This window comes from Acomys russatus, chromosome 20 (genome assembly GCF_903995435.1).
Source record: "Acomys russatus chromosome 20, mAcoRus1.1, whole genome shotgun sequence".
NCBI lineage: Eukaryota > Metazoa > Chordata > Mammalia > Rodentia > Muridae > Acomys > Acomys russatus.
Window position 1 is genome coordinate 3,542,508 of NC_067156.1, and position 72,089 is coordinate 3,614,596.

The 72,089-nt window shown below is 47.0% G+C and overlaps 1 protein-coding gene across 1 annotated transcript; it reads left to right on the top strand.

The window, feature by feature from the left end:
* The first annotated feature begins 3,955 nt into the window (after positions 1-3,955).
* On the top strand, positions 3,956-21,777 carry Hrh4 (histamine receptor H4). Its single transcript, XM_051163469.1, has 3 exons — positions 3,956-4,239; positions 13,144-13,307; positions 20,900-21,777. The coding sequence occupies exons 1-3, from the start codon at positions 4,044-4,046 to the stop codon at positions 21,716-21,718; spliced, it is 1,179 nt and encodes a 392-aa protein (XP_051019426.1). The 5' UTR covers positions 3,956-4,043; the 3' UTR covers positions 21,719-21,777.
* The last annotated feature ends 50,312 nt before the right edge of the window (positions 21,778-72,089 follow it).

Genomic DNA, 72,089 nt, shown 5'->3' on the forward strand with positions numbered 1-72,089 from the left:
CTATACAGTGAAATTCTTAGGAGTTCATTGGTGTGAGGCATGCAAAGATATTCCCTCTAAGGTGGAGGATACGTTATTGCATCTGACCCCTCAGACCACCAAGAAAGAAATGCAACATTTAGTGGGTCTATTTGGATTCTGGAGATAGCACATTCTGCACTTGGGTGTGTTACTCTGGCCCATACCAAGTGACTTGGAAAATTGCTAGCTTTGTGTCGGGCCTGGAAGAGAAGTCTCTGCAACAGGTCCAGGCTGCTGTGCAGGCTGCTCTACCACTTGGACCATATGATCCAGCAGACACAATGGTACTTTAGATGTCAGTAGCCAATAGTGATGCTGTCTGGAGCTTTGGCAGGCCTCTGGGATTTTGGACCAAGGATCTACCGTCACCTGTAGGCAATTATCTTCCCTTTGAAAGATAGCGCTATGACTGCTATTGGCCATTAGTGGAAACTGAACATTTGACAGTGGGCCACCAAGTTACCACGAGACCTGGGCTGCCTATCATGAACTTGGTGTTATTGGACCCACCAAGTCATAAAATAGGATGTGCACAGCAGCAATCTATTATCAAATGGAAGTGGTATATACATGATTGGGCCCAAGTAGGTATTGAAGATGACACAAGCAAAAATTACATGAAGAAGTTGCCCAAATGTCTATGATTTCTACTCCTGTTACAATGCCAACCATGTACCTATAGCCTCATGGGATGTTCCTTAGATCAGCTGACTGAGGAAGAGAAAACTAGGTCCTGATTTACTGATGGTTCCGCATGTTATCCAGCCATTACCCAGAAGTGGACAACTGCAGCATCACAACTTTTTCCTGGGACAACCTTGAAAGACAATCGTGAAGGGAAATCTTCATAGTGGGCAGAACTTTGGGCAGTGCATATGGCAGTACCGTTTGTTTGGAAGGAGAAATGGTCAGAGGTGTGATTGTTTTCTGATTTATGGGCTGTTGCCAATGGATTGGCTGGATGGTCAGGGACTTGGGAATAGCATGATTGCAAAACTGGTGAGAAAGACATCCGGGGAAGAAGAATGTGCATATATTTCTTCAAACGGGCAAAGGATGGGGAAATACTTGTGTACTTAATGTAAATGTTCATTAAAAGATGACTTCAGCTGAGGAGGAGCTCAATAATCAAGCAGATAGGATGATCCATTCTGTGGACACTAAACCTCTTTCTACCACCCCCACCCCCCGGATCCCAGAGCCAGAGAGAGAGGAAAGAAAAAGAAGAGAAAGAGAGAGAAAGAGAGAGAGAGAGAGAGAGAGAGAGAGAGAGAGAGAGAGAGAGAGAGAGAAAGAAGAAGAAGAAGAAGAAGAGGAGGAGGAGGAGGAGGAGGAGGAGGAGGAGGAGGAGGAGGAGGAAGGGGGGTTCTTTTTGCATTGGGCAACTATTCCTGGGCATGGAGCCTGCCCTGGAGGGTGGTTAATATACCCAGTGATGGATGGACTTTTGTTTCTACTTCCTTGTTTAATTGCTGGGGGTTTTGTCTCGTTTCAATGTATTCAGGTCATGTAAGTTCTGTCACTGTCTCTGTGAGTTCACATATGTATCAGGCCTGTTGTGCCTGAGAGACACTGTTTCTTTGGTTTATCAACTGGTGGCTCTTGCAATCTTTTTGCCTTCTCTTCCATATAAATCCTTGAATCTGCAGGGGAAGGCTTTGATAAAGATTCCTTTTATATATTTATATATTTCAGGAAGCTTCTACAGTGGTAGGCTTCCATATTATTTTAGCCTTTAGTGTTAGTTGCCCCTCCCCATATTTCTTCCTTCACCCTGACTTCCCACTTCACTCCTTATTTAATGCTTCTATTCTAAGTTACCTTTAACCTCTCCAAAAGATTGTATTCTATTTCTTCTTTCTTGAGAGCTACTTCCTTTAACCCTGATCCCTTAATAGGCACCTAATGTCTATGGCTATTTTGACTGTGGCATACTAATATAAGGGCTAAGATTTACATTTAAGAGAAAATGTAATATTTATCTCTTTGGATCTGTGTTACCTCATTCAAGATGGTTGTTTCTAGCTTTATCCTTTTATCTGCAAATTTCATGATTTTATTTTTTTTTTTAACAGCTGAATACTATTCCAATATGTAACGTACCACATTTTCATTATTCATTCATCCGTGGGTAGACATCTTGACTGTTTCCAGTTTCCAGCTGTTCCAGATACAGCAATGGTGAAGACGCGTGAGCAAGTGTCTCTGTGTTAGGATGTGTAGGCTTTTGGGTATACGACCAAGAGCGGTATACCTCGAGATTGTGGTAGATCAATTTTAGCCTTCTCAGGAAACTCCACACGGGTTTTCATAGGAGATGTGTCAGTTTTCACTCCCACCAGCTGTGAATAAATGTTCTCTCTTCCCCCATATCCTCATCAGCAGGAGCTGTCATTTGTTTTATTGATCTTGGGGTTAAGTGGAGGCTAACTGGGGTTAAATGAAGTCCCATTAAAAGGAAGAGCTGGAGAAAGGGAAACTTTCTCAGGGAGCCCTGCCCTTTCTTCAGACTCTTCTGCAGCAGTTTCCACTTTTCCCTCTCTTTCCTCAGGGACTCCTCTGAGACACAATTAGTCCTTGTCTCCTAATTTTCAATAACATTATTATTTCTGCGTTCTTTTAATTCTTTCTTCTGTGATATCTGACACTCTTCCAGTTAAAGCATTTTAGTTTTCTCTTCTATGGGTTTTGAGCCTTTAGAATAATTTCTATAGTTTTACAATTTCTCCAAGGATAGAATACAGATATAATAAGTACTTTGGGATCCCTGTCTGTCTCTTTAATCTAGCAATTGTGCACTGTTAGATTTGTTTTGGTGGACAAATGAGGTTATTCATTATGGCTTTCTTAGCTTGTTTCCTGAAATGCCTGATATTAGTTGTAAGTTTTACCTCTTTGGGTTGGATTATTTTATGGTCTATACATACTTGTTTCTTCTATTTTTTGAGATACTTTCTCACTTTGTAGTACAGCTGAGCCTGGAACTCAGTATGCAGCCTAATCTGGCCTTATGGCCACATCAATCCCCCTGCCTCAGCCTTCTTAGTGATGGGATAGATAACATGCATCAGCCACCTCCGTATAGTCTTGAACTGTGATCAGAGTTGCATTGAACTTATTTGAAAACCATTTAATTCTCAAAGGTTTTGATCTTTGGTGTCGTTAGTTAGAACCCAAGAAATACTTAGTTTGGGACTAATTAGGCCTTTCTGAGTGTACTACACACTGCCTCTGCAATGATGAACACTTTCATCTGGCCAAAGGGGAGCAGATACAATAACCAGCCTTACATAAGCACTGGGTACCACTCCCTCTCACCTTCTCAAATACTTATTTCTGCTGCCTATAATAGTTTCCTCTATACACGCCTGATCAACACTCAGGTGAATACTTGAGATGGAAGATCTTGTGCAGAGCCTTGGGGTTCACTCAAGTCTGCACCCCATTCTGCCAGCTCTCAGCTCCATCCCTTTGGCCCCAAGGGTTTGTTAGGTTTTTCCTTTATTTCCCTTCACTGACCCCTGTGAGCATCTCCCTAATTTCTGTCTCTCAGGGAGAACAGTCCCTTTGCCCCCTGACCCCCTTTATGGGTTGTTTTAGAGACAGAGTGAAATTTAATCTCTAGCACCATTTTATGTCCAGAAGAGAATCTTTAGTTGGATCTATACATATAAAAGAAAATGAATCTCACTCAACCCCAGCTTGTGGCCCATAACGACGTATAGATGATGTTTTACAAATATATAATATTGCTCTCTATCTGGGAGGTGGATGAATCCATTGAATCGCTTAAGACAAGCAATTTCTCTGTTTTGTGGAAACACTGTTTTCAGTGTCAGTTAAAGGGAAATTGCTACCACAAGTTGATGCTTATCAATAACCAGGAAGTAGTGTGAAATCATCAGCTGATCTGAAGATGCTGGTTTGAGTAGGAGCCTGTATATATGGAAGCATCTCTCGGGGATGCAGACCTCTTAGAGCTGCCTGGCCAGGTGGATCTGTTATACTGACCGTCATTTGACATGAAGCCAGGTGCTAACGGCACTGGCAGCTTGCCACTAGCTGCTCAAGCTCCCTTGGCCTTGTCAATGGCGCTGCTTGCCTTGGCGATCATGCTAGGCAATGCTGTGGTCATCTTAGCCTTTGTGATGGACAGAAACCTTAGGCATCGAAGCAATTACTTTTTTATTAATTTGGCCATTTCTGACTTCTTCGTGGGTAAGTTATGTGTCTTTATTTCAAGCTATCATTTATTTCTAAGACCTTAAAGTCTTGTAACTGCAGGGACTGTATGAATCGGAGGGGCTAAGAAGGAAAAGTGAAAGCGTTAGAACTCTGAGAAGAGTGCCTATGCCACTTTAAAGGCAATTCTATGTATATGAATAGGGGATGTTTTATCTGAGAACAGTATATATATATATATATATATATATATGTATATGTATATGTATATGTATATGTATATGTATATGTATATGTATATTCAGTAGAGTAAATGAGTTTAGAACAGTTCTAAAATTATTTTAGTGTCCCAGTTAGACTGTTTTCAGAGCCATTTCTAACTTGTGTAGATTTACAAGTATTTTTCCTTAGTATGTTTCCTTTGTATCCAGTATTGAGGCGTATAGAAATCATGTCTCTTCTGGAAGCCACATGACCAGGAAGTGATGTGTACCATGGAACGGCATGGTCAGTGTTCTGTACAGCTCAGAATCGGACACAGCCAGCGGCCAGCCGTTCTACATAAAACAGAGTACCACGGCATCAAACTCTCTCAAGAGCTCACAGAAATCAGAGTCCTCTTTCTTTGACAACGTTTAAAAAATTCTTTTTCACTCCCTTATTGTAACCCCATTCGGTGAGCCTGCGGCTCTGCCTGCTGTGCCGACAAGGCGCTCTGCTCTCCTCTCTTCACGATGCTCAGCATAGGGTAGCTACAGTACTTCAGAGTATTTGTGTATCCTCACAGGAGCTCCTAGGAGACTTTTCTCCTTAGCTATGTAAAGCTTGTGTTTATGTTAAAATACAATGAAACCCAGAGCACCTTTTGGTCATTGACCAAAACACAGTGGCTGCTCAGTAAATGTTAGTCCTCTTAGCTTTTGACTTCTTGATAGATATATTTTTGACTCAAACCAAGTTCACCAAGGTTTGCATCATGCACAGAGTTGGGCACAAAAGTACTGTTAGGTAATCAGCGAATCCACACAAGAGTGGCTTTGTCTCTTCCTACAGCGGCAGGGAATGTAAGATGACGTCACAGGACTGCTGGAATGTGGCTCAGTGGGAGGCCCCACAATGATGCTGGGTGCTGTGGACACTCAGAGGACAGATGAGTCACACTTGGTTACAGGATCGTGGTGTCCCAAGTGCAACCCTGAGGACAGATAGGATTTCTAGAGATAGAGATGGGTTTTCCGAGTGCGTGCTGCAGGCTGCTGCACAAACGCTTGGGTGGAGGAAGTGAAGGCTAAAGCTCAACTCCATGTGGTGAAGACCTCCAGAGAGTGTTGTCAGTACGGAATGGAGCTCACCAAGCATAGAGATGGCAGGCCACAGATGAAGGGGACTAACCAATCTTACACTTTTTTAAAAACTGAGAGTGGAAGAAATTTAACTTAGGGGCCTCATGATTAGTAGGAGTTACACATTGACCATGTGTGTGTGCATGTGTGTGCATGTACTTGTGTGTGTACCTGTGTATGCATGGGTGTGTGAGAGAGAGAGTGTGTGTGTGTATCCGTGTGGTGTCTGCTTTAAATCTTCCCACTTCTGTCTTCAATTTCACCTCTCCAGCTAATGTTTGCATCTAGATACGGATGCTTCCTCATATTGTCTATGTTCACATGACATGTGTAAATTTACAAGTGTGTGTAAGCCGAGAAAATAGTCTGCTCTGAAAACACAGATCTTTCTCTTCTTCCTTCATGGAATTTTACAGCCTTTAGGTAACATTTAGCACTTAAAAGAGACGCTGTACTTTGGCCTGGTGAGACTGAGGCCCTGATGACTCTAGAAATAGGCAGGAATGAGGTAAAGAGCCGAAGAATCCTTGGATGGAAACTTTTAAACCAAGAGAGCTTCAGATAAGGATAAGTGTGTCTGTGTCTAGTCCCAGGCAGGCATCAAGGAGATGCCTCTGTTCGGGGCTTGAGCACCATAGCTAGGAGGCACAGCCTATGCCTGTAGATGTGATGACTTGGTCAACTCTGCTCCCTCCACCAGCATGTGGATGAGCACAGAAGTCATGAGCACGTCAAACAGAGCTTCCCTTTTTCTTTTAAAAATGTTTGCATGCATGCAGATTGGGTGTGGTGGCCCATGCCTTTAATCCTAGGTCCTGGGAGGTAGATTTCTGAGCTCAAGGCCAGCCAGGCTTACATAGTGAGACCCTGTCCCAAACAAACAGAACAAGGCAAGTGTGTGTGTGTGCGTGCGCGTGTGCACACGAAGTTCCTGTGTGTGTGCCTGCACAAAGTGGATGTGTGTATATGTGCACGTGAGAGCCAGAAGAAAACCTCATGTGCCATCCTCAGGGTTCTACAGTCCACCTTTCCTGATGCACGTTTCTCACTGGCCTGGAACTCAGCAAGTAGGAGAGACTGCCTGCTTGCCAGAAAAGCACTTTGGCAACTGAGCCCCTGCCCAGCCCAAGTGCAGCTTTCATCTCCAGTCTCCTTCATACATCCTCTGCTCTGACTGAATCCTCCGGAGGAGGTCCCCTTTAACACAGCGCTTACCACGGGACAAGACATGGGGCAGTCCCCGAGAGCTCTGTCCTGCCCTTGTGGTCTTCGCTATCCTCTCAAGTGTACACTTAGGCTCTGAGCCTGGAGGGGTGCATGAGGGAGAGGTTCTCTGCCAGCCAATTGTTATTATTTTCACCACTGCTGTTACTTTTATTTTGCATGTGTTTGGGTAGTGGGGTGTGTGTGTGTGAGTGGCTGTTGTGCCCCAGCGCGTATATAGCCATCAGAGGAAAATGCTCAGAAACCGGTTCTATCCATCACATGAGGCCAGGCTTAGTGGCAAGTACCTTTACCTGCTGAGCCATCTTGCAGCACCCCTACCCCCAAAAGGTCACTAAGGCAGGCATTCCTCGTGGCTGGAGTGACCACTACAGCTATGGGGTGATGGCAGAACAGAGTAGGTCCTCAGATGCATTTGGGACTGTGGTCCCTCCTTTCTCTCTGGGCTCTGCTTGCGGGTTTCGGAGCTAGACCCCATAGAGACTCTACATTTGTGGCAGTCAAGTAGTTAGCTTCCTAAACTGAAGAAGGATGTCTGCCTGCTGTACTGGATGCCATGTGCATCTCACTGTGCACTCATCTGAACACTATTAGTTGCGGTTTGAAGGTGAACTGTCCCTCACGGCCTCATGTGTTTGAACAATTTGTCCTTGGCTGGTGGTGCTGTTTGGGAAAGCTGTACTCTTCAAACTGTAAGGCAGAATTGACCTAACTCTTAAGTTCTTTCTTGTCCAGGATTTGATCACAATAAGACAAAAGTAACGAATACACTATGGCCGTGCATATGGGTGGAAATATCTACTGAATTGGTACTGTGTGGCCAGTGTTACCAGCCATGGGCATTTCCCCCTATCTTCCACATGTTGGATGGTCAGGGCAGTCTGGACAGATGCCAAGTGTGGTTGATGTCAACAAAGCCTGAAACAATTTTGTAGGATGGGGAGTTTTTTTGCTTTTAAATACCTTTATTTACCAGTTTGGTTCAGGATTTCTCTCTTGGCTTCTGGCAGCTGAGAAGCTTAAACAATAGGAATTTGCGTTCCACACTCCTGAAAGCTGAGATGCCTTAGGTCAAGATTCTAGCAAGTTTGGTTCCTGGTGAAGTCTCTCCCTTCCCCACGGCCTTTTCTTTGACATCCTCATGTGGGCTCTTCAGGGATGTGTGTGACGAGAGTTGCTCCGAGAGTGTAGAAGCTTCTGCGTATAAGATGATGGGGAGAGGAAAGAGCACATAGTGCTCCGCATCCTCAGCATCATTCCTGCATCTCTCTGCTGGGAGATGCATCCATAAGATCCCCGGAGCCCATTAGTTCCTCTCACCTTTGCCTGCTATTAAGGAGGAGATAGCAGCTTCTAAGCTGGCTTGTCAACATGAGACTGGTGTCAATTTTAAGGCAAACTGGGCTTCCCCACTGTCCTCAGTTCATTCATGGAACAGCTACACATTTCAAAGCAAGTCAAAAGAGGGCAAAAGATGCTTCCCTTTCTACCGGGCATTAGGAGTCCTTCTCTAAGGACCGAGACAAATAATACACAACATAGGTGAGTAAAAGTGTGTGGTGTTTTAGAACTGATAATTTTTTGTTCAGAAAAATATAGCAGGATGAGAGTGGGAGAGAGGGAGGGTAGGAGAGAGAAAGAGAAGGAGGAGAGGAGATTTTAATATGAAACTCGAGGGTTAAGGCTCGCTGAGAAAAACACACCTGAACAAACAGAAGGAGCTGACTGGGGGAGAATGTTCTAAGAAAAATGCAGTTCCAAGGATATGAGGCATAGTGTGTGCTAAGTACTCCAGCCAGAGGATGGAGTGAGTGGGTGGGGAGCAGCAGGCGTCTCGAATCTCACAGGGCCTTCCCGCCCCTGTCTCCATCCTCAGTCCTGCTCCCCGCCTACCCCACCTGCCTTTACTGCCATCTTTTAATATAGTTTACTTGGTTTCTCTCACTTCGTTTTAATTACCCATGCCAGAGGCACATTGTTCTAGCCTTGGGGAAGCACCTTGTTTTCACTTAACAATAGTATCTAGAAGCAAAATTTCAGAGCGGATTTGGAGGAACAGGCAGGAGCAGGCCTGTCTGAGAAATAGTTCAGATTCACTTTACTGAAATTGTTTGGGACGAGCCACAGGTGTCACCATTACTCCATAGAGAGAGGGACCCAGAACTGGCCATCTATTACCAGAACACCATGCAGACAGCAGGGCTTTACCAAAACCAAAGGGATGGGGTCTTGTGTGAGGACTCGGTCTTTGGGGCCTGCCCCACAAGCATGAGGAACTGGGTTCAGTTCCTAGAAGCCACCTATGAAGCTGGGCACAGTGACATGCATGCACTTGTCATCGCAGTGCTGGTGAGCTGGTGAGGTTTGCTGGGGGTTGCTGGCCTTCTTGCCTCACCGAATCAGTGGGCTCCACGTGCAGTGAGAGACATCATCATTAAAATAAAGTACATAGCTCCTGAGTAGGAAGGACTCCTAATGCTGTCTTCTGGCCTCTGTGCCCAGGCAAGTACACACACACACACGCACACACACATACACACGCGTGCGCGCACATGTGCACACACACAAACACACTCATGCACACTCACACACAAACACACACTCAACACAAATCCACACACATGCACAAACACACTAATGTACACACATACACATACACACACTCACACATGTACACTCATGCACACACATACACAAACACACTCATGCACACACATACATGCATGCACACATACATGAGTACACACACACTCATGCACACACACATTCATACATGCACTCACACATGCACACACACAAATGTGCTAATGCACACACACATGCACGCAGGCACATACACAGAAGTGTACATACATACTCACGCAGAAACACACAGACTCATGCAGACACATACACAAACACACATACTCACACACATGCATGCATACACACACACACACACACACGAGTGAACACACATACACACACACACACGAGCGCACACACATACATACACAGGAACAGAACAGTGAGTTCTAAGCCAGCTATTATTTAAAGCAGCTTCTAGAAACCTTAACACATCCTTCCTCTTTCATAGAATTCAGCAAGAGTGGGGAAAAGAAGGCGTAACTCAGATCTCTTTAATCTTCAAGTCAGTAGGGTCTAGTGGTTACCCACTTCTCCTTCTGTGGAAAAAATGAGTGTAGAGATGGAAAATATGCATGTTGGGAGCACTGAAAGCCACAGTGATGGGCCAAAATACGACTGTCTCGGTTTGAGGTACTTTGATCGACCTGAGGTAAATTTGGGGTTCTGCTTTCTGCCATAGTCTCCTCTTCTCTCCCCGCCCAACTGATGATATGAAAGTCACCACAGGGAAGCTTACTGGTCATTGAAAGCATAGTTGGTGAGTAAACCTGTCATCTCAGCCCTCGGCCTGGAGGAAGGCTAAGGCAGAAGGATGATGGTTCAAGGACAGCCCAAGCTACACGGTAAATTTGAGGGCAGCCTGGGCTACATAGTGAGATCCTGCCTCAATAAACTAACCCCATCCCTAACAGAAACATACAACTAGAAGGTTATTCAAACCTCACAGGAGTGGAAGACAGCTACTGGGGAGGCTGCTCCCAGGAGAGAGGGAGAGAGAGAGAGAGAGAGAGAGAGAGAGAGAGAGAGAGAGAGAGAGAGAGAGAGAGAGAGAGAGAGAGAAAGAAAAAGAAGAAGAAGAGAGGAGAGGAGAGGAGAGGAGAGGAGAGGAGAGGGAGGCCACTGATTGGAAGAGGAAGGATCTGTGGGAGACAGAGAAGGACAAGGGGTGGCAGTGAGGGAGACTGCACGGTAAGGCATGTTATCTTCACACATGATGATGTCATAAGGCCTAATGAATATGCATGGAAACTTTAAAAACATAGCTAACTTGCTGAGAAAGTGTAAGAGACAAAGGAATCAGCTCAGCCAAAGAGCTTCCAAGAAGGAGGGCATGGAGGCGGTGGGCTTTGGCTTGCAGGAACTGACAGAATTAAATGCAGCATTGGAGAGAGAGGAGGGGAGGATGGGAGCAGCGTGGGCCTCATGTAAGGCCCTTGATCTGATCCCCAGAATCAAATCATAAAAGAGGGGGACACTGTAGAAGAATGATGTTGGCAAAGAGAAAGGGTTGTGGACATAAGGGTAGTTCTGTGGGAGGGGCGACCCACCATGTTTGGGGTGACCCACCATGCTTGTGGTGACCCACCATGTTTGGGGTGACCCACCGTGTTTGTGGTGACCCACCGTGTTTGTGGTGGCCCACCGTGTTTGTGGTGACCCACCATGTTTGTGGTGACCCACCATGTTTGGGGTGACCCACCATGTTTGTGGTGACCCACCGTGTTTGGGGTGACCCACCGTGTTTGGGGTGACCCACCGTGTTTGTGGTGACCCACCATGTTTGGGGTGACCCACCATGCTTGTGGTGACCCACCATGTTTGGGGTGACCCACCGTGTTTGGGGTGACCCACCGTGTTTGTGGTGACCCACCATGTTTGGGGTGACCCACCATGTTTGTGGTGACCCACTGTGTTTGGGGTGACCCACCATGTTTGCGGTGACCCACCATGTTTGGGGTGACCCACTATGTTTGCGGTGACCCACCATGTTTGCGGTGACCCACTATGTTTGCGGTGACCCACCATGTTTGCGGTGACCCACTATGTTTGCGGTGACCCACCATGTTTGTGGTGACCCACTGTGTTTGTGGTGACCCACCATGTTTGCGGTGACCCACCATGTTTGTGGTGACCCACTGTGTTTGGGGTGACCCACCATGTTTGCGGTGACCCACCATGTTTGCGGTGACCCACCATGTTTGGGGTGATCCACCATGTTTGTGGTGACTCACTGTGTTTGTGGTGACCCACCATGTTTGGGGTGACCCACCATGCTTGTGGTGACCCACCATGTTTGGGGTGACCCACCATGTTTGTGGTGACCCACCATGTTTGTGGTGACCCACCATGTTTGTGGCGACCCATCGTGTTTGGGGTGACCCACCATGTTTGTGGTGACCCACCGTGTTTGGGGCGACCCACCGTGTTTGGGGTGACCCACCATGTTTGGGGTGACCCACCATGTTTGGGGCGACCCACCATGCTTGTGGTGACCCACCATGTTTGGGGTGACCCACCATGTTTGTGGTGACCCACCATGTTTGTGGTGACCCACCGTGTTTGTGGTGACCCACCATGTTTGTGGCGACCCATCGTGTTTGGGGTGACCCACCATGTTTGTGGTGACCCACCGTGTTTGGGGCGACCCACCGTGTTTGGGGTGACCCACCATGTTTGGGGTGACCCACCATGTTTGGGGCGACCCACTGTGTTTGGGGTGACCCACCGTGTTTGGGGCGACCCACCATGTTTGTGGTGACCCACCGTGTTTGTGGTGACCCACCATGTTTGGAGTGACCCACCGTGTTTGGGGTGACGCACCATGTTTGGGGTGACCCACCATGTTTGGGGTGGATGACAAAGAACATACAAATGAATTACGGTGAAAATGGCTGGAAATAAGGTTAGGATCTGTACTTTGTTTGGGAAGTAATAAAAAGCCCTCACAGGTATGTTGCTCATGACAACTATTCTAAAAATAACATTTAAAGAGTGCAGAGGGGCTATTAATTCTACAGAATTTGGTAAAATGCTAACAATTTTTATGCCTAACTTCATTGGCATGACATTACTACTGCAAAATATCTGAGGCAGTTAATTTAGAAAGAAAAAATTTTTACATCACTGTTTGGCAGTTCAAATCTAAGATTGGGTGGCCCCTGATGGTGGCAGGTGACAATGGCTGGGAGCATGTGGGTGAGTGAGTGCTCCCCTCCAGAACCGGGAAGGGGGAGCTTCTGTTCGACATTTTTGTCCAGAGCCTGCTCCTGTGAGCTAAGAACCTCACACTTGGCTCCTTCTTCTAGAAGTCCACAGCGTTTACCATCCTACCATGTTGAAGACCAAGCTTTCACATAAGCACCCTTGAAAGGCAGTTATCCAAACCGTGGCAAGAACTAAGCATTTTCAGTGGATGTAGATGTGTCATTCTGTGGCATATCCATTAGAATATACCTTTTTTTTTTCAGTCAGTGTTATGTACTATTTTAAAATATTTTGAAGAATTGATTGTATATTTATTTAGTAGTGTGTGTGTGTGTGTGTGTGTGTGTGTGTGTCCATGCCACAGCATGCCATGCTATGCATGCTATGCACGCGTAGTTTAGAGCACAACTTCAAGGAGTTAGGTCTCTCCTTGTGTCATGTGGTTTTAGGGGAGTTGTCAAGTTTGGCTGCAAGTATCTTTAGTCACTGAGCGACCTCGCCGGTCCAGTCTTGTTTTTTAATTCATTTCCTTTCTGTACAGGTATGATCTCCATCCCTCTGTACATCCCTCACACGGTGTTTGACTGGGACTTTGGACGTGACATCTGCATGTTTTGGCTCATTACTGACTATCTCTTGTGTACAGCATCTGTCTACAATATTGTCCTCATTAGCTACGATCGATGCCAGTCAGTTTCAAATGCTGTAAGTCACAAAATCATTCATTTTCCTTAGAAGATCATGTAGTTGTAAATTCTGGGTCCCCAACCCATACATATGTTCCTACACTGGGACTATTGGGCACAAATCTCAGGGACTTGAGCAAATTTCAGGCTTTTCATCCTTTTGACATCTGGCCTATAGTTCTCACTGACTTTAATTCTGTGTGATCTGTTTAACTCTCCTATCAGTGTCTGAAATGGGGCGGAGGGATGGGGGAAAGGCCCAACGAAAATTCAAGGTTCATTGTGAGGACTCCTGACTGGCTCTTCAGTAGCTTGGATGTCTGTGAGGTGACAGTTCATACCCCGCAGCCAAGTTCAGATATCAATCTTTTCCTCAAGACAGAACTTTGTGGGCAACTAAAAAAGAATCTCAGAATGAATGGGTGAGAAAGTTGATTTTTGAACACCCAAAGGAGAAGACAGTTAATACATCAGGGCGAGCTTAGGATGTGTGTGACAAAAAAACAAACAAACAAAACAAAACAAAACAAAAAAGATGAACTTAACCAAAACCTGGGACAGCCTCATCAGTTAGTTGTAGCAATCCTTAAGCAAGATAAATCTCCCAGCAATAGATCAAAGGAGAAAATTAGGCCATGGGTAGATAGAAGCCACAAAAAATGTGGGGCAGTGATTTGTGGCCTTAAAAATGGAGGAAGAGTGGATCTCTCTCTCCCTCTCCTTCTCGTGTGTGTGTGTGTGTGTGTGTGTGTGTGTGTGTGTGTGTGTGTGTGTGTGTGTGCGCCTGTATGCATGCATGCGCGCACATGCTGATGCAAGTCAGAGGACTGACTACCTCTTAGCTTCCATCTTGTTTGAGACAGGTTTGCTGTTTTCCATTCTGTATGCCTGGCTACCTGCCTGTGAACTTCTAGGCATTCTTCTGTGTCTGACTCCTATCTCTCCTTGGGAGTGCTGATGTTCCAGATGCACACCACTGGCGTCTTGCTTTTCATGAGTCCTGAGGATTTGAACTCAGGTCCTCACGCTTGCCTGATAAGCGCTTTATCCACTGGGCAAGCTCCCAGACTTTATTTGCAACCGTTGACCTCATTTACTCCTGGATCTTAGCATCTTGAAGCTCTGGAGGACTACTGTATGGTCCATTTTACTAAGTGCTAAGATGCAGGAAGTAGTATTTGGGAGAAAGGTGGTGATTTAGGTGGAGACATACCCAGAGGACCCAACAGGATGAGGAATTAGAGGACATAAAAGACAAACTGTTGGGACAAAGAGGTTCTAAAATACTTTTGCTCAAGCAAGACAAATTTGTTTTCTTCTCACACAACAGTCTAGAAAAGGTAGACAGTTACAGTCCGGAAGGTAACCCTAGGACCTCCAAGACCCTACACTAACAGGGTAGCTCTGCCAGCTTTAGGTCAGGGAGCAGCAAATTTTTATCATCCAGGGCCCAGTAGCAACTCTTCTCAGTTTTGTAGTATTTATGGTATTCTCAACTTTGCTGTTGAACAGAGAATAACCCTAGATAATTTGTGGTGTGTGTGTGTGTGTGAGTGTGTGTCTATGTGTGTGTGTGTGAGTGAATGTGTGTCTCTGTGTGTGTGAGTGTGTGTCTGTGTGTGTGAGTGTGTGTGTGCCTATGTGTGTGCGTGTGAGTGAATGTGTGTGTCTGTGTGTGTGAGTGTGTGGGTGTGTGTCTGTGTGTGTGAGTGTATGTGTGTGCTGTGTGTAGAGCAGTGTACTGGTTGTGTGCCTATGAAACTTTATTTATAGAACTAGTAGTGGGTCAGATTTATTCCATGGACAATGGACAATAGCATGGTGACTTTGCTCTAGGCCATTACCTTCTGATTAAAGTCAGGCTGTTGCTACTCTGGTTTCTTTTCTAGAAATGAATAGAAGTCCACAGGAAGGGATTTTCTTTTAAACAGGGGGTAGGGATTCACTCTCATTTCTATTGATGTGTCATTGGTGGGACTCTGCCATTTCAGTGCAAAAGGAGCTGGGAAATGTGGTCTCTATCTGAGCTACAATATGGCCAGGAAAAAGAGTAAAATGGTGGGACAGGACATCAGCTAACTCCTCTGGTTGTCATGGCTACTTCACCCATATCAGAGCACTGCAGTTTATATGGGCTAATACAGAGAAAGTGTGGATGACTTGGTTAACACTGCAGATGTCAACAATTTCCCAATTTTCTAAAGGCTGGGCTTATCCTAGGATTGAATCATAGAACCTGTTTGGTTGGTTGTAATCAGTTGGTTTGTGTTTTTTCTATCTTTTTTTTTTTCATCTACGAAAGCAACCTAGAATGGGAGAGAACAGAAAAAACTAAAGAAAAAGTCGAATAGGCATTATAAGAGGACCCCCACACAACTAAAGGCAACTACCATTCAGTGACTACTTCTGTGTAGTTGGTTATGATATAAAAACTCCATTTCTTGCCTTAGATATGGTCAAGTGTTTAAAAGCCATGTTAAACAGACTATTTCTTATTTGTACTTTAACATTTTCAAGGTGACTTTTTTGATCCTTATAAACCCATTAAAAATGCTTAGTTATCTATCTATGTATCTGTGTGGTATGTGCCCATGAGTGCACTTGCCTAAGGAGGCCAGCAGAGGGCTTCAGATCCTCCAGAGCTGGAGTTACAGTTGGGTGTGAGAAACCTAAAGTGGATTCTAGGCGCTGAGCCTGGGACCTCTCTAAGGCATACGTGCTCTTAACCTTGAGCCATCTTTGCAACCTAGCCCACCTTAAACCTTTTCTGGAGGTTCCTAGGACTTTCTTCAGTGATTGCCTAAGAACTTGAGCCTTTTCTCAAGTTGATAGACAAAAAAAGGAGACAGCAGATGATCTAGTTAGAAAATGAGCTTAGAAAAGATAGACAGTGTGTGTGCGCGCACTCACATGTGTGCGTTAACCCTAGTTTTGTTCTAAGGAATTCTCTGACTGTGAAGGCTGCTAATTTGCTAAGACATAGGTGGCTGGGCCTCCATTCCTAGGAACACAGAGTTGAGCATAAAACAGTGTAAACAATGACGGGGCAGCTCAGAGGGCACTCATACTTTGCTGAGCAGAGTTTGTGGGAAACTCAGTTTTGGCTGTAGCTGTAAGCAGAGAAGATGGTGACAGGGACCTTGGCCTGGGAACTGTCAACATGAATGGCCATGATGTTGTCCAGGGTGGACCAGGTCTATGTGGTTGGACCAACAGGAACCTTGGCCTGGGAACCGTCACCATGGACGGCTGTGATGTTGTCCAAGGTGGTCCAAGTCCTATGTGGCTGGACCAACAGGAACCTTGGCCTGGGAACCGTCACCATGGACGGCCGTGATGTTGTCCAAGGTGGTCCAAGTCCTATGTGGCTGGACCAACAGGAACCTTGGCCTGGGAACCGTCAACATGGATGGCCATGATGTTGCCCAGGGTGGACCAGGTTTATATGGCTGGACCAACAGGAACCTTGGCCTGGGAACCATCACCATGGACTGCCGTGATGTTGTCCAGGGCAGTCCAAGTACTATGTGGCTGGACCAATAGGAACCTTGGCCTGGGAACCATTGACATGGATGGCCATTCTGTTGTCCAGGGTGGACCAGGTCCTATGTGGCTGGACCAACAGTCGGGGGGCGGGGATGAGCAGTGGAGGCAGATCACAGCTGGAGGGAGGAAGAGTCAGTGTGCCCAGGATGACAGTGGGGAGACATGATCTTCCTTTATCTTAGATGAAGAGAGAACCTCGGCAACCACATCTAAACTATGAGAATAGTGTTAGACGGACTGGCTAGGGATCCTGGTGAAGGGCCACAGCCTGTGCAACTAAAAACAGCAGGAAGTATGCTCTCCTTGCTCTGAAGGCTATAAGTTTGACACCAGGGTGGCTGCTATGGGGCTGGCCTCTCTCTCTCTCTCTCTCTCTCTCTCTCTCTCTCTGTCTCTCTCTCTGTGAAGGCTCTTGGAAGACCTTCTGTGCTTTTCACTGTTCTTTGGATGTGAGGCTGCCCTTGGCTTGGAGACACGTCTGTCATCATGTGGCTGAGAGTGAAGGCTGTGAGCTTGCCATAGACCTCCTCAGGAGGGTGAGTGAGTGGTAGCAGGCAGCTTGGGGGCCATGCACACCTCAGCAGCTAAATGTTCACAAGCAGAACTCAGAAGGGAACTTGTGTCTTTCCCCCCCTCTTCTTATTAGGACACGAGTCATTATTCGATTGAGATGAACCCAAGTCTGATATGACATCATCTTAACTTAATTAACTCCGTCACTGGTTTTCCAAATAAGGTCACATTCATAGATCCTTGTGGATAAGATACAGCATGCCTCACTTGGAGACCCAATGCAGTTGAACATAAGACTCTTTTCATTGTTAATATCAGAAAGTTCCAGTGGGCCTCCCTGTCTCCTGGGTGGAATATGACTGACAGAATGTTTGGCTTTTTTTTTTTTTTTACCGGGGTAGGGAAGGAGGCAGGGCAGGGGGCAATATCCTGAATAATGCACATGTTTTGGAGAGGGTGATAGTGACTTCAGAGAGGCCACTCCAATCAGCTAGGTCTGGGTCCCAGTGATGCTTGAACTGTCATCTGTCAAGAATGCTCCCCTGAGGTGAAGGGATGATGAGCTCTGTGTCCTCTCCTCAGGTCCCTCAGATGTCCATTATCTCAATCGGCCTTATGCATAATGGAAGAGAGAGGGCATCTCTAGCATGCTGCTTTATAGCATTACAAAGGCTGAACAGAGCAATTAAAAAGCTAAGGCAGGTTTATGGCCATCTGGGCACTGTTCCCATCTTCACAACCGTTAGACTTGGTGCCAGCGATGTATTAATTAGTGTCAGGAGAAGTGGAAGAGAGAAGACTGGGCTGTGTGTATGAGGCTGTGGTCAGCATCGTGGGCCAGGCTACTTCTGAGCTTCTTTTCAGAACCGCTAGCAGGTGTGTGTGTGTGTGCGCACGTGTGCATGTGTATGTGTGCTTGTGTGCGTGTGTGTATGTGTGTGCGCGTGCGCCCATGTGTGAGTGTGTGCATGCGTGTGGTGTGTGTGTGTGTGTGTGCACGTGAGTGTGTGTGTGTGTGTGTATGTGTGAGGCTGTGGTCAGCGTCGTGGGACAGGCTTCTTCTGAGCTGCTTCGCAGAACAGCCAGCAGGTGTGTGTGTGTGCACGCGCGAGCACGTGTGTGTACGTGTATGTGTATGCATGTGCATGCACGTGTGTGTATGCACATGTGCGTATGTGTGCGTATATGCACGTGTATGCGTGTGGGTATGTGTGTGTACGTGTGTGTACGCGCATGTGTGTGCGTGTGTATGTGTATGTGTGAGGCTCTGGTCAGCGTCGTGGGGCCAGGTTGCTTCTGAGTTGCTTCTCAGAACCACCAGCAGGTGTGTGTGTGTGTGTGTGTGTGTGTGTGTGTGCGTGTGTGCGTGTGCGCACTAAGATTTTAAAACTCACAGAGAAGATAAGAGATAGCAAGAGAAGGTTGTTTGCACCTCTCTTCTTGTAAGCAAAGTGTGTGAGAAACCTGGAACATTTGCGCTTGACGAAAGTGCGCAGATCTCCCAGACTTGCAGAGAGATTGATACCCCACAGCGTAAAAACAAATGCAAACCTCTTTCTGCACCTGCTGCTCTCACAGAGGATTCTGGTTTGGTTTCCAGCATCCGCTTGGTGGCCCACAACCATCTGTAATGTACCTTTCGTCCCTGGGCATTGGGTGTTCTCTCTGGGCTTCAGGGGCACCACACACACGTGGTACGCGCGCGCGCGCGCGCACAGACACACACACACACACACACAGAGGCCCATATACATAAAAACAAATAAACATAAAATCAAGCCAAACCAACACACACACAAAAACCCCTCCTGGTTCTGTGACAGGCATGCGCTGCCAGGGCACAGAAGCTGGGGGACCTCAAGTTTAAGGGCAGTCTGCGCTATACAATGAATTCAGTGTCAAGCTGAGCCACATAATGACTTCTTGCATTGAAAAGGAAGGGCCATGATGTAGCTCAGTAGTTAGAGCACTTTCCTGGCATGGGCTGGGTCCTGGCTTTGATTTCTTTGTTGAGATATTTATTCCTGATGCAGAGCGATTCGTCTTTATGTGCCTTTAGGCTTTCAAAGTCAGTCTTAAAGATTTCAGGGTTGACACAAAGGTCGCAGAGGGTAACACTCACTCACAAAACCTAACCTCACTTTTCCTTGTGGAAGTCTGACTTTGTCACACACACACACACACACACACACACACACACTCACACACTGACACTTGCTGTAGTCATGTCTCTCAACACAGCCTATCCTTACAATTTCACCTATTATGGAAACACTTATAGACAGAAGTACCTGAGCGTGTTCAGAAACACATAGCATCATCACTCCCACATGGCCGGGCACCTTTCTGTTTTCATGCAGTCTTTTGAGAGTGGTAGTGCAAGTGTTCTTTCTGCTGCTGGCCTCCTCATGGGGTCCTCGTGTGAATCTTCCTGAGTGCCAGAGTCAGATAAGCCATGACCTTTAAAGTGTTTAAAACTGTGCCGATCTTGCAGAAGGTGTTTTGTGGTACACGTTTCTCTCTCCACGTTTATCTCTATTAATTCCCTAAGACACATTGCTTTCATGGATGAAACATCATCCGACCATATGCCCACTCTGCGTGATGCATTCTGACACTGACCGTTTTGTTTCATTGAAGAGAACACCTGCCTTGTTCTAGGCCACAGATTGAGAAGTGGCGGTGAGTGTTCTCAGTTCCAGTAATTGTTCAGAATAGGGTCGGGGGCGGGGGGCGGGGGAAGCCCTTCCTTCCCTCCTTCCTTCCTTCCCTCCTTTCTTCCTTCCTTCTCTTTGTTTGTTTCTTTTGTCATGTGCATACATGTGCACATGTGTATGCATGTATGTGGTGGCCAGAAACATCAGTCCTGGGGTACCATCCACCTTTTCTCATGTATGTGTATGTGTGTGCTTACATGCGGGCAGGTGTCATATGTGTGCAAGTGTGACAACATCAGGTGTCATCTTTATAAATGCCGTTCGCCTCCTTTAAGACAGGGTCTTTCTTTGGTGTGATGCTTGCCAATCAGGCTAGACTGAGGGAGGCCTCAGGGACCCCCTGTCCCGGCCGCCCATGTGCTACGGTGCATGCTACATCAGGCTTTCTTACTTTAGGTAGTGTCCTTGGCCTTGCTCTGGTGTTCAGAGCTCCACCTTGAGACTTTCTGCTTTCTCTTGATAATTTTTGAGGACGCATCCATCTTGGCTGAGTTCTGTTGTCCTTGACATCTTTGTCTGGGCACATGACACAATCTCATGTTTGTTAATGTGGCTTTTGCACAGCCCTGAGACTTTTGAGTGCCTGTAGGATGCTTCATGGACTCTGCATTGTTTTCATTTAATCAAAATTAATGTGTCTGGAGCTGGGCGTGGTAGTGCACGCCTTTAATCCCAGCACTTGGGAGGCAGAGGCAGGCTGATCGCTGTGAGTTCGAGGCCAGCCTGGTCTACAAAGCGAGTCCAGGACAGCCAAGGCTACACAGAGAAACCTTGTCTCAAAAAACCAAAAACAAACAAACAAACAAAAAAAATTAATGTGTCTGGTTTCTTGTAGGTGTCTTATAGGGCTCAACATACTAGCGTTGTGAAGATTTTTGCTCAAATGGTGGGTGTTTGGATACTGGCGTTCTTGGTAAACGGCCCGATGATTCTGTTCTCAGACTCTTGGAAGAACAGTACTTACACAAAGGAGTGTGAGCCTGGCTTTGTCACAGAGTGGTACATCCTCGCCATTACGTCATTCCTGGAATTCCTGGCCCCCGTCACCTTAGTGGCCTATTTCAATGTACGGATTTACTGGAGCCTGTGGAAGCGTGGCAGTCTCAGTAGGTGCCTGAGCCATGCTGGGTTCATCTCTACCTTGTCCAGTAACCCTGGACACTTACCCAGAGCTGCGATGTCTTCCAGGACGTCTCTTCCTGCACTGAAGGAACCAGCCACACCCCTTCATTCAGAAAGTCCCCGAAGAAAGAGCAGTCTCCTGGTGTCCTTAAGAAGCCACATGAATAGCAGCATCATTGCCTTCAAAGAAGGCTCCCTCTCCCGATCAGACACCTTGACGCTTCACCGAAGGGATCACCAGGAGCTTCTCAGAGGCAGGAGGCTGGCCAGGTCCCTGGCCATCCTCCTCAGTGCGTTTGCCATTTGCTGGGCTCCATATTGCCTGTTCACGATTGTTCTCTCAACGTACCCCAGAGAGAAGCGCCCCAAGTCGGCTTGGTACAGCGTCGCCTTCTGGCTGCAGTGGTTCAATTCTTTTGTTAATCCCTTTTTGTACCCCTTATGTCACAGACGGTTCCAGAAGGCCTTCTGGAAAATGTTTTGTGTCAAAAAGAAACCCACATCACCACAGAACCAGTCAGTATCTTCTTGAGGACAGTGGCCTCACTTCTGTCACCTCGGCTACCTGAATGGACCGGAGCTTCCATCTTGCCCTGTACTCTCTAACAATGCAATGTAATGTTCGAAAACCTTAATAATAAAAACTCTTAAAGTGGAAGTCAGTGGGGCAGTACTCTAGTGAACAGTGGTTTAGGTGACAAAATTATTCTGCATGCACCACTTCCCTATTTTGTGGTTCTTGATATAACATTGATTGTGGAACTTCTGTATTCTTTCTGTGTTCGGTGTTTTCTCCAGTAGTGTTAGGTGTGTGTGTGTGTGTGTGTGTGTGTGTGTGTGTGTGTGTGTGTGTGTGTGTGTGTGTACAGGTGCCTTCAGAGGGCAGAAGAGGATGCCAGACCACATGGAATTATAGGCAGTTCTGATCCACAAAACATCGGTGCTGGTAACCGGCCTTGGGTCCTCTCTAAGAGCACTTAATGCTCTTGGTTGCCGAGCCACCTCTCCACATCCCAGTCTCTGTTTTCCATGCTCTAGTCACACAAGTGTCTACTCTGAAACAGTACTCCCCACAGACGCATTAGGCAAGGAGCCCCATGCAATGCGTGGGAGCTCTGTGGTTAGTGTGTGTGTGTGTGTGTGTGTGTGTGTGTGTGTGGGTTGGGCTGGAGTTGGCAAAGGCAGGGTTAGAGTGAGCCCAGGTTAGCTCTCTTTCTAGACCTTACTTTTATGATCCCAATAGGAAGGAGGCATGGTAGGAAAAAAAAAAAAAAAACCCTGTCAATTGTACGCCAGGGAAGTCACCCATATATTAAAGGTCATCTCTTTCTATGTTTTTCCTGCTCTCCTTTCCTAACTTCCACACCCCCTAAAACTTATCTCTGTGAGAAAATATGGGTGAGAGAAAAAGGCTGAGTGGAAGAAAAAATCATGTGGCCAAACTACACTGGCTGTGACATTCATTCAACCAGCAGATGTCAGTAATCACTTAAAAATTAAAAAAAAAAAAAGATGTGTATGGATAGTTTACTACATGCATGTCTGTGCAACATGTGTGTGCCTGGTGACAATGAAGCCAGAAGTGGGGCCAGATCCTCTTGAACTGGAGTCACAGATGATTGTGAGTCGTCGTGTGGATGCTGTGAACCGAACCTTGATCCTCTGGAAGAGCAGCCAGTTCTCCTAACTCCCAAGACGTCAGTAATTATTAGTAAAATACTGTTGTCCTTATTTCGTGTGATGAGCTCGTCTGCCCAGTGCTCTGCACGGCAGGGCTGGACGCACCTCCTTGTGCACTGGGCATAGATAGCTCTACTGATGAGTCACATGTTATTATTTTATGGTGTTCTGTCCTTTTTTACTCTTTTTTTTTTTTTTTTTTTTTTTTTTTTTTTGAGACATGATCATTACTCGCTCTTGTGGTCCTCCTGGCCCTGTTCCCAAGTGTTAGGATTAGAGGCATAGCTATCAGCTCTGCTGGACTTAAAGGAATTTTGATGGTCTCTTAACTTTCTATGCTGGAGTGGCCACCATACCTTATTTTACCAATGTTAACTCGATCACCCTGTAAGGCTTTATCAGCTGTTGCTCTGTAACCTCTTAGAGTTCTTACACAATTTAATACCTTCCCCATTTCTGAGATCTTTTAAACTTTTGGCTTTTAAATTTTTTTTAGGTCAGTATACATAATTACAGCATTTTCACATACATGTGCTTTTATATGTTGTCCTTGTGATATCCATTTAAAACTTTTATTAATTACAACCACGAAAATAGGAAGGTTTTTAAAAAAGCACATGAGTGCTCAGAACTGAGCCTAGTTTTATGTAAGACAGGTACTTAGTAGTTGATATAAATTCTAAAATATCTGAGTAGTAAGCTATCATAAGTGCAGAACTTTCTCCCAAAATTTCTGTATGTCAGCCATCTCTCTAAACATCTATAGATTAACCATTTTAGATTTTATGTGGTTTCTGAGGCCTCAACCGTGTATGGAATGTACTGATCCTATGAAAACTTTTCTCAGCTGGGCCTTGGGGAAAGCAGAGCTACACGCAGAAGTGAATTTTCCAAAGCACATATAAAGGATAAGAAGTGTTGGATCTCAGTCCAAGGTGCTGGGATGTAAGACACTGATGCTTCATCATACATAGAAAAGACTGCAAACTGTCTGTGATACAGTGTTTTGAAAACCACACTCACCCTCCCATCCTTGAGGCATTGAGAAGTGAGCAAGATGTACCGTAGCCACTATATGAAATAAGAATTGGAAAAAGAAATGCTTTTCGACGACGGTGCACGGGTGTGTTTCTCAAACACATGCTTATTGAGGGTCCATCATGCGCTAACCAGCAATAGGAGGTATGTCGCCCCGACTTAGACTCTTGAATCTCACTCTGGAGTTCTCCTACCTGTTAGCTCACAGCTTTCTCCCTCTTGCTGCACTCCTCCCTTATTACAGAATGACGTCGAGCGAGTCCCACTGACGGTGACTTGGTTTGTACAGCAGACTGCTGCCGGTAGGCACTGACAAGGACACCTAGTTCTGAGCCTCTAGTGGGCTCAGCAGCTCCCTGAGGGGCAGGGACAATTTGAGTTTGCAGGAGGCCAGCCTGCATGGGCCAGTGCCCTGAACAACGGCAAGACTACAGTCTTAGAGTACTTGCGATTCAGCAATAGCTAACTGACATGAAAACATCCATCCTATTAGTACGAACGGCTTTGGCGGTTAGGAGAGGAGCTAAGGAGGCGCTCAAATGACCTACTCTTGTGTGAGTGGTAGGACAGAGGACATTAGCAATATACAAGAGCAGAAGCTATTTCTCTATAGGAGCATGTTCACTGCTAAATGGTTTAGGAGTCAGGGTAAGTGATTCCAGGATTCCATAAATCATCACACAACACAATGAGCGATGGGTATACTTGTGAGTGGGGGTAGTGTCGCCTTATGCAGTGGGATACAAGGAGTTTGGGGAGCTATGAGCATCTCTCCTTTGATTATCTCAATTACTAAGTTGCCACCTCTGCTCAGACCAAAATCTTATACTAGCTATGCATGTGTGCATGTGTAAATGTGTGCAAGTGTACATGTTTGCAAGTGTGCATTGTGAATGTATGCATGTGTGCATGTGTGCATGTGTGCATGTGTGCACGTGCCGTGACTCCATGGTCAAGGTAGGTTTCAGAGGACAATTTACAACATACCCGCATCCTCCTCCTCCTCCTTCTCCTCCTCCTCCTCCTTCTCCTCCTCCTCCTTGGTTTATTGAGATCCACCTGCCTCTGCCTCCATGACTGCTGGATTTACAGGCATGTGCCGCCACATCTGGCTCCCACCCACCTTCCTAGGCAAGGTTCCTCTTGCCTCAGCTGCTCCGTGTACTCCAGAGCATCTGCTTTTCCAGTCTTTGCCTTCTTTCTCAGGCGTGCTGGGCTGGGCTGTGGATTGTACTCCTGCACCTGGCTTGCTTACGTGGGTTCTGTAACTCAGGTTATTGGGTGGGTACGGCAAGTGCTTTTATCCACTGAGACATCCCCAGTCCCTGAAGTCATTTCTTTATATGTTTTTAATTCCCGGTGAGTAGCTCTGTGAAAAGATTTGTGGGAAGAGTCTACTTGATATCTCATTTCATATTTGACACTGCCTGCTCCCTGCTTGGAGTAGAGGCCATAAACTGTTGAGCATAAATGAAGACTTTCTGCATTGTTGGGAGCCAAGAGACCCCTGGCTGAGCCGGACTCCAGCTGGCCTCAAGCCTACTGTTGAAAAAACTTATCAAACATTCTGCCTGGCCCTGAGAAAAGGAACATTCAGCATACCGTGACTTCTGCCTGGCCCTGAGAAAAGGAACATTCGGCGTACCGTGACTTCTGAAAAAAGCTACCTATTTCCTCCCCCTCCCCACACATTACCTCGGGGTTCTTACCCTAGAATATTCTGTACTTTCCCACTGCATTCCTTCCTACCCCCGCCCTTTCAGAAGCTTACTATAAATTTGGATACCCCCTTACAATAAACGGCCCTCGATAAGCAAAGTTTTTCCTGAGCTCGTGTCTCTCTCTCCCGCCCAATTCTTTATTCACAGGTCGCGACCCTCCTCGCCACTCCACGAATAACTAAACCTGCGGGTCGGGGACAGTGGCGCCCAACATGGGACCGAGGCACGGATCGCCCCTGGATGGATTAAGGGATCCCGTTTGGTTTTTCATAACTCGTCCTGCGCGCCCGGCTGGTCTTGTTATTAGGTGAGTCATCCATCCGCATTTTCTCAAGAATGGGCCATTCTATGTCCAAGGACGTCCAATTCGTTAAGGACTTAAAGGAAACTCTCAGAGAGAGAGACATTAGGGTTAAAAAAAAAACTTGGTACAGTTCTTCGTTTTTATTGTTGATACGTGTCCATGGTTTATGATTGATGGTGCTACTATTCACTCTAAAAAATAGCAAAAGGTGGGCAGGGAACTAAACGCCTTAATTGAAAAAGAAGGCAATGATGCAGTCAAACACAGTGTATTCTCTTACTGAGGGCTTATTAGAGATGTAATTGAATTGGCTGAAAATGATAGTGGCCAAAAACAACTTCTTTCTGTTGCTGAATTATGCCTTGTGAGTCTCTCCCGTCTGCCTATAACGACCCTCTCTCTTCTGTAGAACATGGCTGTTCTCCTTTCTGTGCCCCTGTCTTTTCTGTGGCCAAGAACCCTCCCTCTAACCCCCCTACCTCTCCCTCTGCTCCACCCGTCATTCTCCTTGCCCAGAATGGTGACGACCCCCTAGATCCGGGAGACGCTGCGACCCTTGAGGAGGAAGCCGCCCACTATCACTCCGAAGAGTGGCCTCCCTTGGCCCTCCCGACCCTACCCCCTCCCCTCACTTCCTCTTTGCCTGCCATGCCCTCTTTGCCTGCCGCTGCACTCACCGCTATGAAATCTCTCCTGACTCAACAGATTCAAGACCTTACGGAAGTCCTCCAACTTCAAAATCGCTCGCCTTCAAAAACAGCTTTCGCTTTTAAACTTCTCGTCTTTCACAGACTTCAGTTCCCTGCCTTACTTTCCCTGTCACTCGCTCTCAATCTAATCCTGCTCCTCCCCCATCCTCCAGAGAAGCTGAGGCTGCAAATTAAGATCCTTCACCCGCCCCATCTGCCACACGCTCCCGCGTTCTCCAGCTGGGGCCCATCCCCGGGCCCTCCTCTCCCTTCACTCTTTAATTTCTCTGCCATCATGTTAAAGCCTCAGCTGCCACAATGGGCCCCCCGTCCAATTTTTGCTGGACTCGGGGTTCAGCCAGCCCCAATCCAGCCCACTGTTGCCTCCCCCTCAGCCTCTGCCCCAAATGCCACAAACCTTTGCCGCGCCTCCCCCGGAAGTGCAGGATTGGACCTCTGTGCCTCCGCCTACACATTATTAAATCCTGACTAGGGCGTTCAAGTCATCGCCACAGATTCCACTATTTTATCTCAGGCCTCCTGGCCTTCCTCCTGGCCATGCCAGCCCTCCCTAACCCATCTCCAGGGCATAGGCGTGTCCACCAACACCCTCCAAAGTTCCCAGATTCTGACATGGGAGGATCCTGATGGCAATACGGGCTGTATCCAGCCATTCATCGTCCCTGGCCTGCCTGTTAACCTTTGGGGATGAGATATATTAACCCAGATGGGCGTTTACCTTGTCAGCCCCTCTCCTACTGTGACACAACAAATGCTAAATCAGGGATTTCTCCCTGGTCAGGGCTTGGGCAAAAATAGTCAGGGACGCCCAACCCCTGTACAGACCACCCCCAAACTAGATCGAACGGGATTGGGTTATCATACTTCTTTTTTTATAAGGGCCGTTGCTCCCCTGCACTCCAGGCTGATAAGATTACTTGGAAACATGACTCCCCTTTCTGGATCGACCAATGGCCCCTCCCCACCAAAAAACTCACCGCATCCATGCAGTTAGTGCAGGAATAACTGTCCGCAGGCCATATTGAACCCTCTACGTCTCCTTAGAACACCCCCATTTTTGTCATCCAAAAAAAGGGGGTAAATGGCGTCTACTACAAGACCTTAGAGAAATAAATAAAACTATGGTTCCCATGGGAACCCTTCAGCCAGGACACCCCTCCCTTGTCGCCATTCCCAAGGGATTTTCAAAAATTGATATTGATCTTAAAGACTGCTTCTTTTGCATCCCTTTACATCCGGAGGATTGCAAACGCTTTGACTTTAGCCTACCAATTGTTAATTGTGTAGGACCCTCCCCTCGCTTCCAGTGGAAGGTACTTCCCCAAGGTGTGGCCAATAGCCCTACTCTTTGCCAAAAGTATGTGGCGGAAGCCATAGATCCCTTTTGCCTTGAACGTCCTGATCTCTACCTTATCCACTACATGGATGACATCCTTTTGGCGGGGGCAGATGGTGAGGCGCTCCTGTGAGTTGCACCCTCCCTAGTAGCCAGACTCCAAGAGTTTGGGCTCCATATTGTGCTAGAAAAAGTTCAACTTCAGCACCCTCATTTGTTTTTGGGATACAAGTTACATTCTCATAAGATCCTCACTCAAAAAATGGAACCTAGAAGAGATTCTTTACACACCCTAAACGATTTCCAGAAGCTCCTGGGGGACATTAACTGGTTGTGCCCCTATTTAAAACTCACCACTGGAGACCTTAAGCCACTTTTTTCTATTCTTCAAGGCAATCCTGACCCCTATTCCCCTCAACAACTGACCCCTGAGGCTATAAAATCCTTACAGGTTGTTGAGGCTGCTATTTCAAATCAGACCTTTTCATATTACTCCCCCTCTTCCCCTCTTTGGCTGTTGATCTTCCCCACCACTTTTTCGCCCACAGGTTTGCTATGGCAAAATGAACCGTTATACAGGTTACATTTACCTGCTACCCCTTCCAAAGTCCTTTCCTCATATCCTCTCCTAGTGGCCCAAATACTCAGTTTGGAAAGAGAGAGCTCCCTTAAAATATTTGGAAAAGACCTGGACATAGTCAGCCAACCCTATAGTCCCGCCCAAATTCAATGGCTACTACAAACATCAGATGACTGGGCCATCAATTGCTTTTATTTTCACGGAAAAATTGATAATCATCTCCCCTCTGTCAAATTTATCCAATTTCTCAGTAATCAAGCCTTAATTTTTCGTAAACATACCAAGAGTACCCCCATCCCACAAGCCCCCTTGGCTTTTACTGATGGCTCCTCCTCCGGTGTGGCTGCCTATGTTATTGATGGACAAACTCCCCGGTTTCAGACTAAACTATCTTCTGCTCAACTGGTGGAACTGACTGCGGTCTTCCAAGTGTTTCAAACCCTACAGGACTGCCCCTTTAATCTCTATACTGATAGCGCTTATGTTGCTTGCTCCATTCCTCTCTTAAAAACTGTGCCCTTTATTCGGCCAGATACTAATGCTTCCCCTCTCTTTGCTAAAATCCAACAAAGTATCCAACAAAGAACATGCCCCTTCTTTGTTGGACATAGTCGTGCCCATACTGGTCTGCCTAGAACTTTGGCCAAGGGCAATCATTTGGCCGATCTAGCCACCAGAGACACCTTCTTAATTCTGTTATCCCAAGAATCGGCACCCCCTTCAGATGGCCCAACAAGCTCATCAACTACACAACCTAAATGCTCAAACCCTGAGACAAATGTTTTCCATTACCAGAGAACAGGCCCGACAGATTGTACGTCAATGTCAACACTGCATTACCTTCCTCCCTGAACCACATCTGGGAGTTAACCCTCGGGGACTCACCCCAGGAGAATTGTGGCAAATGGACATTACCCATTTTGCCCCTTTTGGGAAGCTAAAATACATCCATGTGCCTATAGACACCTGTAGTAGATTCCTTTACGCCACCCTTCAGTCCGGGGAGGCTACAAAGAATGTAATCAGCCATGTTCTCTCCTGCCTCACAGTTATGCCCTGGCCCTCCACCATTAAGACAGACAATGGGTCTGGGTATACTAGCTCCTCCTCTGAAAGCTTTTGTGCCCAATTACAAATTAAACATGTTACTGGAATTCCCTACAATCCTCAAGGACAAGACATAGTAGAATGAGCTCATCAAAGCTTAAAAAACATGATTTTAAAACTCAAAAATTCTGGGGGGATATTATACCCCACCAATAATAATCATAAACATTTATTAAATCATGCCTTATTTGTCCTTAATTTTTTTAACCCTTGATAGTCAGGGAAAATCGGCTGCCGATAGATTTTGGCATCCTTCAACCACCGATACTTATGCTCAAGTACTATGGAAAGATCCATTGACTCATCAATGGCATGGACCAGACCCTGTGCTCATTTGGGACAAAGGACACGCCTGTGTCTATGACCAGACTCAACAAAATGCTCGATGGCTTCCTGAAAGGCTATTCAAACTGACTAACCCAATGACCTACCCAGGGAAAGTCCCTGAGGAAGATCAATAGATGTGTTTTCTCATAGAATGTCCCTGCTCATCTTCTTCCTCATTCTCCTGAGCCCAGTGGTAAGTACTCCCCTCTCCCTCTCCTGCTATAATCCCTACGTGATATTCAATTACACATGGGTCATTGAAAACCAGGCTGGCGACATCGTTAATTCCAGTAGCCACCTGGGGGCTCAGCCCCATTGGCCGGTCCTCCAAGTAGACCTCTGTGCACTGGCACTCGGGGCTGACCCCGACTGGGGTACTGAGGACATTTTTTGGCCCCCACATGAGTCTAAGGCTCCTGAACAGCCCAAAAGAGGAAAAGACTATGTCAGATGCCGCAATGATTTAGAACGAATACTGCTTCATAAGGCTCTAAGAAGACAAGGGTACTAGGGACTAAATGGAGGCCTATATGTTTGCCCTGGCACCTCTCATTGTCCCCGGACCAATGATTACAAGTGCGGAGGCTCTAATGATTTCTTTTGTGCCTCCTGGGTATGTGAGACATCGGGAACCACTTATTGGAAGCCAACTTCCTCCTGGGATTATATCTCTGTCACTAGTTCTTAGATACACCCTGAAGTTAATAATCACTATACGCCTGATGACTTAAAAAAGCTTTGCAATAGCGCTCATTCCCCCACCCTCGGTTGGTGCAATCCCCTATCCATCTCCTTCACCGCCCCAGGTAAACGTCAAACTTGGACTGGCAGGGGCTTTGAGTGGGGTCTACGCCTTTATAAAGTAGGTTATGACATGGGATTAACCTTTAAAATCAGGCTCTTAAAAGAAGTCCCCAATAAAAATGCTGCCTCTGCAGGCCCCAATAATATGCTTCATAAGCCTGTAGCAGCTGCCCCTAAGCCTCCTGCTCCTAAGCTACAGCCAACCCCTCATCCTTCTGCCACCCTCCACTCTTCTTTCCCTACCCTGTTCCAACCCACCATCCCTGTTGGTCCCCCTAGTACTGTAGAACTCATTATTGATCTCACTAATGCCACTATCCAGACCCTTAAAAGTACTAACTCCTCAACTTACCCAGAAGGTTGGATATGTTTCTCCCCACCCCCCCTTATTATGAGGGCATCGCACTCTTTTCCACGCCCTCCTTTACCAATGAGACATCTTCCGCCCTTTCCACATCCAAACCTGACAACTCCATTACAGTTCAATCTATTTCTGGTTTCGGCACCTGCCTTCTGGGCCCAAATATGCTTCCCCCCAGAGACCTATTGGAGGTTTGCAATCAGACTCTTGTATTAAATACCACCTTTAAATTTTCCTTAGCCCCTAATGGTACTTATTTTGCCTGCTCTTCAGGCCTGGCCTCTTTTCTCTTTACCCCTTTGTTTATCCAAAAGCGTGATTGGTGTGTGACGGTTCTCTTATTCCCTCGCTTCTCCATCCACAACCCTGAAGATTTCCTGAACTTTATAGATAAGGGCATCTCCATCCACCCCCAATCTAAAAGAGAGCCCATTATGACCCTCACCATAGCCACTATTTTGGGCCTTGGTGCAGTGGGGGCAGGTACAGGAATTGCCTCCCTGGTGACCTCCAAACAAAGTTTTGCCGAGCTCCAGACAATTATTGATAGAGATATTTCCAATATGAGAGATGGGATTCAGGAGATAAAAGATTCCCTTGATTCCCTTGCAGAGGTAGTTCTTCAAAACCGCAGAGGCCTTGACCTCCTTTTCCTCAAGGAGGGGGGCTCTGTGCTGCTCTTAAAGAGGAATGTTGTTTCTATGTTAGTAAAACAGGACTGGCACAAAAAAGCCTTGACAAAGTTTCCAAGGCCCTGGAAGAATGCCAGCGAGCCAGAGAGAAACAAGAATCCTGGTATCAGAATTGGTTTTCCTCCTCCCCCTGGCTCACTACCCTCTTGCCCAGCCTCCTGGGCCCCTTTGTGGGGATCCTTCCTCCTCCTTTCTTTTGGGCCTTGGGCCTTCCATCGTTTAACCACCTTTGTTAAAAGCCAGGTTGACTCTGCTACCAAGAATATACAGGTCCATTACCACCGCCTCTCCTCAGAAGATCCTAAAAATAATGCCTCCGAAACAGAGACTTCAGGGGTCCAACAGCCTTCACCGCAGCCCTATGGACAGCCCCTACATTTCCAGGCATTATGCGATGCCAGATGGAGGGCTCGGCTCTGCCCTAGGCGTTTCTGGTGACCTCATCAAACCCCCTTCCATCATCCCCGGTTCCTACCGCACAGCCTTTTTGCCCTAGAGGTCGGACCATTCCCCTCAGGCCTGGCAGATAGCCTTTAAGTCCTAAATAACTAACTTGCAATGAGTCTCTCTCTCTCTTTTCTCTCTGCATGGCCTTTGCACTTGACTGGCCCTAGTTGCCATTACACTTCGAAAGGCACCCTATATCTGCATGCACCCAGTGGCCATTGCACCCCACGGGGAAAATTGCCCATTGCACGCGGGATGGCACTGAGTGTCACCTCCAAGATGGTCCTCGATCGGTCGGTCCAGAGTCATGTTCCAGCCTTGATCGGACCATTTCCTTTTCCTAAGCTCATTGCCCATATAACAAACTATAGAGAGCTGCGAGATGCTGCGCCCTGATGTGGCGCCAGTTTTCGCCTTCCGCCACCCCGACGGCGAGCACTCTCGGGAATGTGTGAGACCTTATTTGGCAAAAGGTGGTGCTAGGGCCCTTAATAAAAAGGGAAGGGGGAGATGTTGGGAGCCAAGAGACCCCTGGCTGAGCTGGACTCCAGCTGGCCTCAAGCCTACTGTTGAAAGAACTTATCAAACATTCTGCCTGGCCCTGAGAAAAGGAACATTCAGCGTACCGTGACTTCTGAGAGAAGCCACCTATTTCCTCCCCCTCCCCACACATTACCCCGGGGTTCTTACCCCAGAAGATTCTGTACTTTCCCACTGCATTCCTTCCTACCCCCGCCCTTTCAGAAGCTTACTATAAATTTGGATACCCCCTTATAATAAATGGCCCTCGATAAGCAAAGTTTTTCCTGGGCTCGTGTCTCTCTCTCCCGCCTAATTCTTTATTCACAGGTCGCGACCCTCCTCGCCACTCCACGAATAACTGAACCCGCGGGTCGGGGACACTGCATAAAAATTTCAGGGTAATTGCTGAAACATTTTTTCCGATGTATAGTCTTGCTTAAAGTTTTTAATAGTTAACAGAATGATGGAAACAATGTATATTTTCCTTCACAGAAAGTACTTACCAGGTGTTTCTTGGAACCCAGAAGACATTGCTTTCACGTCATTGCTGCATCCTTTCTGTTCCGGTGCCCAGACCCAGGGCGTCCAGGTCCCGGCCGAACTGTGGGTACACGATAGACTGGATGTTCAGCTCTTCCTGGCCTCTCATTTCCAGACTTTAATTGGTTTGAGTTTCATGGTGACTTCTGAGTTTTGTTCCCCCGGTTTCACATTTATGGTCTGGAGTTTTGCGAGCTACATTTCAACACTGTTTCCTGGACTGAGGGAAATGTGCTGCTGTGAGCTAATGGCTGGCTGGAGAGACTCCCCCCCTCCCGCCCCCCCCCTCCGGCAGTGGTGTGGGCGAGGGGAGTAGGCTGATCCCTTGCCTTTACTGTCTGTCACAGAGCCAACAGGAGCGTAAACAGGAGTATGCGCCCAGGCGGATCATCATTTATTTAATAGTAATGTTGGAGGAATGCGCTAGAGAGTAGTGCCCCCATAACCACCCTGCCCGGCGCTGCCCTGTGTGGCCCTCTGTCTTTTCTGGCAGCCAATTAGAGGTGCTATTTCTTGGCAAGGATTTCCAGTAGTTTCCTGGAAGTCACACGGAAAAGGCTATGATGAGTGGTGTCGAGGATAAAATATACACGGGCAAAGTTTATATTCGTGACTACGAAGGTGTCCGGGCACTTGAGCTTCACCCACACTGAGTCTCAGCACTGAGGATGACACCTTCACTCGACCTTCCACAAAAAGAAGACGATCATTAGGACTTTCAGAGGGGGTGGCCGCGAAGTGGGCCAGCCAGCAAGGAAAGAACAACAACATCGTGTCAAAACAAAACCTATCCTTGCCAACAAATCTCAAACCTCATCGCATCATCTCATCCGCAGTTTCCATGTTCTCCACCAGGTGGCAGTAGGTACACATGCTTTTTCTCTCTTTGGTCAGCCTACCCACTGACTTCACTGGTTAGAGATCTGTGTTATAATTTACAGAAATCTGTTAAGAGTCTCTCATATCTTAATATTTTGAAAAGTGACATAAACACCGTGTCTACACCACGAGAAGGTCAGGCTTCCCCGTTCTACCTCACACGGAGGCCCTCTGTTTTCCCTGCACACACCTGCCTCTCTCTCACACAGGTCCACAAATTGCATATATTTACACATGTCTCCCCCACCCACTCCACATACCCTGTGTCCACTCAACAGACACACGTAAACCATATAAATCTCCCACTCACCCGTCCTACACACGGACTATCCACTCGCGGAACACCCACATATCCACTCATCACACCCTTTCACACCCTATATGCACCCACACTCCTACCCCACGCACTCCCCATAGCCACGCACCACACAGACCCCCAGACACCCCAACCCCATATGCATCCACTTCACATCCATCCATCCCACATATCCCCCCCTACACCCCCCTCAACCTATTCCCTCCAGTCCCCGCCACACCCCAAGCCCCACTCATCCATCTGCTCCCCTCCCCCCTCCTCCGTCACCTTTATACAGCACACTGTGTGTGACAGAAATATAGGCGGTTTTGTGTGTGTGTGTGTGTGTGTGTGCATGTGTGTGTGTGTGCATGTGTGTGTGTGCATGTGTGTGTGTGCATGTGTGTGTGTGCATGTGTGTGTGCGTGCATGTGTGTGTGCATGTGTGTGTGTGCACGTGCGTGCATGTGTGTGTGTGTGTCCGTGTGTGTGTGTCCGTCTGTCTTTGCCCCACTAGAAGGCCAGGTGTCTTAGGGTGTTTCTTAAGTCACATGACTCCTTTACCTACCCACATCCATCTCACACACTTACTCTAGCTTTCTCCCTACCCACCAGCACTCACATTCACAGATGTCTACCAACATGCACACCAGACGCACACACACACATACTGCACCACAGGTACGCTACATGCCCACACATACACAAACATACACCACACACCACACAACCATAACACACACACACAAACGTACCGCACCACACACACACTACATGCCCACACATACACAAACATACCAACACACACACAAACACACCACACACACAAACACACCACATCACACATATACTACATGCCCACACATACACAACCAAAACACACATACACAAACATACCGCACCACACACACACTACATGCCCACACATACACAAACATACCAACACACACACAAACACACATATTACATGCCCACACTACACCACTCACACCTGTTCTCACATATGGACACAAATACTCTTCAAAGACAGCTCTTACAATCTCTCTGGACTCCAGGTCTGTGTACCTATTTCATTACTGCTGTTCGCTATATTTTCCTAACGCAGCATTGGGAAGAAATTGCCTGCAAACCACTGCACTTCAGGGCCTCAGGGCCTTTAAAAAGTCTCTCTTTTCAAAACCGCACCAAAAAAAAAAAAAAAAAAAAAAGACTAATTCTTTATTTTACACGGACCATCTTTGTTGGGGGATAATCTGATGTGTTTTGATGCTAATTACTGCTTGCTGTCTGTCTGACCCACCTTTTGCTTAATAAAAAGCCATTCCACCTGGGCAGGGCAGGAGATAAGTGGGGCTAGGAGAGAGAGAGGAATTCTGGGAAGAAGAAGGACCGCCACCAGGAGAAAGGAGAGAGGCCTGAAGTGAAGAGAGGAAGGCCGCCAAGGGTTAGCTGGGAGAAACACATGGTCAGTGTGGATGGAGAATCCGGCCCAGATGAAGACCATGAGCAAGTATTTGGGATTATGGACGGGACGTATCTTGATAGAAGTTATTAGAGCCAGATGGCATGGGATTGAGACAGGGATCCCATGCCTGCCCCACTATGGGAGGCAATTTAGAGGATTGGTATCTGCCCTGCCCCAGGTTAATTAAGGCTATCTTAAAATATAACAGGTGTCTGGATTGCTAGCCGGGCCTACAGATAATACTTGTAATTTTAAAAACAATGCATCCTTTAACAGTATTTGTTTTGTATTTGTATTTCTATCTTTCACCTACAGTTGGTTGATCTTTCAAAGTATCTGTTCACGTCTTAAAGCACGCGCCAAAGCAGTAAAGTCAGAGCCGCAGTAAACCAGACCTTCGGGTCCTCTTTAAACGCGCCACCTTCTGGTTAAACGTGGTATTGCAGTCAGCTCTAGTTCATGGGCAACCTCCAAGTAGCTTTTAGCAGAACAATTCCAGCTCCCATTAAATCACGCGCCACAAGTTTAGCCTGATTTTAACCCTTTATCTTATGCCATGGGGCTGAGGATACCGGGAGCGGGGCCACGGGGATGTGGGTTCCTCGGTGCTGCCTGCATTTGGGGTTACCTTTTCTTTCACCATAAATCACATCAAAGCAACCCAACCCTGTAGTTCTCCCACTTCAGCCATAAATTAAATACAAAACATTGTGCACCCCTGTCAAACTTCTTTCTTATCAAAAAGTCCCCATACCATTTAATTGTCGGCACCTTATCCCAGAGCGTCTGGTCCCACGCGACACTTGCTGTAATGGGCACCAACGGGGAAAAGCTGTACATTCTGGTGAAAATTGATCTATGCTAACATTTTCAGTAATATATCTGTTGTACAATGTGGGTATTATTTACGATCCGCAAAATGAACCTATTTCTCAGGCTCTCGTCTGTTTTAGAAAGTTGAGCGATGGCAATTTATTTTTTTTAAAGATTTATAGATAATTTTGAGGGAGAGTCCCAGATTCTGTTAGCAAAGTTTCCTTCACTTTATCTCTATCAATATATTTCATTTATCAGAATTCTGTGAGGTTTTTGATATGCAACGTGGGAAATTGAAATATTTGAAAGGAGGCATCCTGTATACACACACAGTCCTGGCCTTTGTGATGACTAAAAGGCACTAAGCGTCCACTGCAACAACATCCATACCTGGAGGAAATGGACCGCACACAGAACCCACAGTTTCCACATCCCGATTGCTTTGAGCCTGGGCACAAAGGGGACACTGTACTCCAGAGAGGGGCAATTAATAGAAACCACACCAAACTGCCCACTCCTGTAGCCTAAGTTCAGAAATTTCTAGAAGGTCCTCAGGCATCGGTTTCTACACTGGCATGTCATGTGTCTGAAGTCGCAGAGGAAGTGAGGCAGGAAATGAAGCGTGCTGGGGCTCACAGTGGACCGCTCTTCTCAGCATAGCCATGCTCCCGCACACTGCCGGACTTTAAGGGTGTGTGTGTGTGTGTGTGTGTGTGTGTGTGTGTGTGTGTGTGTGTGTGTGTGTGTGTGTTTGTGTGTGTGTCAGCATCGCCAGGGACCCGGCCTCTCACCCCTCCTCACATTTAGAGGTGGGCAACAGCAGCTTTTGAATGGGAAAGCAATTTAAAAATCAGTCGTGTTTTGATCCCTCAGGCCTGGCTTCTTCTGATTAACCATGTGGGCTTCCCAGGCCCTGCTCGCAGCCTCCTCCCGCCCTCACCCTGCCCGCAGCCTCCTCAGGCCCCCACCCTGCATGTCTGCGCCTCAAGCATCCTCCTTCCCTTTGAGCTCGCCCAGCCTCCTCAGAAGGGCAGGCCCAGCACTGGCTGACCTTGCCAGGAGGAATTCCTCTCTGTGGCTCTGGGCTCCCTTCCCGGCTCCCTTCGGGCCCTCACTCCCGGCCATGATCCCCTTTGACCCTGAATACATTTCGCAGGTGTCCTGACAGCTACCGATTTGGCTTATCTTTCTTTTCTTTTCCCTTCGTTCTTTTTTTTTAATTGAAAGTAAACCTTCAAAGCCGGCCAGCCACCCCAGAAGTGCCAGTGAGGCCTGCAGCTGGGCCAGAGACCGTCAGATAGGAAGCAGCCAGCGCTGCACTCTGTCCCCTCCCCCTTAGGGCAGAAGCCACCTGGCTCTGTAGGCTTCTGGCTACTTAGCTTTCAATTTAGCCTTTGCATGAGAAGAAGGGAATGTGGATTTGGGGAGAATGTGTGGTGATTTGGAAAATGGTTCTCTCTGTCTCTTGTCTCTCTGTCTCTGTCTCTACCTCTGCCTCTCTCTCTCTCTGTCTCTGTGTCTGTCTGTGTCTTTGTCTCTGTCTCTGTTTCTTTCTCTGTCTCTGCCCTCCCCCCTTCTCATGCACTCACGGAGAGAGATTCCAGACAGAATGGGAGTTTATTTATAACATAAATTTCAGGGTGCCTTTGAAATGCCTGGTTGGAGTATCGAGGAACATTGCAGAAGAAAATACACTAAAAATAACTTTCCGTTTTGAATAGCAGGGAGCTGCAGTGTATTGGGTGGCAGAGCCTGAAGCCAAGACTTCTAGATCCCATCCAGTATTTTTAAAAAATTAATTAATTTATTTATTCACTTAACATCCCAAATGTAGGCCCCTCCCTCCTCTCCTCCGGCCTCCTCTCCCCTCTCCCCTGTCCCATGCCTCACCCCCAACCCATCCCAGCTCATCAAGTGCATAAAGTATGATTGCTGCTTCCTTTTTCCCTGTAGCCTGGCAAGGCAGTCCTGCCAATCAGAGAGAGACCCCCTCCCCTTACTAGGGGACCCACATGAAGCCCAAGCTGCTCATCAGATACATCTATGTAGGGGACGTAGGTCTAGTCCTTGCATGGTCCTTGGTTGGTGCTTCAGTCTCCACAAGGCCCTCTGGGCCCTGGCCAGTTGGCTCTGTTCCTCCTCTTGTGAATCTCCTGTCACCTCCAGGTCCTTCGATCCTTGCCCCCCCCCCCCCCGCCCACTTTTTCATAAGATTCCCTATGCTTTGCCTCAGTATTTGCCTGTGAGTCTTAGCATCTGTTTTGATCCGCTGCTGGGTGGAGCCTCTCAGAGGACAACTCTGTTAGGCTTCTGACTGTGAGCACAGCGGAATATTGTTAATAGTGTCAGGGGTGGGTCTCTCAGGCTGGGTCAGGCACTGGTTGGCCATTCCCTCAGTCTCTGCGCTATCTTAGGGTCGATGGTTTTGTGGGTGGGTTGGTGTTCCCCTCCCTCCACTAGGAGTCCTGCCTAGTTAGAGGGTATCCTCTTCAGTCTCTATGACCCCTGCTATTAGAAGTCTCAGCTAGAGTCACCTCCATATCATTCCAGAAGAGTTCTCTGCCCTAGATCTCCAGTTTGTCACAGAGATGCCCCCACCTACGGTTTCTCTTCTCTCTGCAGGCCTTCTGCCCTTGTTGGACCCTAGAGTCCAATTCAGGAAGGGGGTCGCCGCGAGAGACCACTCAAGTCACACAGGCTGGAGGTATAGGTAAAATTTATTACTGACACATCAGAAGTCCCAATTGTCGATGTGTCAGGGCCCCTCAGCACTCGGGAGGTGAAGGACCCCAAGTAGCTGTTACAGGCTAGTTTTAAAGGCAAAAACCACAAAGCAGGGGGGGTTGCTTATCAGGTTAGACCATATGGACATTAGGACATCTGGCATTGGGAAGCTCTTTGTGGGGCTTGGGTGTGGGTCTCTAGAGCAGTTACTGAAAGCTGTATGGAGACATCTGATATTTGGAAACTTACATGTAACTATGCTGGGAACTAGGGTGGAACTTTTGAAGTTAGCATTAATGAGAACTGGGAGAGACGAGCAAGGCTGGAGAAGCAAACAAGCATCTTGTATTTTACAATTTTACAATTTCTCATTCCTTCCTTTTGTTGTACCTACCCTCAATCTTGAGGCTCTTTGGTTTTTAAAGCTTGATATTGTTGGGTCAGGATGAGAGCCTGAGTAACATTAAGTCTATCTTTAATAAGAGCCATGAGTTGGTCTAAGATGCAGGGTCCATAGGTGAGGGTCAGTAGAAGTATAATTAGGGGGCCTGTAATGGCAGACATCTCAGAAGGTTTTCTCATGCATTCTCAGTCCTCAGCCCCCTAGAATAAGTAAGTAAAGAGACAACACAGTTGTAACTGCTCAGATCTTTAGGTTGGAATTATGAATTGGCTGAGCCATGGAGGGATAGTTTATTTGATGGCTTGAATGTGAAATATGCCCCCAAAATTCATGTGCTTGTGCTGCTGTTTGGGAGGCCATGGAGCTTTCAGAAGGTAGAGTCGGTTTGTGGATGCTTCGTATCAGAGGCAAGCTCTTTACATCTTACCTTATTAAAAAAGGTTCTTAAAAATAATGGTGTGTGTGTGTGTGTGTGTGTGTGTGTGTGTGTGTGTGTGTGTGCGGGCGCGCACCAGTGCATGTGTGCTATGGTATATGGAGGTCAGAGAACAGTGGCTTGAAGTCACTTCCCTCCTTCCACCTTTCTGTAGAATTTTGGGGTTAAACTCAGGACCTCAGAGCTGTGTGAGAAGCACTGCAGTGCTGCCTTGCTGGCCTGGGGCAGTCTTTTGAGGATTAGTCTGGTCCACTTCATGTCCCAGGGCAATGTGAGCAGCCACAGCCCTCTGTCACAGACAGAGTCCACCCCAGCCACCATGCTCTCCTCATCAGGATGGCTTTCAACCCCTGAACCATGAGTTAGAATAAATCATCTCTCCCATGAGTTCCTCTTATCCGGTATTTGTTGACAGAGAAAAGCAAGGTAGTCAATACAGCATGCTGTGTCTAGTGGGTTTCAACGTGTCCATGACGCGGCAGTTCCTCTCTTCAGCACAGACAGCAGATGTAGTCCTAACATCACCAAACTGGGTTAGGTAGCAAGAATATCTTCTGCATGCCGCCACGCTTTTACATTGCATCACACTGGGGGCTGGTTAACATAGGCTACTGGTGTCAGTTTCACTTGAGTGGCCACCAGGCTTAAATGCTCTGGCTACTGATCACACTTCGAGAAATTGGAAATGATGCCAATTCTTTTTTCCCCTCAAGATAATTTTTTTCTGTGTAGCCCTGGCTGTCCTGGAACTCTTTTTGTAGACCAGGTTGGCCTCGAACTCACAGCGATCTGTCTGCCTCTGCCTCTGCCTCCCGAGTGCTAGGATTAAAGGTGTGAGCCACCACCATGCCCCCTCCCATTTTTTGCCCCCTCCCATTTAATGCGTTAAAACACTCACAAAATCTACCCTCTTAACCATTTATAACTGTATGACTCAGTAGCACCAAGCACATTTACATTGGTCTACCATCATCCCTAATTACTTTTTTTTTTTTTGAGACAATCATGTAGCTCAGGCTAACTATGAATGGACCTCACTAGGTAGTGGCGAATGACCTTGAATTTCTGCCTCCTTGTGGGGAGTGCTGGGGGTCACAGGTAAGTACAGGTGCTGGCTTAGCACCACAGTTACTTCTGATAACAGGAAACATATTACCTTAACGAGCACAATGCTCTTTTCTAAGGCTGAGATGGAGGTAAATCATCCGTGTGCAGTACAGAGTAATCATGATTTAAAGTATGAACCCACGTGCTGTGGATGCACGTCCTGAGAGGCTGTAAAGAGTGACAGACCACAGTTTGCTGAGAAGCCCCGAGAAGTGGGAAAGATGCTCTCCTTCTTATCAGATCTGGTCCTGGAAAGATGCTCTCCTCCTTATCAGATCTAGTCCTGGAAAGATGCTCTCCTCCTTATCAGATCTGGTCCTGGAAAGATGCTCTCCTCCTTATCAGATCTGGTCCTGGAAAGATGCTCTCCTCCTTATCAGATCTGGTCCTGGAAAGATGCTCTCCTCCTTATCAGATCTGGTCCTGGTCCCTCAGCACTTCAGACACTCATTCGTCAGCATGAAGATGGGGGGGGGGCGCTTAGAGAGAAATGAATAATTATTAAAAAGGGCCAAGAGAGCGAGTTTTCAAAGCTAGAACTCTTTGGTAAAACCATTCTCCATCTAAGTAGGCCCTCTGGAGTGTGCGCACATAGCTGCACCTGGCCCCCACCTGGACATAATTAGCTTCCTTGAGCTCAGAGCAGATCACATGCTGAAAAAAAAAATGATGTCAAAAAACCAGAGCAATCTGTCATGATCTGTGCTAAACAGTTAAAGCTGTGTACTTTCCTAAGAGCTGTGTAAGGCAGAACCCAGAACTGGGAAGTCGTCTTCACTCACGGCAGATGATGTCCTTTTCCTGGACTGCACTGTGAGCCTCGGGATGGGGATCATGAGAAGCCAGGAGGGAACGCTCTTGGGTGATCTATGGACTGTTTACGGACTCGAGTGTGAACTTTGTCTGTGGACAGGACTTTCCATCCTAAGCAAGCAGACCACTCAGTGTTTGAGCATCCAGTCACAAAGCAGCTGAGTGAGTGGGTGGGGCCATCTGTTGGAGCTGTGCTTTGATGTGCACAGGAGAACAGCTCCTCTGCAGTTGCCTGTGTCTTACCTGATACCTACTATTGTCTTCTGGCTGTGATGCTGCGAAGGGAACTGCAAGTATTTGCCTCATATGGGGATTGGTTGCAATGAGTGTTAAGTTGGAACTTAAAAACAAGCACAGTGTGCCTAGGGGGTCCTCATTTCTTGGGGTGGGGGCATCATAGAGGAAGAGCTGGAGATGATTTGTGAACAAATTCGGAAAAGTATGTTCACAGACAACAATAAGGGCAGGATAATAGTCATTAGAGTTTACTGAGGTAGGGCAGAGGGGACCAGAGTTTGACTGACAATTTTACCGTTCAATTCCAGGCTGGGGGTGGGGGAATGCTCAGCTTCCAAGAGCATATTTATTCTAATCTTTTCCACTGTTTTTGAGACAGGGTCTTCTGTGTCTACACTGACTTCAAACTGGCGCTGTGGCTGAAGATACCCTTGAACTCTGGATCCTCCTTCCGCCTTCGCCATGCTTCCTGGTGTGCGTAGGGCTGGGATTGTACCCAAGGCTCCCTGTGTGCTCTGTAAGCACTCCGCCATGAGGTACATCCCGTGGCCACTGCAGTTCCATTTACCCTGGGCTCCCTGAAGGCGAGGATTTCAGGAGCATTAAATGAATAGGTACCTGTTCATTCCCAGCATAGCTAAGTGTTTTCACAGGTCCTGACTCAGAGCTTTGGCAAATAATTTTATCCCTAGGTCTGAAATGAAGGGAGTGGCCCCAGAGTGAACACAAACTAGACACGAGGCCAAACCATGAGTCAGCCGGCTCTCGGGAGCCTGCGATTTAGGGAGTGAGTTCTTCTGGAAGCCAGAGGGGATTCGGGAAGGCAGACAGCCTAGGGAAAGAGTTCAACAAAGTCTGGTCTCCAGTCAAGTCTGACCTTGGCCTGCTGATCTAGGAGGGGCCTTGGGGAGGGAGGGCTTGGGGGGGCGGGCCTTGGGGAGGGAGGGCCTTGGGGAGGGCGGGCCTTGGGGAGGGAGGGCTTGGATGCTGAAACTGATAGAAAACATGTCTCTCAGAGGTCAGAGTTAGGCCTTAGCCCGTAGCGAAGGAAGCAGGGGTCGTGTGTATATGAACATAGTATTTATATGTATAATATATGCCTGTATATATAATGTACCGATTACTGACTGTGACTTTACTGACGCAACCTCGGAAAGGAAAGGTTTCTTTTGATTGACAGTTTGAAGGCTCGGTTCAATACCGAATGAAGGCGTGGCAGCAGGAATGTGAGGCAGCTTCGTGACCACAGTCAAGAAGCAGAGAGAGGTGAATGCTGTACTCACCTCCTGTTCTCCTTTTAATCCAGTCCAGGCCCCATGGTGCCGGCCACATGTGGGATGGTTCCTCCTGTTCAGCTAAATCTACCCGGAAGCTCCCTCTCAGGCTTCCTCAGATTCTGGGCTGTGTCAAGCTGAGGGAGGTAGACAGCCTACTCTCATAACGACCATAGGCCTTGGCTCAGCACAAGGAACAAGCGCACCTTTAGTGATGGAAGTACATTTATTCTTGGAATAAAATAATTCTTATGCTGTGGAAACTGTGAAGATCGTTAGGGAATTAGATATGGAACCGAAAAGTTTTCCTGGGCTCCATACAGCAGTAGCTTGAAGAGACGACCCTGGAGGTCGTCAGGGTGGGAGTTGGAAACCCGGTGATAGTTGTTGAGACAGGAAATGATAAAAGGGGAGCCTTGATGACACAGGAGATGATGCTGGAAGGTGGGGCAGGACAGATATGGACACTGGATGAGAGCAATGGGGTAGAATCAATGGCACTGAGGTGTGGCAGCTTGTGAGCAGATAATCGCCTTGGCACCAGGAGCTTAGATGGGGAAATTCAGAGTCTTGGTGTTTTGAATAGTGTGAATCCAGATGAGAGAGGGAAATCTAAAACGCAAAGTGAGAGTCCACTAAAGAAAGAAAGAGCGATTCCACTCAGAAACCCTGGGCACAGAGGGCTAGAACTGCAGAATGACTCCGCCATTGTGTCACATGACCACGCTAGAGGAACAGGGCAGGGCAGCAGAACCTGTAGAGGACTCCTCACGTTCATTGGCTACATCGAAGAAAAGAGGCCATGGCTCTCAAAGTCAACTGCAAGCGAGAGCCTTGTCACAACCCTTTTAGGTATGCACTGTGACTATGGATAAAGTGCACGGAGCAGGGTTAAGTTTGAACTGCAGATAAATGATGAAAAAGAAACATATTTAGGGAGTAGAGGAACGATTCAGAAGATGATGTACTGCTCTCGTAGAGGGCTAGAGTTTGGTTTCCAGCACCTCCCAACTGTGTGTAGTTCCAGCTCTATGGGACCTTAGGCCTCTGACCTCTGTACTGTCATAACTGGGTATACCTATATGCTCAGAATTAGCCATAATCACACACATAATTAAAAATGAAACTAAATCTTAGAAAGAACTTTGAGTGTAATTATATAACCTTTCAGATGTGTTTATAAAACTGGAGGTTCCGCGCAGTAGGTAGAGTGACTGCCTAGCATGCACCAAGCCCTGGTTTCAATCCCCAGGCAGCATAGACCATGCATGGTGACATGGGGCAGGAAGGCCAAGAGTTCAAAGTTATCCTTGGCTATATAGTGAGACACTCAGTGTTCAAAGTTATCCTTGGCTGTATAGCAAGACAGTCCAGACCCTGTCTCAAAATTAAAAAGATGGACTTGTGTTGAGGACATTCTAATATTTCAGGGGATATAAATATACTTACCAGTAAAATGGGAAGCAACCAGTGAAAATGGCCTGCGTTTTACTTTCAAATGTAAGCCGGCGGCCTGGGCTACCTGTGGTAAGATGGACAACCTTCAGCGTGACGTGAGTCGAAGGATGTCACTCATGAACTGCCAGGAGTGTCCCAGCCGACTCTGCACTCAGGCCCCTCTGCATGAGTGAGCAAGATGACAAGGCCCTCACAGAAAGGCTGTGGCTGCTGTCAGCCAGGCTCAGGGTTCTGTGGCCTGCATGTCTGCTGGAATGCGGTCTTTCCTGATGGATTCTTACTTCTGCCGCTACCATAGCGCTCTCTCTCTCTCTCTCTCTCTCTCTCTCTCTCTCTCTCTCTCTCTCTCTCTCACTTTCTGTGTATGTGTGTGTACACGTGCCCACATACACACACATATGCAAATCTGTGGAGGTCAGAGCAGTCTTCGGTATCATCTACCTTGTCTTGAGACAGGATCTCTTACAGGGACTTGGAACTCACTCTCAGGTGAGGCTGGCCGGCCAGGGAGCTGCAGGGGGTCCTGCCTGTCTCCGCAGTGCTGAGATTACAAACATGTGCCACCACAACTGGCTTTTTCTCAGGCTTCTGAGTCAACCTCATTGGATTCCATGTCAGGTTGCTAGAGGGTTAGAACTTTGCAAAAACAAAACAAAACAAAACAAAACAAAACAAAAAAACACATTTGATTCACACTGCTTCCCTTTAGAGTTTGCAACTCCCTGCAACCTCCCACCATCACATATTTCTTTTCAATTATACATTTATATAGAATATTCTGTCATGTGTCTGTACTATATGTCATTATATGTCATGCACTTGATGTTGTCCCTTAACAGGACCCAAGAAGGCCCTCTGTCATTCTGGTATCCAGTATCATCTCTGAATGTTATAGGACATGAAATGAAACCATGGAAAAACATCTAAAGTTAAGGTCTTTTATTTGTTTGTTTGTTTGGTTGAATTTTCAAGGTAGGGTTTCTCTATGTAACCCCGGCTGTGCTGGAACTATCTCTGTAGACCAAACTGGCCTTGAACTCACTCACAGAGATCCACCTGACACTCCCTCCTGAGTCCTGTGGTTAGAGGTGTGCGCCGCCACACCTGGCCTTAAAGTCAAGGTCTTTAAAGTGATTGTGTTTTCAAGTTAAAATTGACCAATCTCCTTCTTCATTGTCACTGTTGATTGTGAAAACTGATGTTCTGGACTTAATGGACAACATAGTTCTGAACACAATTACTAGAATGGCTATAAAAGTAAAACAAGGGCTTGGAGCGATGGCTCAGTGGTTAAGAGCCCTTGCTCTTGCAGAGGACTAGGAGTCAGTTCTCATCATCCATAATGGGTGACTCATAACCCCAGTTACAGTGGATTGGTGCCCTCTGCTGGTCTCTGAGGGTACCTGCATGCACATGGTACAAACCCACATACTCAGGCCCACATAAAATAAAACATAAAATATTAAAAACCCAAACAAAACAACACGAAAGGAGAGACTTTCTCCTCCTCCTCCTCTTCCTCCTTCTCCTCCTCCTTCTTCTTCTTCTTCATGTTAGATGTTAGGAGTCTTGTATACTTAGCAGGAAGGTAAAATGTTCAGATTCCAGAGAAACCAGTGTGCATTTCCTCCAAAAGTAAAATCTGGGGTTAAACATGACCAGCCATCCTACTGTAGGTATTCTGGAAATTGTACAAGCAGAAACTCAAATGTGTGTAACCAAATATTGCTTGCAGTGTAATTTGCAATGACCTTAAGGAGGTAAACCCAAGTGTCCACCAACAAATGAATGGATACCTAGAACGTTCTATAACAATGGATGCATCTTGAAAACATCATGGTGGATAAAATAGGTCAGAAACTGCAGAACAAATATTGCAGGATTTTGGTTACACAGACACCCAGAACAGGCAAAGGCACAAACAAAGATAGTTGGTAAGAAGCATCTCTGGGACTGAGAGAGGGGTTTGATGTGTTTGGGGCTGAGGCAGGGGGTTGGTGTGTTTGGGGCTGAGGCAGGGGGTTGGTGTGTTTGGGGCTGAGACAGGGGGTTGGTGTGTTTGGAGCTGTGACAGGGGGTTGGTGTGTTTGGGGCTGAGGCAGGGGGTTGGTGTGTTTGGGGCTGAGACAGGGGGTTGGTGTGTTTGGGGCTGAGGCAGGGGGTTGGTGTGTTTGGGGCTGAGGCAGGGGGTTGGTGTGTTTGGGGCTGAGGCAGGGGGTTGGTGTGTTTGGGGGCTGAGACAGGGGGTTGGTGTGTGTTTGGAGCTGTGACAGGGGGTTGGTGTGTTTGGGGCGGAGGCAGGGGGTTGGTGTGTTTGGGGCTGAGACAGGGGGTTGGTGTGTTTGGGGCTGAGGCAGGGGGTTGGTGTGTTGGGGCTGAGACAGGGGGTTGGTGTGTTTGGGGCTGAGGCAGGGGGTTGGTGTGTTTGGGGCTGAGGCAGGGGGTTGGTGTGTTTGGGGCTGAGGCAGGGGGTTGGTGTGTTTGGGGCTGAGGCAGGGGGTTGGTGTGTTTGGGGCTGAGGCAGGGGGTTGGTGTGTTTGGAGCTGAGGCAGGGGGTTGGTGTGTTTGGGGCTGAGGCAGGGGGTTGGTGTGTTTGGGGCTGAGGCAGGGGGTTGATGTCTTTATGCTGAGTGGTTATGGAATTCCTATTTGGGTGATGAAGCAGTTTTGGAAGTGATGGTTCGATTGTTCCATATAACACATGCCACTAAATAGACACTTACAACGGGTTAATCTAGGGTGGCCATATGACTAAGCCTGTTTAGGAGGCTGAGGCAGAGGGAAGGCTGATGCAAGCTCAGTGCTAAGTTAAATTATATGACGAGACTCTGCCTCAAACAAACAGAAAATATGGTTACAATGGCGATTTTCATATTTTCTGTATTTTATCCCAACTTTAATAATGTGCCCGAACTCAATGAATTGTGTGCTATGTGATATATGAATTATAGTTCAATAAAGTAGTTGTTTATACCCTAGGTATATTTTCACTGCCTCTATACTCAGGCCAGAGGGACCATCACATCTTGAACTGGAATAATAATGAAATGCAGGTTGTTGGAGGAAGGAGCAGGGAGCTAAACACAGCTGAAGAGATTCGGATAATTACCTCAGGAACGCTCCAGGTTTGGGAGGGGCATGGCCCCAGGACGCGGCCAGGAAGAATGGTGTCTCAGAATCGCACAGCCTCAAGAGCAGCTGGTGAGAATGCTATGCTCACAGGCCACAATTAATAGCTTAAAGTGCTCCAGAGAGAAGTGCCCCGATGTAACAAATTAAACAGGCCTCGGTTGGAAGGTTTAGGACAGTCACATTTTGAGTCCACCTGAACCACGGAGGACCTGAGAGGCAGCAGGCAACCCGAGTTGCCCTCGGTCAGATGCTGGGTTTGGGACAGTGGGTGATGGATTTTTTTTTTTTTTTTATGTGTCTGTGCAGTTACAGGAGCGGCCCTCCACACTGTCCACAGTGTCACTGGAGCAGACAAAAACTATCCATCCACCCGTTCAGCGGCACAAAGGAGCCTACACCAAGAAAACAGCCATACATTCCCACATTCCCACATTCCCCGGAACAGAGCCAGCAGCTGCTCATCAATCTGGTGCGAGCCGCAGGTTGCCTGACTAAATTACTGACGATCAGGCAGACAGCACAATTTGTCAGTCAGCATTGAGCTTAAGTGAGCAGAGACACACATAAAGCCGGCAAAGCAATTGTAATTAAGAATTATAGACATCAGGCTTCAGGAGTGCTTTCTTAGGTTAGGAGTGACCCAGCTCCACGGTGAGTTGTGTCGGAGGGCTCGGGAGCAGAATTCATCTCAGAGAGAAGCCTGCCCCCTCCATTTCAGGCAGCTTTCCACCCTGGAATCTATGAGAAGGCCGCTTATTTCCCCGGCTAGCTTTTTCTCCCCCTTCTTTGTTTTGAGACAGGCTTTTGCTACGTAACCCTGCTTGGTTTATTATCCACTATATAGCTCATTTGGCCTGGAACTCAGATTCTTTGCCCTCCACCTCCTAAATGCTGGGGTTGTAGGTATGTACAACCATGCCCATCCTGTTTTGCTTTTTTTCCCCTCAAAACAAATTTTATCATACCTTATTAAAGATTGAATGATAAAATAGTAAAAATAACGATTAAGTAATACAACATCTGACTTATTTTTATTTTATATGTATGAATATTTTGCCTTCATACATGTGTACCACATGCATTCAGTGCCCTCAGAGGTCAGAGAGGGCCTCATATCCGTTGGGACTGGAATTCCAGGTGGTTGGAGGGGCTGGGTAAGTTCTGGGAACTCAGTCCACTGCAGGAGCAGCAAGTGCTCCTACCTGCTGAGCTATATCTTAAACCCCAAAGGAAAAGGGGCAGCCCATGCTGGCCTCAAACTTGTGATCCTCCTGCCTCTGCCTCCTTAGCATATCCCATGCTGGTGTGTGTGCCACCAAAATTGCCTGGATTTTTTTTTAACTTTGTGAATTTCACATCATGTACCCCACTCCAATCCTAATCATCTCCTCATCCCCTCTGACCTTACAACCTTCCCACCTCCTACAAAATAAAATAATAATAATAATAATAATAATAATAATAATAATAACAACAACAACAATAAAACCAAAACCAGCAACAAAGGGAAGCCATCTCATCATGGAAGCTGTAGTGTGTGACAGTGCATATGTGCATACCTGTATGTACTGTGTAATCCCACAGTTTACCCTTTTGTCCACACATCTTTACATCCAAGCTTGTGATCCTCCACTCTCATCTGTACCAATGTTGGGAATCATGATTGCATGCTGCCACACCCAACTTCCCAACGAGCTGGCGCCGGACCACATACAAAACATAGACTTGCCTCAGAGAGTTTATCTTATGCAAAGAGGAATAAGCTGACATCACAGATGACTCTGCATCCTGTGTCTCCATGGGAAGAGAAGATACCAAAAGCAGTGTGCACCCCTGTGAGGGCTTGGAGGGTGGGATGCCACGAACTGTCTTAGCTTCTCCCTGCTGCTATAACAAAATATTGTGAGGACGTTGCTCGCGGTTCTTCTGGAGGCTGAGGAGTATAAGATCATGCTGACCGGGTTGGAGAGTTGACTCAGTGGTTAAGAGCACTGTCTGCTCTTCCAAAGGACCTGGGTTCAGTTCCCAGCACCCACGTGGCAACTCACAACTGTCTGTAACTCCAAGATCTGACACCCTCACACCAATGCACATAAATATAAAAAATTAAATAAAAATATTTAAAAAAAAGATCATGCTAACCAGTGGAGCCAGCATGTCTCATGAGGGCTTGCTCTCTGCAGCCTCCTGACTGTGTCCTCATGAAGAGAAACGGATAATCACCGTGTCCTCACAGACACAAAGCGGCTCCTCACTGCCTACAGTCTTAGAGGTCAGTGTGATGAGGCACTGACATAGAGCCGTAGCAGAGAGGAAATGTTTGGAGATGCCTCCTAAAAGCCACAGTGTTGGAGCTTATCAAAGTCTAAGCAGGAGCTTTACATGCTGAGGGAAGTGGGGGGTGGGGTGACAAAGAGGGGGAGACGGTCAGGAGACACCCAGCCAGTACAAGCACAAGAAGAAATGAATAACTCTTTGTAGAAAATGGAACAATGGATAGAGCACTCATAAAAGCCCTGTGACCCTGGTGTCCATGCCATGCTTTCCTTGTGGCTAGAGACTCAGATATGCACAGGACCATTCTCTGACAGAGCACTTGGGAAGAAAATGATGACTCTTAACCGTTCACGCCCTCACCCTGCTCGGCTTTCTTGACAGTGTTCACTGTTATCTGGACAACGTTCCCCCACTATCAGTCCTTGAAGCATAGCACGAGGTTGCCCCCACTCTCTAGCCCTCCTGGCCACATTGTTTATCCGGTTCACAGGCAAATGACGACGGGGAAAAAGGGCCCTGGGCTCTGGGGAGATTACCCAGGAAGCTGGATTTTTTCTTTCTCCTGGCTGTAAAGCGAAAGAAGTAGAACGACTGCAGCCATTTTGTGATCACCAGGGGAGACCCTGGCTCCAAGGGGAGTCAGCACGCCCAAGCAGGCATCATCAACAGCTGTGACATTTATCGAGGGTATGCAGGAGTACTGGTCAGCCAGACAGAGATAAGCTGGTGTCCTGTGCTGCCATGTGTCTGGTGGAATTCTTAGCAGCCTCCCCTACATTGCCTCCTCCTCTTCCTCTCTTCCTCCCCTTCTCCTTCTTCTTTCTCTTCTTCCCTTCCCCCTCCTCAATTATTTTTAAGTATTACAAATGCCATGTCCACACTTTAACACAGGCACATCATCTCTGAGACTCAATCTTAAAAACATAACTTCAAAGGCAGAAAATTCAGAACAAAATACTCATCATTAGGGGAAAACTGGATGTGATAGTGGCTTTCGATGATGTTTAGTTATTGCTGTAAATGCTTTAGTAGAAACATGACACAGATATGGAAAAAATGGAAATCAGACAGTTACATGATAGCAGTTTTGCTTTGGATGACACATCACAAATTAAGGTTTTAAAGAGTGAGGAGGAAGGAGGAGGGGGAAGGGAAGAAGAGAAAGAAGAAGGAGAAGGGGAGGAAGAGAGGAAGAGGAGGGAGGAGGAAGAAGAGGAGGAGGAGAAGGAGGAGGAGGAAGAAGAGGAAGAGGAGAGAGGAAGAGGAGGAAGAGGAGGGAGGAGGACAAGGAGGAGGAAGAGGAGGGAGGAGGGAGGGAGGAGGGAGGAGGAGGAGGAGGCAATGTAGGGGAAGCTGCTAAGAATTCCACCAGACACATGGCAGCACAGGACACCAGCTTATCTCTGTCTGGCTGACCAGTATCCCTGCATAGCCTCAATAAATATCACGGCTGTTGTTGATGCCTGCTTGGGCGTGCTGACTCCCCTTGGAGCCAGAGTCTCCCCTGGTGATCACAAAATGGCTGCAGCCATTCTACTTCAGAGGCTGCACCACTGAGCCTCCCATGTGTCCATCCTGCCGACCCTCCCTGGGGCCTGTGCAATGATTCACTTCCTTTCAATTAGTGTCTTTGGCTGGATCTGTCTGTCTCCTGTCAGCTTACCAGGAGAAACACCTACACTTTCCGGGGCCACTGGCTCCCACTGTGTAGGCCTGGGACATCAGCCCACACTTTTCGTCATCACTGCTGAGCTCCCTGGTATGAGTGTCTTATACTTGCTTATGAATAACCCTTCAGTTCTTTCTCCACCTGTTTCCATCCCAGCAAGCCATGGTCCCATTCTACTGGCCTGACGGCAAGAAGCCAATGGCCCAGGAGATTTCCCTGTCCACCTTATAATTGACAAAGGCCCCCCAAAAACACCTTTTAGTTTCTGCCTCTAATCTCTCATCGTGGGGCTCAGACCTGGCCCTACAGACTGGGCTCCAAGCTCACTCTGCCTGGTGTGTTCATGTTACTGTACTTCCACCTCAGCTTTGACGCAGGATCCTTTATTTTAGACATGAAGATCAGTTCTGTATAACAGGCGGCTCGGGGGCCATGCAGATTCCAAATCCCCATTTCAGCTCAGCAGTGATTCTGGTGTATGTCCCTTAGGATGCTGAAGAGGCAGTGGGACAAGAATGCATCTGGTCCTGTTCTTAGGGTAGCCCAGGTAAACTAAACAAGATGAAAAACTGACGTCTGGATTTTGTTGCTAATAGCAAGGTACTCTTACTCTGGGAATTATTTTATGTGTGTGAGTGACTTAGGATTTCCATTGCTGCGATGAAACACCATAGCCAAAAGCAAACTGGGGAGGAAAGGCTTTATTTCGCTTACACTTCCACACTGAGGTTCATCACTGAAGGAAGTCAGGACAGGAGCTCAAGAAAGACAGGAACCAGGAGGCAGGAGCTGATGCAGAGGCCATGGAGGGGGCTGCTTACAGGCTTGCTCCTCATGGCTTGTTCAGCCTGCTTTCTTATAGAACCTGGGACCACCAGAACCATGGGCTGGGCCCTCGCTCATTGTTCACTAATTAAGAATGTGTCCTGTAGGCTTACAGAGACATTTTCTCAATCGAGGCTCCCTCCTCTGATGACTCTAGTTTGTATTAAGTTGGCATAAAACCAGCCAGTACAACGAGTGCTTTGTGTGCTTGTAAGCACATGAGTGTGTGCCTGGTGCCATGGAGGCCAGACGGAGGCATCAAATCTCTGGCAACTGGAGTTAAGGATGGTTGTGAGCTGCCATGTGAGTGCTGGGATCTAAACCCAGGCCGTCTAAAAAAAACAACAAGCACTCCTAACTGCTGAATCGTCCCTCCAACCCCAACCCTTTCTTTCCAGTTCCATCTTCTGGCCTCTACAGGTACCAGCATGCACATAGATAATGGGAAAATGCTCATATACAGAAAAACAAAACAAAACAAAACAAAAAAACAAAACCTTAAACAGAGGTGTAGGTTTTTTCCCTACCCCCTTATTGGTATCATAAATGCGCATAAACACATAACTTGCAGACCCATTTGTGAAGCTCAGGCTCACACGATACTTCTGAGAGTCTGAATCCTGAGTGACTTCTCAAGCAAGTCCCCACGCCAATCTATGACTCATGTCCCAGCCCACAAGGGTCAATGCAGAGGAGAGGACATAGATGTTCTGAAGTCTGAGATCCTTTCTCCAGGAGTGATTTGTTTTCCCTAGGGCAGAAAACCACTATCCGAGGGCCAAATCCACTCTGACTTTACAAACAAAAATTGTGCTTTCCTGTCTCAGTGACAGAGCTGAGTCACCACAGCACAGACAGCAGAGCCCCCTAAGGACTAAACTCTTTAGCAAGTCCTTGATAGGACAAGGGTGCAGGCTCTTGCCTGTTTCAAAACATGCTAATGGAAGGATGGGGGAGGGGAGGGGAGAGAGCTTGTCTTTGACAATCATTGTGAATAATCTTTCTTTCTTTAACAAGGACACCACTCCTTCAGCGACTGGAACTCACAACAGGCTGACACGTTGTCACAGGAGGTTTAATCAACAGCTGTATAGATGCAGGAAAGAGAAAGGGTTTGCAGCAGTGTCTGCTTTTGTCAGCCTCTGTGTGGCGTTGTCTGCTGTCCTCTCTCCAGTTGCCCCTAGTGGGGGCAACATATGTTGGAAAAGCACTTCCTCTGCTCACACAATAACATCGGTACCAGTTCCTCAGCTTTTTGTGTGACCAGATACCTGGCGAAAGCTACTTCCAGGACAAATTCTTTTTCTGGCTCATAGTTTTGGAATCCATCACGGGTGGGAGTCGGGGAGACAGGATGAGCTCATGGGTGTGGCAGCAAGAACATGGGGTTGCTCCCTCACATGTTGGCAGATAAAAAAAGAGACTGGGTAGCCAAGCTCTGCTCCTTAGCAGTCCTCTGCCTCCCTCTAGGGTACTGCCTCCAGAAGGTTCTTACAACTTCCTCAGATAACGTCACCAGTGGCAGACCAAGTGTACAAACGCAGGAGCCTGTGTGTGCAGCAGAAGACAGTCTGTTCCACCCTCTCCATTCAGTCACCACCCACAAGTGCCAGCCCGCAGGTGCCAGTCCACAGGTGCCAGGCCACGGGGCCAATCCACAGGTGCCAGCCCACAGGTGCTAGCCCACAAGTGCCAGCCCACAGGTGCCAGGCCACGGGGCCAGTCCACAGGTGCCAGCCCACAGGTGCCAGTCCATGGGGCCAGTCCACAGGTGCCAGTCCACAGGTGCCAGCCCACAGGTGCCAGCCCACAGGTGCTAGCCCACAGGTGCCAGGCCACGGGGCCAGTCCACAGGTGCCAGGCCATGGGGCTAGTCCACAAGTGCCAGCCCACAGGTGCCAGCCCACAGGTGCCAGGCCACGGGGCTAGTCCACGGGGCCAGTGTTGGAAGGAGCACAACCAGAACACATTCTTCTCTTTCCCAAGAATGTGCTACTGCTGCACAAGTTCTGCCTCGCAGTGCCAGGAGCCCAAGGTGGTGCAGGCAAAGCTTTGATCTCATCCTCGGAATGCAGAGCATAATGATATCAATCTCTGAAAATCAAATGAACTCTTGTGGGAGCAGCACAGGGCCAATGAATAAAATTACATAAAACAATTTCATACTTGACATTTACTGAGAGGGGCTTAACTTTTCCTACATATTTTAGTCTGTTCAGCTGGTATTATTTATTCATGTCTATTTCCCCATTTGGTTCTCAATTTATCTTTTGGGAGCTCAGAATTAAACTGTAAAAATGTATATATGCTAGACACTGTTTTATGTGCCTTCAATGGGGAAGTCATCAAAATCTCGAACAGAATAAGATCGAGCCTATTACAAGGGTGATTTAGCGGAAATAAAATGTGGTGCTTAACTCAGAGGAGCTGGAAAGAAATGAGATTTAGGAATATGAAACTGAATAATCAGGTAGCGAAATGACAGTGGTCCCACCGAAAGAATATTAGGAGATCAAGACTATTGACCCAATTGAGGACTCACAATGACCCCAGAGGACAAGACCGACTTCCAATTCCAATGACAAGTAATTGATCCCCATCTTGAAAGATGATAATAAAGAATTTTAGCTCTTGTGTCATTTCCACCTGTGTGACCATTTTGAGATAGGGAAAGGATTAGTGTCCACCAGATGAAAACAAAAAACAACAATATGCCAACCGTAGGGAACAGGGCAGCTTCTGATGCAAACCCTGGGAAGTGAGCACATACTTGGGTATTCCACCAGATGAGGAACGTTCCTGCACAGACACGAGTGGGAGTCTGTGAGGGACACTATTTGGGAGAGAAGTAAGGCAAAGAAAACATGCACTGTGAACATGGAAGGTAAAGGCTAGCCTGCTGGTTTTCAGGGCTATAACAAAGAACCAGACACAAGAATCTTGAAAGAGTAGAACTGCATTCCTTCCCAGTATGAGAGGCTGGGAATCTGGACTACACTGGTGGGGCTGTGCTCCATCAGTGCCTTGCAGGGAGATTTGTCCTGGCCCTTTCTTCTCTTCTGGAGGTGGCTGGAAATGCAGAGTATTACTTGGCTTATAGAAACATCGTCCTGATGTCTGATATTTGCCTCTGTCATATTTTCTCCATCCATCCATCCATCCATCCATCCATCCATCCATCCATCCATCTGTCCATCCATCCATCTATCCATCCATCCATTTGTCCATTCATTTGTCTGTCCGTCCATCCATCCATCCATCCCCTGCCTCTCTAGATTCCTTTGTGTATGTATGTTTGTTGAGACAGGGTCTCATTGTCTAGCCCTGGATGACCTGGAGCTCATCTGCCTCTGCTTCCTGAGTGCTGGGATTACGGTGTGCACCACTGCACCCAAGATGACCACAAGCTGCCTGGGTTCGTAATGACTCTGTGATGTCGGAACTTCAGGCCATTTCCAGGTGAGGAAGTTTAATCTTGGGGAGGAAAAGTGGGGTGGAGGGAAAGCCCAGCAGAATGCCTCAGATGGTGGGAGACTACAGGCCTAGATGCACATCCAGAGCAAGTAGGGATATACATAAGGCCTGGTACTTTCTTTTCCATTGATCTATTCTTCTCCATTGCCTATACGATGGAGACTGCCTGAAACCCCAAAGCCGAAACTCTGTCCTTGAGTCTAAGACTTAGTCCTAGCTGATCTGGACAAGAAATTCCATACTCAGGAAGAAACTGTTCAGGAATGCTTGAGGGTTTGGCTATACACACACACACACACACACACACACACACACACACACACACACACACACACACATATATATATATATTTGTGTGTGGGTGTGTGGGTGTGTGCGTGCTGTGGGTGGGGAGGGGGGCTTCTATTGATCCCGGAGCTCACGAGTTTGGCATTTTTATGGGATCTACTTGTCTTTGTCTCCTAGAGATGGGGTTATAGACATGTCCTGTGGTGCCAGCTATGACATAGGTGCTGGGGGTCTGAACACAGGTTCTCAAGCTTGCAGAGCAGACGCTTCTCCCACTTAGCAACCTCCCCAGCCTCCTGTATTTTGTCTCTGTCACTGAATTATTTCATTTAATGTAATAACCTCTAGGTTCATTCATGTTGCTGTAAATGGTAAATTTCCTCCCTAAAGCCAAGTGATGTCCCATCTTTGGGGGGGGGGGCAAAAGACCTCGTTTTCAGACTCTATCCATCCTTCTACATATTTGAGTTTGTTTCCACCTTTTGGATATTATCCATGCTGCTGCTGTGAATCTGTAGGGATGCATATATCTGTGGACCCTGTTGCATTTAGAAACCATTTCACAGAATTTTCTTCAGCCTCAGAAATGGACCTCAAGATCTGTTCCAGCTTTGCGAGACAGGATTCCAAGGCTGGTGGCAGCTTTTCTTTCCTGAAGCAAACCGGAAGAGGCTAAAGACTTGCGTCTTTTTATGGACTCTGTATTCCCACCAGTCACTGGTGGATAATGGCCCTTCATGAGGATGTGAGCCACAGCTGAAAACATTTAGCCTGCCTCTCCTAGACAGAAACCATTCTGGAATAACTTCCCCTCACCTCTTTTTCAGGTTGCACAGGGAGGCGGCTATGATGGGTTCTGAGGTGTCCCCTGGCACTGCCTGGAGCTGAACAGCTCATGGAGCGAGCGTCCCCTCTCACTCTTCTCTCTCACTTGACATTCTTAGAATTTAAAAAAGCTTATTCAAGTTTTTAGCATTATTGCTGCCATTATTTACTTTGGTGTTCACATTGTGCCAGGCTGGCTAATGGGAGCTCCTTGAGGGTTGGCCTCTGGCTGTTGAGGCCTAGTCAGGTATTCTGGAGGCATGCAGGTTACGAGTCCTCCTCCTGTCTCACATGTCTTTATTGTAGGAGAAAATGTTCCCACAACATCAGTACTAATTAAGAATTTGTCTTTCTTTTTTCCCTCCTTCCCTCCCTCCCTCCTTCCTTCCATCCCTCTCTCCCTTCCCTCCCTCCCTCTCTCCCTCCTTCCTTCTCCCTCCCTCTCTCCCTCCTTCCCTCCCTCCCTCCCCCTCTCCCTCCTTCCTTCCTCCTCCCTCTCTCCCTCCCTCTCTCCTTCCTTCCCACTCTCCCTCCCTCCTTCCTCCTCCCTCCTTCCATCCCTCTCTCTCCCTCTCCCTCCCACTCTCCCTCCCTCCTTCCTTCTCCCTCCTTCCCTCCCTCCCTCCCACTCTCTCTACTTCCTTCCTCCTCCCTCTCTCCCTCCCTCCCTCCCACTTTCCCTCCTTCCCTCCCTCCCTCCCTCTCTCCCTCTCTCCTTCCCTCCCTCTCTCCCTCCCTCTCTCCTTTCTCCTCCCTCTCTCCCTCCTTCTCTCTCTCCCTCCTTCCCTCCCTCTCTCTCCCTCCTTCCTCCTCCCTCTCTCCCTCCTTCCCTCCCTCCTCCTCCTCCTCCTTCCCTCCTCTCCTCTTCTGTTCCCTTCCTCCTTCCCTCCCTCTCTCCCTCCTTCTCTCCTTTCTCCTCCCTCTCTCCCTCCTTCCCTCCCTCTCTCTCTTCCTCCTTCCTCCTCCCTCTCTCCCTCACTCCCTCCCACTCTCCCTCCCTCCTTCCTCCTCCCTCTCTCCCTCCCTCTCTCCCCCCTTCCCTCCCTCCCTCCTTCCTTCCATCCCTCTCTCCCTTCCCTCCCTCTCTCCCTCCCTCCTTCCTTCTCCCTCCCACTCTCCCTCCCTCTGTCCTTCCTTCCCTCCCTCCCACTCTCCCTCCCTCTCTCCTTCCTTCCCTTCCTCCCACTCTCCCTCCCTCTCTCCTTCCTTCCCACTCTCCCTCCCTCCTCCCTCCTTCCATCCCTCTCTCTCCCTCTCCCTCCCACTCTCCCTCCCTCCTTCCTTCTCCCTCTCTCCCTCCTTCCCTCCCTCCCTCCCACTCTCTCTCCTTCCTTCCTCCTCCCTCTCTCCCTCCCTCCCTCTCTCCCTCCCTCCTTTCCTCCCTCTCTCCTTTCTCCTCCCTCTCTCCCTCCTTCTCTCTCTCCCTCCTTCCCTCCCTCTCTCTCCCTCCTTCCTCCTCCCTCTCTCCCTCCTTCCCTCCCTCCCTCCTTCCTTCCCTCCCTCCCTCTCTCCCTCTTTCCCTCCCTCCTTCCCTCCCTCTCTCCCTCTTTCTCTTCTTTCTCCTCCCTCTCTCCCTCCTTCCCTCCCTCCCTCCTTCCTTCTCCATGCCTCCTCTTCATTCCACCATCCATTCATCTATTCATTTTTCTGACAGGGTCTGATGTAGTTCAAGTTGGCCTTAAAGACATTGAATATGTAGCCCTGGGTGACCTTGAACTTTGGTCCTCCTGCCTCCACCATGGATTACAGCGCTGTGTCACTACATGTAGTTTATGGGAAGCTTGGACCAGAACCGGGGCTTAGTGCATTCTAGGCACATTACCAACTGAGTTACATCCCCCCACTCAAGACCCTAAAACTTCTTGTGGGGTAGACTTCAGAGGCAGAAGGGTGTCCCTGTGGCAGATAAAGGTGAAAAAGAATGAGAAAGTTGAGGCACATGACCCGATCCCCCACAGTGTTGGGGAATGACAGAAGCATAGAGGGTGGCAGAGAATTGGTCTCTGGGAGATTTTGCCTCCGTGTTTTGAGATCACAGACTTAGAGCAAAAAGCAAGTTTCTCCTGTGCAGTCTCTAACACCAATTAAGGGTTGATGATGAGGCTAGTGGTGAATTGGGGTGGCTCCCTGGAGAGAGAGAGAGAGAGAGAGAGAGAGAGAGAGAGAGAGAGAGAGAGAGAGAGAGAGAGAGAGAGAGGTGCTGAAACTGGGATGTGCTCCTGGGATGACTCACTGAAAGCTCCAGCAGCTGCACACAGAGTCCCCTCAGTCCCCTGCAGAGGGCAAGGCGAGGCCAGGGCCCAGCTCCTCAGCACCCAACGCAGGAGGAAAGGAAAGCACACACAGACTGCACAGCCTACTTCTGGCAAGAGACCAAGCTGTGTAGGATCTGGTCTTAGAGGGCATGCTCCTGCATCAGGCTCTGGTGAAGAAGAGGCCAAAGGGCTGGGAATGAGAGAACAGAGTTTTAACATTCAAAGGCTTTCTCTGACCACTATAGTTAAAATATCTCTAGCTTTGGAAAAATTGAGAAACTATAAAAAATACAGGAGGGTGATTTTCTCTGACCTTGCAGATCAGCTATGGTTGCTAACATCCCTAAACATATTGGATATGTATGTTGTGGCCATTTCCTAATTGTTAAGACAAAACAATGCAGCCCCCAAACAACCTAGTGATGGATACTTTTTAAACATTAAAATCTTAAGGGGATGGAGATGTGCTGTTGTAGACATCTGAGTTGAGATCCCAACACCCACACTGGGGTTTAAAACCTCCTGTAGCTCCAGTCCCAAGAGATCCAAAGCCCTCTTCTGGGTTCTGGGCACCTGCATCCATGTGCATAGATTCAGACACCACCCCCATCTGCCCCCCCCAAACACACACACACGCACACACACACCACACAAACACACACACATACACGAGAGAGAGAGAGAGAGAGAGAGAGAAAGAGAGAGAGAGGAGTCTAAAAATTAAGTCTTAGAAATAATGTTTCTATATTGAATCATGGACTTACTGTTTTAAATAATAAATAGGTACAAGATACATATTCAAAAATATATATATAAACTGTAAAATGAAATCAAATTATTTCTGCACTCCAGCACTTAGCCAGTCATGAATTAGTGTCTTGCCTTTTCTTTCTCTTTTATTTTACAAACATGCACACATGCTCTGCAGATCATCCTGCTACAGTCTGTAAAGAGATGCTTCTGTTTACTTCAATTTCACCTTTTTCTTGGTTAGCCTACAAAAAAAAAAAAAAAAAAAAAAAAAAAAAAGAATTTCATTGCTTCACTTTCCTACTTACATACCATGCTTTTATATTCTTTTTTATTTTCATTTGAAAATTTAAAACCACTTGTGTTCATTTATTTACTTATTTTGTGTGGTGATGGAGGAGTGTGCCATGGCAAGGTTGGAGGTCAGAGGGCACATCCACGAGGTTTCTTCTTCTACTGTGTGGGTCATGGGAGATCAAAGTCAGGCCATCAGGCTCAGTGGCGCTTTACCTGCTGAGCCACCTGTTAGCTGAGTTTCCCTCCTTGCAGTGTCTGGTAGTTTATCATATTTTAACTGTCTCATATGGTCCTTCATTGTTCTTTTCAGGGTTGAAAGTGTGGTCTTGCCCATCCTTAGCAGCACTGGAATCACGTGTGTCCTTTATTTTCACCCTTACACAAGTGTTTTCATTAACCATTTACTGATGCATTTTTGGAGAAAACATCTTGACAAATTAATCTTTCCTGTCTCAGGAAATAGTTGTTTTTTACTATTTGTTGTCTTTTTGCCTCACTAGTAATATTCTAAAACTTACTTTATGTACATTTACACATTTCTTGCTCAGTTTATTCCTATAAACATTTAAAACCTTGAGACCTTTTCTTTCACTATTTGATACTGTGGTGCAGTGTTTTGTACAGTAAAGACAAGAATTTTATGTTGTAAATTTGGTTCTAGTTATACTGAAATTTGTTTTAGCTTTAATAACAATTTCGAGTTATTATAATAGTTGACTATTGGCTTTTCTTAATAAACTATTAAGTCATTTCAAGTTGATGATGTCAGGGGTCTAGGGAAATGGCTCAGTGGTAAAAGTACTCGCTGAACAAGCAGCTAACATGAGTCCAAGTTTGGGTCCCCAGAACCCAAATACCAGATAGATTTGTGTGTCACCCTGACTGACGCCAGAGGCTAAGACAGACCTGTGAACTCTGGCTTCAGCTGAAGATCCTACTTCAAGGTGTCAATCTTGGGCTTTCTACGTGTTCACACACATGTGTGCTCACACACGTGTGAGTGTGGCATACCCACATGCACAGACACTACACATGCATACACCTGAAAAAAATGGTAAGCCCACCCTCTTTCTCATTGTATGCTTATTTATTTATTATTTACTCCCCCGAGAGAGAGAATCTTATGTAGTTTTCCTTGTGTTTATATTGGTTGTTGCAAAAAATAAGGTGAAATATTAGTTGATATAATCAACATCATTGTTTCTCCATTACTCAGATTAGATACTGTTTTTCCTGGGAAAGTGTGATGGGGACAAGGTGTGCCGTTTACAGACTATGTTCATCTCTTCCTGCTTTGTTAGTGTGATATGTTAAAAGATATTAAGAATTTCAGAAAACCATGGAGCATGGTGGCGCATGCCTTTAATCCTAGCATTTGGGAGGGAGAGGTGGGTGGATCTTCATGAGTCCAGGACAGACAGAAACCCTGTTCTCAAAAAAAACCAAAAGCAAAAGCAAAACCAAAAACAGACAAGCAAACAACAACAGTAGCAAAAAACATTTCAACATTTGTAGGCATAATGTGTGGATTTTCTTTTGGCTTTTTGAGATAGATATTCACGAAGCTCAGGCTGGCCTCAAATGTAGTCAGTGTCTGGTCTTTCTGCCTCTACCTCCTGAGCACCGAGAATACTGACACGTGCCATAGGTTTTTCACATTTGTTGATTTTTGAGTGTTTCATACGTGGATACAGTACAGGCCCATTTGCGTTCACTCCAGCCTCTCTTATCTCCCTCCCACTCTCGTCACCCCCAATGTGTCACTACAGGTCCCTTTTCCACATCCATGTTTCTTGTTTTGCTCTGTGACCCACAGATTTTAACTACAACTGTGTGACCATGAATTTGGACCTATCCACTGGGGCTTTGGTGGGCTCAGCATTTCATACACTACTAAAGGCAGTGACTGTCCTTATTACAGAATGCGTTACTAGTCAACATTTCAATAGGCAGCAGTAGGACCTTATGAATTCTTCCTTGGCCCACGAGTGGCTATTGACAGGCCCAGTCCCATTCAGGCATAGCACAGGCAACTACAGCTACAATGTCACCAATGTCTGTGTCATGCCCCAAAGACACTATTTCATAGCCCTTCTCCCTATGTTCTGGCTCTTACATTTTTTTTTTCTGCTCTCTCTTTTGCACTGGTCCCTGAGCATTGGAGAGGGTGGTATAGGTGCTCTGTTTAGGGCTGGACACTCAATTGTCATTTAAAACTATTTACAATTGTTTTTGTACATTTGTATTTATTTATTTGTATTTGCATTTGTGAGTGTGTGTGAGTGTGTGTGAGTGTGTGTGTATGTGTGTGTGAGTGTGTGTGTGAGTGTGTGTGAGTGTGTGAGTGTGTGTATGTGTGTGTGTGTGTGTCTGAGTGTGTGTATGTGTGTGTGAGTGTGTGTGAGTGTGTGTGTCTGAGTGTGTGTATGTGTGTGTGAGTGTGTGTATGTGTGTGTGAGTGTGTTTCTGAGTGTGTGTGTGAGTGTGTGAGTGTGTGGGTGTGTGTGAGTGTGTGTATGTGTATGTGAGTGTGTGTCTGAGTGTGTGAGTGTGTGTGAGTGTGTGTATGTGTGTGTGTGAGTGTGTGTGTGTGTGCGTGCACGTCACAGCATATATGCGTAGATCAGAGGACAACTTAATGGGGAATCAAGGTCAAGTTCTTCGCACTGGCAATAGGTACCTTCACTCACTGAGCTGTCTCTCCACTCATCAAACACCATTTATTCCCAGCATCTTGAGCAGCCATGCATCACTAATTTTGCAGTCACTAAAATTCAGTGCAAAGAGATACTTATCTATTAAACGATAAGAGTCAGATTCATTTCTGGGTCTAACAAAATAATTAGGCTCTAGTTTTGTGCCATAACAATTTAGCTAAACAACAGTTTTGAGTTCTCTTCTAAGGCCTATGACCACCCAGCTATGGGTCTCTGACTAGGTTCACAGGGTAGGAATGTATTACTTCCTGTGGGGTAGACCTCAAATCAAACTGAGATTGGTTGGTTATTTTTGTAACAGTTGTGCCACTATTGTACCATCGAGAACATCTTGTCTTGGTTGCAGGTTGCCATCGTAGTTTGCTGGGTTCACAGCAGATAAGATCATTGCTGTCTCTTCTCTCCCCACTACAGCAGGCTGAATTGTACCTTTTGTCACTGTGAAAGCTAGCTAGCATGGAGGAAGATGTTCAGCTCAGGTTCAGCTTGCTTTCTTTCAATCTTGCAACCAATGTATGTGGTATCTTCAACGAGAGGGTCTTCTCTTCCAGTTCTGAATGACTAAGACATGGCCAGGGCCTGCATTGTCAGAGAGATCCTGGGCTCTTGTGACTCACAAGCAGGTATGCCATACTTTCACTGAGACTTGTGTTTGATTGACAAAAGCTATGGAAGTCATGAAGGATATCTCCCTTCTAACTAATTTTCAGCTTGTGTCTTATGAAGTTTTGCTTATGGTTTTCTTGGCTCCTGCTCTTTGCCTGTTACCTTGTCTCCACTGCTACCATCCAATTAGTATCACCTGAACCTGTCTGTGCCCAGAACTTCTCCTCTCTCTTTTTACATAATCTATATTTTACTAGGCCTGCTTCCTCAAAACATCCCTCTGATGACTCCTTTCTAATTTCCTGGTTTCTATGGGTACTTAAAGTTAAACACACAAACCTAAGGATTCAAAGCTAGGAGACACATATGAGAGAGAACTTGAAATCTTTGTCTCTCTAGGCCTGTATTACACCCCTCAGTACAGCTTTCTAGTTTCATCTATTTACCTGCAAGTCTGAGAATTTCATTTCTGTTCACTGCTGAATAAAATTCCATTGTAACTTTCCCAAATTTTCATTATCCATTCATCAGTTGATGGGCAGCAAGGCTGTCTCTGTTTTCTGGGTATTGTGTATAGAGCAGCTATGAAAATGGGTGAGCAAGTATTTTTGTAGAAGGATGTAGGATCTTTGGGGTGCATGTTCAAGAATAGTATATCTGGGTCATATGATAGTTCTATTTCTAGCTTTTTGAGGAATACACAAACCATTTTCTACAATGGCTGCTCCAGAGTACACTCCCACTGAATAAAAGTTTCTCTCTGTCCCATAGTCACAGCAGCATCTGTTGCCATTTGGTGTTTTTGATTACTGCCATTCTCACTGGGGTGAGATGGAATCTCAATGTCATTTTGATCTGCATTTCCCTGGTGGCTAGGGATGTTGAGTATTTTTAAAGGTGCTTACTGCCCATTAACAGTCCCTACTTTGAGAACTTGCCATTCTTTTCCAGAGCCCATTTTAAAAATTGGATTGTTTTCTATGTTTAGTTTTTTTTTATTCCCTTGTATACTGTATATATTAACATTTTGTCAGATGTATAAGTGATATTTTCTCCCATTCTGTAGGCTACCTCTTCACTTAGTTGATAGTTTCCTGTACTGTACAGAAACTTTTTTTTAACTTTATGAAGCTGCTATGAAAAGATATATCTTTATGGTCTTGCCTCAAGTGTATGGAAGAATCCAATAAGCACTGTATGGAGAAGGGAACCAGTGTCTTCCTCAGTGAAGTTATCACTAAAGGCATGAGGGATTGGGAAGGGACATTTCAACTTTAGCCTGTGTGTGTGTGTGTGTGTGTGTTTGTGTGTGTGTGTGTATGTGCTTTAAAATAAGCACCTGCATGTTTGTAGCATATAGCTACAGTGAAATAACACAAAAGCCACCACTTGGCACCTTGGTGCCTCTTAGCTTATAAAACACTGGGAATCAGACGGAAGACTTAAGTTGGCTACTCCATGTTGCAGAGTGCCAAGAGCCCACTACTGAGCATGCAAGGCAGGGAGATGCATTTGCCCATGTGACTTGAGGTCCTCAGCAATGCATCCGACAGGTACAGTTGCGTCTGAGGGTCCAAGCACCATGAGGATGATGACACTTCCTGGATTACATTTGGCCTCTTTGACTCTATCCTTACAAAGCCAGTCTCTACTCCTGGTGAACGTGTCTGCCAGCTATTTCCAGCTCACACCATCCTTACTCTTCTTAAACCTCAACTGTCTCAACTTCCTCGGGGATGGGATTACTTTTTTATGTGGGCCCCAGGGATAGAGCTCAAGTCCTCTTTCTTACTTACAAGGCAAGTGTTAGGCTGGCTGAGCCACCTCTCTTAGCCAGCACCAGCTGCTTGCTTTGCCCAGGAAACAGGGCATTCTGCCCTCACCATTTCATTTGGTGATGTGTTCACATGGCTACTGAGGAATCTAAGCTATAGATAATCATGGAAATAGGGCTGGGACACTTACAAGCCATCCTAGACTAGATAAAACCTTTACCAAGGGGCTTGATGGAAAGTAGATATTTCCTTCTCAAATTATGCAAAGAGATGCTATCGTTCTTTGGGTTTAAGCAAAGGGCTGTGCAATTTAGGCATTCTTCTTTCAAGCAGTCCGTGGGAAGCGAGCTATTACCTACGGAGTCTCTTCATTTTAACATTCCTTGAAAGCTCATTAAATTAGATATACAAATCTTGCATTGTGGAATTGCTACGATTTTGACTGTTATCTGAGATGCGCCAGGAAATGCTTTGTGGCATTTTCCCCAACAATGACCAAGTTAATTGAAATGACTTCTGTTTAGATGATTAGCTTTCCAACAACGCCCATATGCTTTGGTGATTAGGACGTTGGGAAAACAAGCATCCGCTGAAGACAAAGTTAGAGGGAAAGGCTTGGAGAAGAACTCACTGCTGCAAGCACAATGTTTTGACAGACACCCGAAGTATCAACGGCCGAGCTGGCCCTTACATTGTGTTCATTAAGTGGGGTGTGTTTCTATTAAGATCCTAGAAGAGAAACTAACAAATTTCAACACAGAAATAGAATGTTATTTAAATGTTATTTTTGACATACTTCTTTTCTTTCTTTCTTTCTTTCTTTCTTTCTTTCTTTCTTTCTTTCTTTCGTTCTTTCTGACAAACTGTTGCTAGCAGATTTAGTCACAGCACAGTGCTCCATTTGACCAACATGGCAGCATTCTTTCTGATCTTGGTTTGAAAGAGCTCCAAGTGAGATTTGAATTGACTTTCGGGAACTCGAGGGAAAGCGCCCTAGTAGAAAGGAAGGGACTGAGACAACAGCAATGACAACGGAGGGCTGGCCTCTACCTCACACTCTGTAAATCCAATCTCTGTCAGCTGAGTCGCTGTGGGGACAAAACCCCCTGTAACCGCTCATCCTTGACCTGTGAAGCAGAGACCTCACATGACACTGTGTGTGTGTGTGTGTGTGTGTGTGTGTGTGTGTGTGTGTGTGTTTGTGTGTGTGTGCCAGGAACCGGAGGGAATTTGGCTCTTTGCCAGGGTAGATACTTTGAGACAAGTTGTTAAGGTCGTTGTCCAGACAACTGTAATAAAAGTCTCTGAGAAGATTCAGGACAAATGTAGAAGAAATTTGGGCACCGGGGAAGGCATTTCTGCATTGTTTTAGGAGCATGGAGGCTTTGCACCCTCTTCTCACACTGGTCCACAGGCACTTTCTCCACCCTCCCCTGCATCTGTAGCAAATAACTGATAAAGTAGATATTAATTTAATAAATATGAGTATAGAGTGAATTGTTCCTTGCTATGTCAGAAACTGGGTTCCAAGACTTCTCCCACAGACCAAAGCCCACAGATGGCTTGAGCCCCTTAGAGTAAATGATGTGACATCTCTTTATAACCTGTGGACGTCTTCCTGTAGAATTATCTCTAGATTGCTTGCAATATTTAATACAATGCAAATGCCACGTCTCTACTTGTCATACTGAATTCTTTGGAGAATTATGGCAGGAATAAAGTCTGCAGATGCTCAGTACCAACCAGCTCTTACTTCTCTCCCTCCCTTTCCCTCTCTCCCTCCCTCCTTTCCCCTCCCTGCTTTCCCCCTTTCTTTCTGTTTCTAATCCGTGGTGGCTTGAATTGGTGGCAACAGAATCTGTGAAGGAATATCAGTTTAAGGAGACAACCAGATGAACTTAGCATTCATTCAGCCCTGGTAGAGTTGAGTCACCTTTCGTCCATTCAACCTGTTATGTGTGGAAATCTGGGGAAGTGAACTTTCTCCGTTTCCTGTGCAGATTATCTGAATGGTGTGGGAAGACATTATGGGGCATTGCAGACTTTTAAAAAAAATCTTATGTGTATATGTAGGGTTTGTTCTATGGAATGTGTGTGTGAGAGTGTGTGAGTGTGTATGTGTGTGTGTGTGTGTGTGTACAACCCTGTGTGTTTGGGGAGTGTCAGAGTACAACTCTGTGTATGTGTGTATGTGTGTGTCAGAGGACAACCCTGTGTATGTATGTGTGTGTGTGTGTATGAGAGAGGGGGAGAGGGAGGACAACCCTGTGTGTGTGTGTGTGTGTGTGTGTGTGTGTGTATGAGAGAGCGGGGAGAGGAAGGACAACCCTGTGTGTGTATGTGTGTACAACCCTGTGTGTTTGGGGGGTGTCAGAGGACAACTTTGTGTGTTTGTGTGTGTCAGAGGACAACACTGTGTGTGTATGTATGTGTGTGTGTGTGTATGGGAGAGGGGGGAGAGAGGGAAGACAACCATGTGTGTGTGTGTGTGTGTGTGTGTCAGAGGAAAACCCTGTGTGTGGGGGGGGGGTGTCAGAGGACAACCTTGTGTGTGTGTGTATGAGGGAGAGGTGGAGAGAGAGGGAGGACAACCCTCTGTGTATGTGTGTGTGTGTGTGTGTGTGTGTGTGTGTGAGGACAACCCTGTGTATGTGTCAGGGTGTCAGAGGACAAGCCTGTGTATGTGTGTGTGGGTGTCAGAGGACGACCATGTGTGTGTGTATGAGAGAGGGGGGAGAGAGGGAGGGCAACCTTGTGTGTGTGTGTGTGTGTATGTGTGAGAGAGAGGGGGGCAACCCTGTGAGTGTGGGTGTCAGAGGACAACCCTGTGTGTGTATGTGTGAGGTGCCAGAAGACAACCCTGTGTGTGTGTGTATATGTGTGTATGTGTGTATGTGTGTGTGAGAGAGGGGGGAGACAGGGAGGACAACCCTGTGTGTGTGTGTGTGTGTGTGTGTGTGTGTGTGTGTGTGTGTGTATCAGAGGACAACCCTGTGCATGTATCAGGGGGTATCAGAGGACAACCCTGGATGCTGATCCTTGTTTTCCACTGTGTTTGAGACAAGTCCTCAGCTGGGCGTGGTGGTGTACGCCATTAATCCCAGCACTCAGGAGGCAGAGACAGGTGGATCGTTGTGAGTTCAAGGCCAGCCTGGTCTACAAAGCGAGTCCAGAACAGCCAAAGCTACACAAAGAGACCCTGTCTTGAAAAATAAAAACAAAAGCAAAACCAAACAAACAAGACAGGTTTTCTTCAGTGTTCACTGCTCCATATGCTAGACTGGCCTGCTGACATCCAAGGACCGTCCTGATTCTGCCTGTCATCTCTGTGAGAATGCTGGGATGGCAGACCATGCTATTACATCTCCTCAGCTTTACATGAACCCTAGGGATGCAGACTGAGGCCCCAGGTCTGCATGGTGAGTGCACTACCCACTGGACCATCTCTCCACTTTAAAGTTTCCTATGCCTGGTGCAAAGTTCAGAGAGAACAGGAATTCCTCAGTGTTTATTCTTCCTCTCTCCTCTCTCTTAATTTGGGAGAAAGGAGACAGACAAAAGAGCTGTGAGCATTGACAGGCACTTGCAGATATTCACAAAACTCCTATTTTTTTCTTTTATCAAGATGAACTGAATTGTGCTCCATGGTGATGCCTCAGTTTGTTCACTTGTGGCACAGTAGTTAAACTTTCAGAACTGTGTATCAGCTGGCTGAAGAAAAAAAACATTAGAGTAAATGAATTATATTAGGTGCACAACAACAGAGAGTAGGTGGTACAAGCTTGTGATCCCAACACTTGGGAAGTAGAGGTAGGAGGATCAGAGGAGGTAGGACTACCATCCTTGACCACATAGCCAGCCTGAGATACAGGTAGCCTGGTCTCAGCAAAGCAAAGCAAAGCAAAGCAAACAACACGACAAGCCAATAGAGTGGAGAAACAGAGGGCTATAACAGCGAGCAGTGCAGGTCCTGTGCAGGCTCACTTCTGGGTTTTGCCTGACCTCTAAAGCCACCCACACCTCACTCATCCTTCTCATCTGTAGCTGGGATGGCAAAGGGGAGTGCAGGAGTGTGTCAGCTGAACACTGAACATGAAGCAGGTCAGTAGGTCGGGTGTGAATGCTCAACCTTAGCTATGATCCACAGCATAAAACACAAACATGGCCGGGTGTGATGGCGCACGCCTTTAATCCCAGCACTCGGGAGGCAGAGGCAGGTGGATTGCTGTGAGTTTAAAGTCAGCCTGGTCTACAAAGCGAGTCCAGGACAGCCAAGGCTAACATGGAGAGACCCTGTCTCGAAAAACAAAACAAAACAAAACAAAAATGTGGTCTAGATGTTAATTTGCCTGTTTGCAAAGGAGCCATCTGCAGCATGAGGTGGGCAGGTGTGTGTGTGTGTGTGTGTATGTATGTGTGTATGTGTGTGTGTGTGTGTGTGTTTGTGTGTGTGTGTACACGTGTGTGTGTGTGCTCCACAGAAGCCTCAGTGCTCTGAGAAGTCTTAGGGCCTTGGGCAGGCTGCTGTTGGGATGGGATCTGCTGTTGTGTAACCAACACAACACCTGCTTTCTTGGGCTGGCGCTGCAGCTCACTGTAGTTCTTTGCGCCAAGCATTATTCATACTGTCTCTTTACACAGCAGTTAACCTTACTTGTCACTGCTTCCGGTGGGAGATCAAGAGCATTGAAATTATCAAGGCGGCACAATAAATCATGGTCACTCCTTGACATGGCCAGATAGAGCAGCTGGAGAGAGGCTCGCTGCAATGTCAGCTCAAAGTTGCAATGCAAAGTTTTAACAGATTAATTCCTGCCTCTCTCTCTCTCTCTCTCTCTCTCTCTCTCTCTCTCTCTGTGTGTGTGTGTGTGTGTTCCTTTTCCAACCCCCAACCACCTGTGACTCAAATGCAGTTACCAACCCTGGCAGCTGGATAGGTTAACTCCTGCCTCACACCTGGTTCCTTTGTCCCCACCTCACACCCCACCCCCTGCCCCCCCACCCCCCACCTGCGTGCACATTCACTTGTCCTCCCTCTTTTCCTCCACTCTTTCTCTGCAGTTGTGAGAACTGTGACTTAGGAGTAAAGGAAGCCCACAGAGTTTTAATGGGGATTATTGTGACATTTCACACACATTAATAAACCCAGCCTTCCTATATCACAGCCGCCATCCCTCCTTGTCACAACCTTTGGCCAGCACTGTGCTACCTCAGTGACCTTTGGGGATCCCTCTTGTTTGTTTTCCCTCTCTTTTTCTTCTGAAACCTCTTTACTGCCCTCAGTGTCTCCCAGGCATGAACTGGTTAAATAGCTTCAGAAGACTGGGGAAATCCTTATCTCTTACCCCCAGAAAACCCACCTGTTTTCTGATTCTAACTCAGAAAGTCTAACCTTCTCTTTTTGCTCTTCCCCTTTCCTTTCTCTCTTTCTAGCCTATTTTCAGATACTAGCCCAAACCCTAAGCCTTCTCTGTCTGGCACTTAGTCAGTTTCCCCTCTCCCTGGAGTCCCCTACTCTTGGCTTGCTGGGCCTGCCTGCTTTTCTCTGTGTACCCCTGGCTGTCTTGAAACTCTCTCTGTAGACCAGGCTGACCTCACACTCAGACACATACCTGCCAGGAATATTCCACCATTGCCTGGCCTGCCCTATTTCTTGACCGTTAATTTAGAAAGCACCTCCAGTCTTTTTTCTCCTGGAAGCTGTCATCTGAAGCTTGCTTGTGCTCTCCCCTCCTTCATTTTTTAGGATATGCTTTAAATTATTTAGGGGCCCCTGGGCGCCTGACTGCACCACCTCCCTGGCTGTACCATGGAATGCCTGTGAATCTGGGCCAGCTGGCTGCAGGACTTACAACCCACTCTTTTTTCTGCTTTATTTCTTGTTTAATGGGCTGGGTGTGTTGTTCCCTCAAAGTAGTACCCTGGAGTGCTACCTCC

Excerpts from the sequence above, each read along its gene's own strand:
- Hrh4 (XM_051163469.1), top strand. The coding sequence starts at position 4,044 with ATGAAGCCAGGTGCTAACGGCACTGGCAGCTTGCCACTAGCTGCTCAA. Across the intron at positions 4,240-13,143 it reads CATTTCTGACTTCTTCGTGG|GTATGATCTCCATCCCTCTG; the intron begins GTAAGTTATGTG and ends CTTTCTGTACAG. Across the intron at positions 13,308-20,899 it reads GCCAGTCAGTTTCAAATGCT|GTGTCTTATAGGGCTCAACA; the intron begins GTAAGTCACAAA and ends GGTTTCTTGTAG.